Below are 71,936 nucleotides of genomic sequence, written 5' to 3'. Positions count from 1 at the left end.
TTTTATCTTCGCAAAGCGCCTCCTAAAACAGCCTCAGCGGGCTTCCTGAGAGGAGGGTTGCATACAGGTGTTTCTCAATCTCATGATGCCCTTCTCCAAGGCTCCAAACAGTTGCAGGGCAAGGGAAGCCCCGGCCTCCTTTCCACCTTGCTCCTGATTCTTCCAAGAGAAAAGGAGCTATTTTTCTAAGTCCTCAGAGTCCAGGAGATGCCTCTGCTCATGTTTCGGGTGGAAGCCACTGTGTGTCCAAATGTCCTACGTGCAGCCATCCTTTTGTTACCTCCTTGGACCAAGCCCTGGAACTGAGACCTCAAACCCAGCTATCTTTCTTTGCCATCCCACACTGTTGCCCCGTCCCACCCCCAGATTTCTCCCTAGTGCCCTGAAGCACAAACCTCAGCTCAAATTGTGGTGGGGGCAGCATGGAGTCACACACCCCAACTCAACTTCCTCAAAGAGTTCAGCGTGACTATTTCACCCCAGACCCACAACAAACTGGAGGCTCCTTTTTCCATGATCACGGCCCCAGGTTGTGGAACTCCCTCAGGAACCCCCCAGGGATGAGCGAGCCCAGGATGCCAGGAGCATCTGAGCTGCCCGAGCCCCCAACCAAATGCCATCCGACAGCCCTCAGCCGCTTTTACTTCCAACAACACTCGTGGTCCATTCACAGCTGACGGAGCCAACATGGAGATGGCATCTTACAACATCATTGTTTCTGTTCTACAAATGCCTTAAAAGAAGACAGCAAGCAGATATCCCAGCGAACGGCAGCAGAGTTGCAAATTCAATCAGAGTTTAAACCTGAACTACTCCCAGAGGAAGAAGACCTGAGGTTACAACCTCATGAATGATGCTCAGAAAGCTGGGGCTGCTGGATAGTACCTAGCTCCCCGAGTATCCAGGCTGAAAATGGCCCACCCTGCACCAGCAATCAGACACGATCTGCAGATGAAACAACCCCAGGCAGGGTGGAAGGGCCCCGTGGTGCCATATTCCAACCCACAGTTAGCACCTTACCCAATGCGCAGCGGTGCCTCCTGCTTCTTTCTTTGAACACGTGGGACCCATGCTGGAGGCTGGAGGCAGAGGCCAGGGCTGCCCTGTTTGAGCACCCCCTTGAGAGGATGCAGAGTGCCATGATTGGAAGGGTTGGCTGCTCTGAGGAGGACAGGAGAACTAAGGAGCAGAGTTGGGGTGGGGGATCCTCAAGGCTTTCCTGCACCCCTACTGCGGGAGGAGAGGCCTTAGGTTAGAAGCCTGAGCTTCCATTGCAGAGCATAAGAACAGGCAGACACAGGCAGGGCCCCAGGTGCTGGCATCTGGGTTTCCTGATGGGAAGAGCCTGCTCAGCCATGTCCAGAAAGCACTGGGTAAGACCAGTGTTTTACTGGTTAACATCTCACAACGAGCTAGGGTGCAGAAGCGGAAGGCTGACTTCCAGCCTTTGCCAATTCCTGTGGTGTGTATTCACCCCACCACTACAGTCTACCGATATGAAGTCTCTGCAGGGGAAGAGGTGCACGTCGGTGCTTGGGAGCCTGGGCAAGTGGGCTCAGGAATACCACCGGGCACACCCCATCCTTGCTCTCCCTGGTGTAGAACTAGGCAGCCTGCCACCCTCCTCCAGTGGCCACTGCTGACGCAGCATCCATGAGTCCCAAGCCGCTGTGATGTCCCCTGCAGACTGGTGCTTTCAGCACAATCATGTTCCATCTCCCCTGGCAGCCCTCAGTCATCTGTTTCCTCTTGGAATGTTTGCAGATGAGTTGCAAGAAGCAGTTGCAGAGCTCCAACAGGTTCCTCTTCAATAAATCCATCCACGTGCGCTTACAGCACTTCTATTTTCCCGGCCCCAGTGACTTGCGAAGTGAACCCAGACTTGTGTTTCTCCTGCCTGACCTCACTTCCATCCAGTTCCACAAACCTCCGTCCTGCCAGCCCCTCATCACAGGCTTGTCCCCTGGCGGTGGGTCTGAGTGGAGTGTGATGGCACCCAGCTGTCCCCGTGGGCAGGTGCTGCCCTAGACACGGAGCAGTGCAGGAGATACAGGGCTACCAGGGAGTGCCAGGCGCCCAGAGTCTGTATCTGGAAAATTGACTGACTGAATGATTTATATGTCTAGGCTACTGAGGAGGGAGGTCTTTTTACTGAATCACTGCAGGTATCCAGGGAGTGGCCTGGGAGGATGGTGAGGGCAGCCCAAGAATTGAGGGGAAAGTGGACAAAGCAATTCAGGGGAGTCTGTCTTGCCTTTCCACTCATGCAGTTTATAGAAGCTTTAAGAATTGATGAGTTCGTATTGTTCTTAAATAGTGCATGCAAATGGTGAGTGTCCAGACAGATCCGCAGTGTGTTCCTGCCTCCCGTCCTGTGCTCATCAGCCCCCTGGCAATGCCCTTCCCCAGGGCCCTTTCTGCAAGAAAGATATGCACTCACCTCCAGGCTGCTGGTGAACCTAGTGTATTTTTCTACTTACCACCCAGAGCAGCAACGGATATTTCAAGGGGTGTTGTTTAGTGTCCTTGGTTATGGTTTTGTTTTGTCCTAAAAGCTTCAGCTATTTTCTTTTATAAAAGTAAGATTTATTTATTACAGGAAATGTAGAAAATACCAAACCTTGGAAACGTCTATATTTCTACAAATGAATCAGTGTGGGTTCCTGGGAAGAGCATGGATTGGGGGATCCGGTGAAGCTGGTGTGAACGCCATCTTCCCAGCAACCACGCGACCTCTGGGAGCTACCTCACCTCCCCATAGAACAGGTGCAGTATTGTTTCAGAGTTGGTGTGCAGGTCAAATATCCTGCACCATCCCGTGCACCTGCAAGACGCTGAGCACACAGGCACCTTAGCCTCTGCCCCGAGGCATCCATATCTCCCGCCAGGTGGAGAGACCCTGGAACTAGTGGTGGTAGTGTGCCACAGTTAACTTTGGTGTCAACTTGGCCCATGGAGTGGCCAGATATTTTTTCAAAAAATTTTCTGGGTGTGTCTGTGAGGGTGTTTCTGGGTGAGATCAACATGTGAGTCTGCAGACCCAGTCAAGCAGGGGGTCCTCCGTCATGTGGGCGGGCCTCACCGGTCAGCTAATGGCCTAAACAGAGTCAAAGCCTGACTGAGAAAGAATGCCTTCTCTTTGCCTCTTTTTGGACTGGGACCTGGGTCTTCTCCTGCCTTTGAACTCAGACTTGGACTAAAACTTACACCATCACCTCTCTTGGGTCTCCAGCTCACTAACAGCAGATCTTGGGACTCGTTGGCCTCCATAATAACATGAGTCAGCTCCTTATGGTGAGTCTCTCAGTTCCCTCGCCACACACATTCACAAACACACACACATACACACACACAGACACACACACACACATACACATATTTCCTATTGGTTCTGTTTCCCTGGAGAACCTAGACTAATCCATCACGCTTTCTGTGTCCAGCATGACAACACTGGCATGGAGTTTGGAATCACTGGATGAATTAGCAAATGAATAGGAATAAGGAAAAACTCAATGTGGGTTTTAAAGACCATACGGGCAGGCTCACCAAGGTGAAGATGTTTTGGGAAGAGACCTCAGAGAGCATGAGCTTCAAGCCCAGGAGGAAATGGAGCAGGTGTCAGCAGCAGCATCTTGGGCTCAGTGGAGCAGGTGGCAGGTGAGAGGGGCAGATAAGAGGTGGGGGAGGGAGAGCAATGCAACCAACATTTCTGAGCTTCCAAAGATGCTGATATTTTGATGTAAGATTTAGAAGAGTGGTTGGGTTTGGGAACTGGACAGTGGGGATGGTTCCACAGTATCGTGAGTGTACTGAAGGTCACTGAATTATGCATGTTAAAATGGCTAAAAAGCAAATATTATGTTTGTGTATTTTACTATAATTTAAGTAAAGAATGGTTGAAAAATGAGTTAAAGGTTTGTATGGAATAAGAATATTTAGACTATTAAAGAATTTAAGAAAGTCATGTCTGCACTTGGGAAGTGGGGGAGTCGTGACACACTTTCCAATCTTCCGCTGGCCTGTGAATGGCTTCATGTTCTTCTGGCTGTTTTACTGCACTCACAACAGCTGGAGGGCAGTGCATGGGTTGCGCCCAGTGGTTCAGGTGCTGACACGCGGGTCTGCCCAGGATCGGTGCATGGGAAGAAAACATATCCCCTAGGTCTAGTTCCTCTGGAATCAGCAAGGATCCCATGGAATGAGGTTTGTTGTGGATTCCCAGGAGAACTCTGAATAGCACTGGGGACCTCAGGTGCACCCATGGGAGCTGCGGCAGCCATCACAGGCCATGGCCTCTTGCCCTCTCGCCAGCACAGTGACACACAGAGCCTGCACTGCAGACTGTGCAGGAGAACGGGATGGGGGCTCCCAGCTGGACCTGGAACAGGAGACCCCATCCTGTCTCCCCCAGCCGGCTTCCTTGTGTCATTTGACACCATGTATGGCTCAGAGTTGGTGGAAGAATGAGGTGACCTACATCAGCCCAGGAGGCAGGATGCTTGCCGGCCAGGATAATGCAGACAGATGTGAAGTGACAAACGCCACCCTTGATAGATGAGGAGATGCATTGGTGAAATGAGAGGGGTGAACTCTAAATGTAAAGTATCAATCATTAGGTTCAGGCTGCAGAGACGCACGGAAGGTGCTGAGCTTGACGGCATTCTACGACCCAGAGGCACGCTCCCCAGGGATTGCTGCCGGGCACTCTGACTCCAGGTCCCTGGGGACGAGAAAGCTCTAAGTGGGACCTGCTGTTCACACTCCCCTCCCTCTCCTGAAACCTGCTCAGCCCAGACCCTCCCTCCTACAGGAGCCTGGCCGGAGCACCCCTTGTGGACTCCCCATGGGACCCCTCATGGGCCACTCCACACCCTTCACTCAGGCCCTGGAGCCTTCCCTTCGCGGCTCCCACAGAGCAAAGCAGCAAAGCCAAGCTCCCCAGACCACCTGACCTGCAGGTGAGCACAAATCCACTCCGCGAAGTGAGCAGGGCTGCGTACAACCACACCTCTCTTGGGGCCTTTTCTCCAATTCTCCAGGAGACTACAGCATTTGGCCTCAAATCCGCAGGGCAGCATGGTAAGACTCAGCACTTTTAAAGAGCCCTGCTAAGAATAGCAGCGGTGCCAACCAGCAGTCTCCCTGGAAACCTGGACCAAGAGGAGCAAGGGAAGGCGGGTCACTGAACAGAGGATGCAAGACCACAGTGGGACGAGGCATGGGGGGACACTCTGACTTGGGTACAGGGCCCATGTGGAGACACTGGCCAGCCGGATGAGGGGTGCAGGGCAGGCAGGGAGGGAAGGAGGGAGGGAGGCTGCTGCCGAGGGTGACGAGAACTGAGGCCTGGGGCCAGCCCAGGGGAAGGGAGGACTTGAGGTTGTCCTTGGAAACACAGGGGCTCTGGGAGGGGGTGGACCAAGCCTCATTGGAGCCCTAGGTTCCTGGGGTTGTTCCAGCATCCACCTCCTCCAGCCACCTAGGCAGGGACTGAAGCAGCCATGGTCTAAAGACCCCACTGGCCTTCTGGCCCCTGAACTGGGTGATGGGGGCTCAGGGCCCTGGGAGCACAGCGAAGAAGGCAGCCAGGGGAGCAGAGGACAGCGGAGGGCAGGAGGGGCTGACGGGCGTGCGGGATATGCAGGAAAAAGTGCACACGTGTGGGTGCAGCATGCACATACGAGTGTGTGTTTGTAATGTGTGTGCCTTGTGAGTACAGGACATAGGGAGTATTTATGTGTATGTATATATGCATATGCAGGTGTGTACGCATGACATACATGAGGCATATGGAGATGTATATGGGTGTGTGTGTGAGTGTGACTGTGTGGGGATTGTGTGGTGGGGGTGTGTAGTGTGTGTGAGTGTGTGAATGTGTATATTTGTGAGGTGGGTGTGTATCTGTATGTGTGGGGTGTGTGTGGTGGGGGTGTACGTGCTTGTGTGGTGTGGTGGGGGAATGTGTGATAGGTGTGTATGTTTGTGTGTTGTGTGAAGTGGGAGTGTGTGTTCTGTGTTGGGAGGAGTGTGTGGTGCATATGTACATGTGGTGTGTGGTGGGTGTGTATGTTTTTGGTGTGTGTGGGGAGTGTGTGGTGGGTTTGTAGGTTTGTGTGTGTGGTATGTGAGGGGAGTGTGTGGTGAATGTGGGGGAGTGTGTGGTGGGTGTTTGTGTGTGGTTTGTGTGTGTGGTGTATGTGACTGTGTATGTGTGGTATATGTGGTGGGGGTCTATATGTGTGGTGTGGGGGGGGATGTGTGGTGTGAATGGGGTGGAATTTGTGGTGGGTGTGTAGTGTGTGGTGTGTGTGTGGTGTGTGAGTGTGTGTGTATATGTGGGTTTTGTGATGGGGGAGATTCTGTGTGTGAGTGTGTGTGTATGTGTGGATAGTGTGTTGGGAGTGTGTGTGTAAGTGTGGGTAGAGTGTGGTGGGAGTGTCTGAGTGTGGGGTGTGTGTATTGGGTGTGTATGTTTGTGTTGTGTGGGGGTGGTGTGTATGTGGTGTGTGTGTGTGGGTAGAGTGTGTTGGGATTGTCTGTGAGTGTGTGTGGGGAGTGTGTGGTGGTTGTGTATGTGTCGTGCATGTGCTGTGTATGTGGTCTGTGAGTGTGTATGCATGGGTTGTGTGTGGTGGGGGAGTCTTGTGTGTGTGTGGGTAGAGCGTGGTAAGAGTGTCTGTGTGTGTGTATGTGTGGATTGAGTGTGGTGGGAGTGTCTGTGAGTGTGTGGAGTGTGTATGTGTGGGTAGAGTGTGGTGGGACTGTCTGTGTGGGGGGGGAGTGTGTGGTGGGTGTGTGTGTTTCTGTTGTGTGGGTGTGGTGTGTATGCGGTGTGTGTGTGTGTGTGTGGGTTCAGTGTGGTGGGAGTGTTTGTGTGTGGGGGAAGTGTGTATTGGATGTGTATGTTTGTGTTGTGTGTGGGTGGTGTGTATGTGGTGTATGATTGTGTGTGGGTAGAGTGTGGTGGGAGTGTCTGTGTGTGGGGGGGTGAGTGTGGTGGGTGTGTATGTTTGTGGTGTGTGCTGTGTATGTGGTCTATGAGTGTTTATGCATGGGTTGTGTGTGGTGGGAGTGTCTGTGTGTGTATGTGTGGGTAGTGTGAGTGTGTGGAGTGTGTATGTGTGAGTTGAGTGTGGTGGGAGTGTCTGTGTGTGAGTGTGTGAGTTTGTGTGGGTTGAGTGTGGTGGGAGTGTCTGTGAGTGTGCCTGTGTGTGTGTGGGGAGTGTGTGGTCGGCGTGTATGTTTGTGTTGTGATGTGTGTCTGTGTGTGTATGTGGTGTGTGGATTGAGTGTGGTGGGAGTGTCTGTGTGTGAGTGTGTATGTATGGGTTGAGTGTGGTGGGGGTGTCTGTGTGTGGAGTGTGCGTTCTGTAATTGCACACTGGCGTTTACTGAACACAGCCCTGTCACACCAGGCCCTGGGCTGAGTGCCTTGCGCCTGTACCTTCCCGACACTCGCACTTTGCTCAACATGAGAAGGGCCGCCCGCCGCAGCTGGGGGACCTAAGCCGGACAGAGGGGAGCCTTGGATTGAATCGGGCTCCGACTCTAACTAGCTCTGCAAAATTTCAAGCAATGGCAGCTACAACAGGAAGTGACATTTAAATAAATAAATACAGCCCACTAAATGGAAACCCAGTGAGGCCCAGCCCAGCCTCCCCATAGCTGCATCCCAGCCACACCTGCAGCACGCCACAGTCTTCCACCCTGAGGGGAAGTAGGACCCACGGAAGGTCAAAGTGGAAAGAAACAACTCAGCAAATTGCAGCTTAGAGATATTTCGGAAACATCCCAAAACATGTGACTCCACGAACACGCTGCCAGCCCCTCCCAGGCTTTGGGTGGCTAGGGACCTGGGAGGCCTTGAGAGCTTCAGGTTCATGGGTTATTCTGGCTTCCAGCGGGCAATGTGGATATCCGTGCAGTGTGGACAGTTTCCACACTGGGCCCTTGCTGGGATGGGCAGCTTCCTCCTCATCCCTCCTGTCCAGGAGCCTAAGGTTCGGAAAAGTCAGGGTAGGGTCTGGACGTGGCTCATCGGAGGAACTTGGCTGCTCTGAAACCTTCTCCGAGGGTGGAAACAGAGCTTGGTCGTGAGTGCCCTAGGGCTGCTGTGGGAGAGTACTACAAACTGGGGGGCCCAGGACAGCAGAAAGAGATCCGCTCCTATTCAGGAGGCCAGGAGTCTGAAATTGGGGCAACAGTGGGGTGGTGCATCCTCTGAAGGCCCCACCAGAGAATGCTCCCCTGCTCCCCTGCTCGCCTGCTCCCCTGCTCCCCTGCTCCCCTAGCTCCCCTGCTCCCCTGCTCCCCTGCTCGCCTGCTCCCCTGGCTCCCCTGCTTCCCTGCTCCCCTGCTTGCCTGCTCCCCTGCTCGCCTGCTCCCGGCAATCTTCAGCATTCCTCAGCTTGCAGCTGCATCACCCCAGTCTCTGCCTCCTCGTCTCCTGGCTTCTCTCCTGTGTGTCTCTCTCCTCGTAAGGACACCAACCCCTAATCCGTTGTGGCCGCATCTTAACTTCATTCCCTCTGCAAAGACCTCCCATCTAAACCAGGTTGTATTCACAGGTACCAGGGATAGGTCTTTGACACATCTCCCAGTGGAACCCAGCGTGGAGGAATTTGGACTGAGTCAAAGTCCTACCAGTCAGAAGGGACCATCACTGTCAGCTCAGGGGGCCTGAGACTTCTCCCCTACATACAGACTGAGACTCCTCCCCACATACAGACTGAGACTCCTCCCCACATACAGACTGAGACTCCTCCCCACATACAGACTGAGACTCCTCCCCACATACAGACTGAGACTCCTCCCCACATACAAACTGAGACCTCCCCACATACAGACTGAGACTTCTCCCCCACATGTAGACTGAGACTTCTCCCCACCTACAGACTGAGACTTCTCCCCACATACAGACTGAGACTCCTCCCCACATACAAACTGAGACCTCCCCACATACAGACTGAGACTTCTCCCCCACATGTAGACTGAGACTTCTCCCCACCTACAGACTGAGACTCCTCCCCACATACAGACTGAGACTCCTCCCCACATACAAACTGAGACCTCCCCACATACAGACTGAGACTCCTCCCCACATACAAACTGAGACCTCCCCACATACAGACTGAGACTTCTCCCCCACATGTAGACTGAGTCTTCTCCCCACATACAAACTGAGACCTCCCCACATACAGACTGAGACTTCTCCCCCACATGTAGACTGAGTCTTCTCCCCACATACAAACTGAGACCTCCCCACATACAGACTGAGACTTCTCCCCACATACAGACTGAGACTTCTCCCCACACAGATTGAGCGCTGCAAGGCTCGTGATGCTCAAAAGGTCTGAAAACATCATCGCTGTTTTCACTTTTCCTTTTGTCTCAGTAACAGCACAGGTACAGACATTGGCTCAGCCAAGAAGGCACCTGGGCTCAGAGGGAGTACGACCCGGGACTCCCTAAGAGAGAAAGCAGAAACACAGGTGCAAGCAGAGGGACCCTCCAACCTGGAGAATCCCCGGCAGGTGGTGCATCCCTATTGTCTCTGGAGGAGGCTGCAAGTTCCTGGCCCCTAACCCTCGCTGACCCCAGTGCTGTGTTTAGGGGTCTAAAGAGGGGCATCGCCAGCAGAATTACAGCTCCCGCCTGTGTGCCTGGAGGAATGCAGTAAGTGCAGCCTTTTCTGAGTAAGCACAGTCTTGCTTTTGCAGACCTGTGCTCCCTGCCATGTGCAGGAGCTGGGCTTGTCAGAGGAGCAAAGTGAGGGCAAAGAGAATGGCTGAAGCTCTTGACCTCACCAAAGTCAAGAGCAATCCTGTCCCAGAACCCCAGAGCCTGCCTTCAGGAGGGAGGTGGGCAGGGAGGGGAGAGAGAAAGGGAACATGCAGCCGTTCATCAACGTCTGTCCTCTAGACGACCTTGTCAGGGCCACCTCTAGAGCCCTGTGGATGGGACTTCAGCCCATCCACAGCCTTAGAATAAAATCAACTGGATACTTGAGAAATCAGAGGTGAATTTAGACCTCGGCTCAGTGATTTTATATATATATATATATGTCTGCATGTAATCATAATATCCAGAGCGTGGGGGTAGGGGCAGGACAAGACATGCATTTCTTGAGAAATGAAGTGGTCTTTTGAAGCCTTAAGAAGATCATGGCATTATCTTGCAGAGTAAAATCCGTATCCAGGAGAGCAAGAACAAATCAAAAAAGCCCTGCTCGATCTGCTCTGGAAGTGAATTGAGCAACTGCCAGGCACGTGGTGTCCCAACTGATCTAGATAAAAATCAATTTTGTTATTTCTCATTCTGCAAAACTGGAATTAAGCCTGGGCAGAAAGAATATCTCCATTTCCAATTCAGCAGAAAGCTTTTTCCTTTTTAAATAACTACAGGCTTACTCTTTGTCCAGTCCCTTCCTTCAGCCCCCTAATAATAACAGATAATAATTTTTTTCGGAGGCTAACAAAAGATGGCTTTGAAATTTGAAGGGAAGCTTTCATAATATTTAAAAATTGTTTTTTAGAGAATGAAACTGCCATCCATGCATTTCTTGAGGATAGAAGCAAGTCGAGGACCAGCAGCCTTTCGAGGGACCCTTTCCCTGAGGCTCCTTTTCGAGGGACCCCTTTCCCTGAGGCAGCCGCAGTCGGGCTCTAGAGGTGGCCCTGACAAGGTCGTCTAGGGGACAGACGTTGATGACGGCTGCATGTTCCCTTTCTCTTTCCCCTCCCTGCCCACCTCCCTCCTGAAGGCAGGCTCTGGGGTTCTGGGACAGGATCGCATTCCCCAGGCAGAGAGGACTCTTCTTGGGCCCTGCTGAAACCTGCAAGCCTGGGAGGGCACATCCTGTCCCAGACTGGGAGGCCGTACGGATCTTCGGTAGTTCTGTGCCTCGGGGTCCCGACTGGGAACAAACTCGGCCCTCCAAGGGGACACTGGGGACCCTCAAATGCGGAGTCTGTAGGGAGAGCCACAGCAGGGTCCAGGCAGTTCAGATGGGATGGGAAGCCCCCGGCCGGCAATGCCACAGAGCCTTCCCAGCCCTCGGCCTGCAGGGGCCCAGGCAGGTGCAGCTGAGCAGAACCCAGGTGAATCAGGCAGAGAGCTTCCCAGCGGAGAGCGACCACTGCCTCCCCAAGCTGCTGAGGCCACGCACAGGGAGCAGGGGAGGAGCGGGGGGAGGGGCTCCGGGCTCCTTCGGGTTCCCTGCCCAGCCGCTGGCAGCCGGGACACTGGCCAGAGCAGTCCTGCCAGATCCAGGCTCCCACAGCACCCCACAGGGCAGCGCAGGTGGGAAGCAAGTGGACGGTCTCCAACTTCGAAGCCATCCCAGTAAGCCCGCGGGAGAGAACCGTGCCCGTAGAGGTCTCAACAGGTTGTCCTGTGTGTCCACAGCCTCACTAGGAAGAGATTCTAGATGTATTTTGTGCTCACTGACGTGTGTTTGACATTTCTCAACAACCCATTTATTTAGAAACATCAATAAATGAATGTGTAATTGGAAATGTTTTGGCAGGGCCTCCACATTCTTCAGCCGTGACGAGTGATCTTTCATCGCTAGTGACAGCTCTCTGCCTGCATCAGAGTTCAGCAGGTGAGTCTGTCCCCACCATCTCTGGCTTGTGCGGCAGGGAGGGTTGGCCCGTGGCTGTCCTGCCTTAGGCACAGGGGGCCACAGGGGCTGCTGGGGGTCAGGAGAATAATCATTTGGGAGCCATTGAGTAACTGAACAGTCACTGAATCGCCAGTTCAGTAAGAGGTGAGTGGAGAAACCCAAGTCCCTGGAGGAGAGACACTGCGTGGACCTCGCCTAGCTAATGGGCACGGAAGCCCCTGGAGGAGTGACACTGCGTGGACCTCGCCTAGCTAATGGGCACGGAAGTCCCTGGAGGAGAGACACTGCGTGGACCTCGCCTAGCTAACGGGCACGGAAGTCCCTGGAGGAGAGACACTGCGTGGACCTCGCCTAGCTAACGGGCACGGAAGTCCCTGGAGGAGAGACACTGCGTGGACCTTGCCTCGCTAACAGGGCACGGAAGTCCCTGGAGGAGAGACACTGCGTGGACCTCGCCTAGCTAATGGGCACGGAAGTCCCTGGAGGAGAGACACTGCGTGGACCTCGCCTCGCTAACAGGGCACGGAAGTCCCTGGAGGAGAGACACTGCGTGGACCTCGCCTCGCTAACAGGGCACGGAAGTCCCTGGAGGAGAGACACTGCGTGGACCTCGCCTAGCTAATGGGCACAGAAGTCCCTGGAGGAGAGACACTGCGTGGACCTCGCCTAGCTAACGGGCACGGAAGTCCCTGGAGGAGAGACACTGCGTGGACCTCGCCTAGCTAACGGGCACGGAAGTCCCTGGAGGAGAGACACTGCGTGGACCTCGCCTAGCTAATGGGCACGGAAGCCCCTGGAGGAGTGACACTGCGTGGACCTCGCCTAGCTAATGGGCACGGAAGTCCCTGGAGGAGAGACACTGCGTGGACCTCGCCTAGCTAACGGGCACGGAAGTCCCTGGAGGAGAGACACTGCGTGGACCTCGCCTAGCTAACGGGCACGGAAGTCCCTGGAGGAGAGACACTGCGTGGACCTTGCCTCGCTAACAGGGCACGGAAGTCCCTGGAGGAGAGACACTGCGTGGACCTCGCCTAGCTAATGGGCACGGAAGTCCCTGGAGGAGAGACACTGCGTGGACCTCGCCTCGCTAACAGGGCACGGAAGTCCCTGGAGGAGAGACACTGCGTGGACCTCGCCTCGCTAACAGGGCACGGAAGTCCCTGGAGGAGAGACACTGCGTGGACCTCGCCTAGCTAATGGGCACGGAAGTCCCTGGAGGAGAGACACTGCGTGGACCTCGCCTCGCTAACAGGGCACGGAAGTCCCTGGAGGAGAGACACTGCGTGGACCTCGCCTCGCTAACAGGGCACGGAAGTCCCTGGAGGAGAGACACTGCGTGGACCTCACCTAGCTAACGGGCACGGAAGTCCCTGGAGGAGAGACACTGCGTGGACCTCGCCTCGCTAACAGGGCACGGAAGTCCCTGGAGGAGAGACACTGCGTGGACCTCGCCTAGCTAATGGGCACGGAAGTCCCTGGAGGAGAGACACTGCGTGGACCTCGCCTCGCTAACAGGGCACGGAAGTCCCTGGAGGAGAGACACTGCGTGGACCTCGCCTCGCTAACAGGGCACGGAAGTCCCTGGAGGAGAGACACTGCGTGGACCTCGCCTAGCTAATGGGCACGGAAGTCCCTGGAGGAGAGACACTGCGTGGACCTCGCCTCGCTAACAGGGCACGGAAGTCCCTGGAGGAGAGACACTGCGTGGACCTCGCCTCGCTAACAGGGCACGGAAGTCCCTGGAGGAGAGACACTGCGTGGACCTCACCTAGCTAACGGGCACGGAAGTCCCTGGAGGAGAGACACTGCGTGGACCTCGCCTCGCTAACAGGGCACGGAAGTCCCTGGAGGAGAGACACTGCGTGGACCTCGCCTCGCTAACAGGGCACGGAAGTCCCTGGAGGAGAGACACTGCGTGGACCTCGCCTCGCTAACAGGGCACGGAAGTCCCTGGAGGAGAGACACTGCGTGGACCTCGCCTAGCTAACGGGCACGGAAGTCCCTGGAGGAGAGACACTGCGTGGACCTCGCCTCGCTAACAGGGCACGGAAGTCCCTGGAGGAGAGACACTGCGTGGACCTCGCCTAGCTAATGGGCACGGAAGTCCCTGGAGGAGAGACACTGCGTGGACCTCGCCTCGCTAACAGGGCACGGAAGTCCCTGGAGGAGAGACACTGCGTGGACCTCGCCTCGCTAACAGGGCACGGAAGTCCCTGGAGGAGAGACACTGCGTGGACCTCGCCTAGCTAATGGGCACGGAAGTCCCTGGAGGAGAGACACTGCGTGGACCTCGCCTCGCTAACAGGGCACGGAAGTCCCTGGAGGAGAGACACTGCGTGGACCTCGCCTCGCTAACAGGGCACGGAAGTCCCTGGAGGAGAGACACTGCGTGGACCTCACCTAGCTAACGGGCACGGAAGTCCCTGGAGGAGAGACACTGCGTGGACCTCGCCTCGCTAACAGGGCACGGAAGTCCCTGGAGGAGAGACACTGCGTGGACCTCGCCTAGCTAATGGGCACGGAAGTCCCTGGAGGAGAGACACTGCGTGGACCTCGCCTCGCTAACAGGGCACGGAAGTCCCTGGAGGAGAGACACTGCGTGGACCTCGCCTAGCTAATGGGGACGGAAGTCCCTGGAGGAGAGACACTGCGTGGACCTTGCCTAGATAACAGAGGAGAGACACTGCGTGGACCTCACCTAGCTAACAGGCACGGAAGTCCCTGGAGGAGAGACACTGCGTGGACCTCGCCTAGCTAATGGGCACGGAAGTCCCTGGAGGAGAGACACTGCGTGGACCTCACCTCGCTAACAGGCACGGAAGTCCCTGGAGGAGAGACACTGCGTGGACCTTGCCTCGCTAACAGGGCACGGAAGTCCCTGGAGGAGAGACACTGCGTGGACCTCGCCTAGCTAATGGGCACGGAAGTCCCTGGAGGAGAGACACTGCGTGGACCTTGCCTAGATAACAGAGGAGAGACACTGCGTGGACCTCACCTAGCTAACAGGCACGGAAGTCCCTGGAGGAGAGACACTGCGTGGACCTCGCCTAGCTAATGGGCACGGAAGTCCCTGGAGGAGAGACACTGCGTGGACCTCACCTCGCTAACAGGCACGGAAGCCATGTCTGGGACTAGGAGAGTGAACTCAGCTCCAAAGGACAACTGGGAATTGCTTCAGGAGAAAGGAGGGTGGAAGTGTGTTCCAGGCAGTGGAACAGCCTGCAGGAAGGCCAGAGCTGGAAGGGAGCATGGCTCAGAAACAGGACATGGCTGGTGTCAGAGGGGCTGTCTCATGATGAATGGGGAAAGGGCAGGAGAGAAGGGGTCGCTGTAGACACAGAGGGTCTGTGCTGATCCCCGTCCTATATCTTCAGGGTGTTGGGAGTCCATGAAGGGTCACAGCTGGCGGTGGTGAGATCCACAAGTTTCAGGGAGAATTCACCTGCAGTGTAGGTATCAGGTAGATCAAGGCAGTGGGGGCGCCGGGGGCAGGTAGAGGAGGCAGGTGTTCAGGCCAGAGAGGCTGAGCTGATCGGGTGGGCTGCAAAGGCCAAGAGGGAAGAAGGTGAGGCTTAGAAGGAAACAGAGTGTCTTCAGAAGACATCCTGTGGACGGGCACCTGTGTGCCTGCCACTCCTCTCTGTGCGCCTTGCCGGAGCTGGAATCCTTGGGTCATTTGAGTGCCGATTCTTCATCTCACCCCTCCATGTGAAGAACAGCCATGAATGCACCCTCATCTGCAATCACCCACCAGCATGCAAGGTGCGCACAGGCCGAGAGCTGTGGTCTCCTCATCTGCAATCACCCACCAGGATGCAAGGTGTGCACAGGCCCAGAGCTGTGGTCTCTTCCTTACAGGCAGAGTCCGCTCCCCAGGACCCGCCTGGTGCTGGAAGGTCAGTGGGCTCAAGCTTCATGCCTGCTGAGCGGGACAGGGCAGCCTTCCCTGGCTCCTGCTGCTGGGAGCTCCCTCACTGCTGAACATGAACCCAAAGGCTGTGGCCTGTTTCTCATCCTGCCTCCTGCCTTCCTCTTGTGGAGAAATTGCTCAGGAGCAAATGGAAAGCTGCCGCCTTTGGAACTTGAGGCTTCCCAGGAGACACAGCAGCCTGAGTCCTACTCCAGCGGCCTATCCTAATAAGAAGAGATTTGAACACAGAGACACACAGGGACAGTGCCATGTGATGGCTGCAGTGATGTCTACAAGTCACGGAACTTCAGGGATCGCCGGCTACCACCAGAAACTAGGGGAGAGGCATGGAACAGATTCTTCCTGTGAGTTTTGGGAGGAACCAACCCTGCCCACACCTTAATTTTAAAAGTCTGGCCTCCAGAACTGTGAGAGAATATGTTTTTGTTGCTTTTAGCTACTCAGTTTGTGGTACCTGGTTGTGGCAGCTCAAATAAACTGACACCCAGCCTTTATTGCAGATGGGGAAAGGGGCACAGGGTGAAGGGCCGTCCAGACTGCAGCCCTGGTGAAGGGGACGCCCATCTTCCTTCTGTGGAGCACAGAGGAGATAAAAGAGCTTGTTTGGTTGGAAGTACCTTATTTCTATGTGCAGAGACTGATGTGAATTCACAAACGGCATCAATGTGCCTAGATATTAGGGTACAAGAGTTCTTCGAGCTCACAAGGACCTCAGAGGTCCTGAGTCTGCCATGCATTTGGATGTGAAGTTTGGGATGTTTGCCCCCACCAGCACCCCCTCACACAGATGCCCCGGTGGACACCCCAGCAGGCCCTCCCTTGGCCCCTTCTGCAAGGCGGGACTTTTCATGCTAAAGGGGGTGGGTTCCTGACATGTCCCAATTCCAGAGTAAAACGAAGCCCTGCATCTCCCGTGGAGCGTAAACACATCAGGATATTTATGTCTTATATTCCTGCTGGGAAAATCTCTTCAGAATGCTGAAACCTAGAGTCAGTGGCCAAAGAGAGCTGGTTGTTAATTGGTGGGGAGTTGGGAGCTGTGTCACCCACAGCCTGGGGACGGAGCTGGACGTCCCTTCCCCAGCTCCCGGTCTTGCTCTCTCTCTATCTCCAGGCATAGAGAAAGCTGACAGGCAAGTCTCTTTCCACTGATAGCTGGAATTTGGCATTGATGGCGTGAGCTCTCTGCAATCAGCTTAGAATTGCATGGCGCTGCGATGGAAAATGGGGTTGACGCTGAGGCCGAAATACCGCTGTGCTCAAAGTGAGTTGGGTTGTACTTGAAGAGGTCTCATCATAGAAGCTTATTGTGTAACTTATTTTTGGGAAAAAGAAATCCCTGTGGGCCCACCTGTGGGTGTTATGAGGTTCCTGAACGAGAGAGGCTTTGAAAGGAATCCATGCCCCTGGGATGGAGGTGCCCAATTTCAGAGAGAGCAGACGTAAACGGGAGCCAGAGATGCTTTAGAATCTGCTTGAGAAAGATCATCTGCATTCATTTCATGCATGCCCCAAGAATGTGAGTAAAGCTTAGAGTCTTCTAAAAGAGTGGAATCAAACAAGATATGTGGAACTAAACATCTGTGTCTGCCACTCATTTTCCATTTACCCGGCTAGAGCCGCTCTCTGCCGTATCTGCCCTGCCCTGTGCCTGTGGATGGGCCGATGCAGTCAGAGGCCTTCTGACCCCACTGGATGTAACCAAAGGCGCAGGGGTGGGGGGCAGCAGGAAGGGTCCTAGCGGGGAGAAGAGCACGGTCAGGGCATAGGATTCACAGGCTCGTTCCCTGCAGGGTGTCTTAAGCTGGCGTGTCCCTCAGCCAAATGCCCATCTCCTCTCGCTGTAGCCCTCCTCCTGCTGGTCTCTCTGCCAGCTTCAAGCAAGGCCTCATCTCCACCTCCCAGCCCCACCTCCGGCTTCAGGGAACCAACGCCACACTGACACTAGCACCCGGACCCCACCCTGTCCCTTATGGCCTCTCTCATACATCGTCTCCTCACTCGCACTCCCTGAGCTGCCCTTGCAAGTGAGCCACGGCTTCCTGCAGGGCCCTGGCACACCAAGCCCCTCACAGTCACCGCTACTGATCTTTCCACTTGAGAGCCAGTGATACCGTGACTTTGTGTGGGTCTTTGAAGAAACTGTCCTGCTAAGTAAGTATCTGCTAACTCTTAAGCCACATAACATGCTAGTCTTTGTATCAACCCTATTGGGGTTTGTTTTTCTGTTGTGTTCTAGATAGCTACACACCCCACCAAAATCATTTCATTATTATCAGCTGAGTCATGTCTAAAAAAATGTCAAGTTATGGAGACTTCATAGAGAAGGGAGGGGGTTTCAAGTTCCACAGCACTGCATGGCTGGAGAGCAATTGTAGGGGCATTTGAAGAGGTCCTGCAGACTGTGAAAGGGTTGGCCAAGGGGAAGGATTGGAGAGAAGCTGTCTATGACACAACGTCTAGGCAGTAGGTCGCCTTATGTGAAAGTTATGTGAGGCTGCCTGTCATTTCTTAAATATTTGAAAGCACAATAGACTCTAGGCAAAAAGAAAACGTGCAATGCAGGCCCACAGACTCATTCATTCATTCAGCAAATCATCATTGAATCCTATGCGCATACCTGGCAATATTCTGGGTGCTGGATCACAGTGAGTGACACCGGCCTTGCTCTCCGCCCTCTAGATACTCACAGTGCAGGGTGATGTCATCCAGGAAGCAGGCGACAGAGCTGTGTGGCCGGCTCCACAGAGGACAAGGATGAGGTAGGATGCACACTTGTGATGGGGTGTTCCATGGTCAGGAAGATCAGGGAAGGCTTCCAGGAGGAAGTGGCATCTGAGCTGAGGACTGCAAAACTGTAGGAGTGCACCAGGCAGAAAGGGCGGGGGAGCGGGGTCCCAGACAGAAAGAAAGATGGTGTTAAGGAGACAGGGGAAAGGGCCAAAGATGCGGGGCAAATGGATGTGGACGGATGTGGGACAACCTGGGGTGAATTGTCAGGGAGGGTTATACTAAATAATTCTGCTTTATCTCCGGGACAAGGGAAATCACTAACGGACCTTAGTGCCTTAGGGACAGTCAGAGATTTGCATTCTTGTGAGATCACCCTGGCTGAGACCAGAGCAGAAGCAGGCGGCTCTGGAAATAGGGAGGAGGAATGCACGCAGGTAGAAACACACATGCACACACACACATGCACTCGTGCACACAGAAACACACATGCACACACACATACTCATGCACACAGCTACACATGCACACACATATGCACTTGTACACACAGATACATGCACACACACGCACTCGTGCACACAGCTACGCATGCACACACATCAGCACACATGAACACATCACACAGGTATGCACATATCACTTATTTATGCACACACAGAGACAAACATACATACATGCACACACTAGTTCTAATAACACAGGCAATGTCACGGTTCTTGTGTGGTAGCTCCTCGGATCTCCTTGGTTTAGGCAACTCTTACAATATCTGCCAGGAGGAGGTGGTTGCATAAAATCACTTTAAGTGAAGCTGGCCAGAGCCTGGATGAGACGTGCGCCGTGGGTCGCTCTGGGTCACTCCCCAGCCCTTGCGAGTGTCTGCATTTGACTCTCTCGTGATGAGCTGGGAAACGGCCCCATCAGTAGCTGTCTTGCTTCCTCAGTTAATTCTCCACCAGATATTTCTGGAAGGAGTGAACAAAGCTTCCTATCATAGCCTACATTCCAGGATGAAAAATTGCAGTGATCGGCCTTATCTTTCATGCTTTAACCTTCATTATGTCAAATGTTTTCTTATCATAGAAATTGAATAACTTCAATCCAGCACTGGGGTCATATTCCCCATAAGTAAAAACTAAAAGTACTCTCTGCCATCAGCATGCGCCGCAGGACTTTGGGCCGTCTCAACCTAAGGGACACATGTGGATCTCAGGAGCGGGAAGAGCATGCTGTTTTCAAGCCTAAACCCACCCTTACACTCAAATGTAAAAGTTAAAAAAAAATTCCTATTAATCTACTGCCTCATGGGAACAGAACAACCCTCCTTTGTAGAAAACAGAAGACCGAATGCTCAGTACACAAAGTATGTGAGCAGCAGCGAGTCTGTACAGGGCTGCAGTCTCCATTCTCACCTCCTCAAAGGAAAGAATTCGTCCGAGGGGGATAAGGCAGAGTGAGAGACTGAGGCAAGTTTAGGGCAGGAGTGACTAACTTAGCACCTCTTGGTGCCGTTGAGTCATAGACAATGTGTCTGCAATCCTAAAAGAATAAATTAAACATAATTTGGCCAAGTTTATCTTTTTTTTTCCCTAGAGATAAGGGGAAGAAGTTAGCCTTGTGCCTTGAAGATAATAGAATTAGCTGCTCTGTCCTCCCGGGGCCGTGGTCTGGCCCTCTGTCCCCCTAGGGGCCTGGCCATAGCAGTGTGATCCTGGAGAGCCCTAAGGACCTCCCACCAGTGGATGCCTTGGGGAAGGAAGGGGAAGTGGAGTGTCATGGTAGGACAACAGCCCCATCACCTCCGTGTCCCAATGCAGAACCCACCAGTGCCCGTGGAGCAGAGTCACCCATGACGGCGAGCAGCATGACCACAGGGGTGACCACCGGGGTGACCACCGACACCGCAGCCCCAGATGCAAGCCCGATTCTGGCCTCTATGCTTTGGGCCTTGTAGGGAATAATATACACTTTTGGGTGAGCATTGTTCCCATTTTATTGATGAGAAAACTGAGGCTCCCTGGACACTTTGTGCTCTCCTGGCTTTCCAGGCCCATAGCTCACACTGTCTCTGATCTTCACAGCCACTGTTCAAGACAGATACAAATCATTTCCCAGGTGGGCATTTTCACCGGACTTGAAAATGTTCATTGTGGGGATTTAAGTGACTCCAGGTCCCTGAGACTGTGTCTGCTGCAACTGATTGGCCTGAAGAAGCCGGAAGGGGAGCGGAAGGAAGCAGAATACGTCCCAGTGGCTGTGGAGACCCCTGTAAACCCACCCGAAGGTGGGAGCCAGTTGGAAGCCAGGCTGCAGGGTTCTCAGGGCACCCTCAGCCCAAGGACCATGGGGCCCACGGCTGGTGTTTAGACTCTTTCCAACCAGCGGCCTGGGTCACTCGTGTGCATGCATGGAAGTGTGCATGTATCTGCACACGTACATGTGTGTCCATGCATGTAGGAGAGTGCCCATTAGCTCACTGAACCACGCTGCAGGTGCACAGCCCCACGGGCAAGCTGGCTACACTTTCCACACTGGCAATCAGGAGCTCCAGTGCTCAGATATGCCTGCCGCCTGCAGAGGGAAGCTTGGTGACTCCAGAGCCCTGCTTGGCTCACAGGAGTGGTGACAGCAATGATACTGGCCACCAAATCCAGCCCCACTTATAGAGGAATCTCAGCTTGAAGGCCCCTCATGGGGGTGGCGAGGGAGTCTTCAGACCATGTCCAGGAGCCGTGGCTATGTGGCAAGACCACCAGGACCCCCCGACCCCAGGAAAGGAACTAAGACCTTCTTTGGGCATCCCAGCAATGGTGGTAAGAGGATTAGGATAGGGACAAGGGGAGCAGGCCAGGGATTGATGCCCATGCATGCAGATGTTACCATTACCAGCATTAATAGGACCAAGAGACTGGTGACGACAGACACATCTGTGCTGGCTCACATCACATACATGAAGAAACGGAGGGCAGCAGAGATCAGGTGACATGCTAGGCACCTTCAGCTCCTGGATTCAAACCCACCTTCATCCAACCACACAGCTGGGCTTTCAGCTTTTCAGCCAGATATAAAAGAGCTGAGCTCTGCACGCAGTTCCTTCTTGCACGTTTGCCCAGCTGAGCAGTCTCCTGGGTCTTAGCATGCATGAAAAACATGGCCAAGTCTCTAAGTACCAGAAGTTTACAATTTCAAAGATGTGAGGGTAATGATAGAAAACTTCTCAGCAATCTAAGTCCCCACCCCTTTCCAAGCACATTTGAGAGACCATATACAGCTCCTGACCTCCCAGGTCTGAGTGACACACAGCTCCTCGGTTTTGGATGCCATTCCTGCCCCCACCTGGCCTCCCCACAGTCCTCTCTGAGGCCCGACACTCTTGGATGCTCCTGAAGCCTGCAGAATGAGGCCGCGCTGTGGTGCTAGCACTGTCAGCCTGACTCTGGCTCTCAGCGTTGTCCTGCACAGGCTCTCCCCAGGGCTGCTTCATGCTGCACACTCCAGGCCCCTCTGAGAGGTTTCGATCCCGTGGGCTGGCGGGCCCAGGAATCTGCATTTTACCATGGAGTGATTCCGCAGCCATCATCTTTGGAGATCACAGCTCACTGTGGAAAGCTGTAATCACATGATGCTGTGTGCATCAGCACTAGAATTGAAGGCTGTGGAGAGCCCAGCCTTGGCCGTCACATTTGCCCCCTAGCCTCTGCAGACCTCTGCCCCGCAGCCCAAGATGCTGGGGCATCCCTGACCTTCCTCTTAGATGGTCCAACTGAGAGCCGCTCCAGGTAGAGATTCCCCCGACCCCTGCCGCACCCCATGCAGATCCTGTCACCCAACAGGGAGGGGCCGGGGTCATCTCACCCCAGCCCATCTGATAAAGCAAAATTGCAGGTTTCCCGCCTGGATATGGCTGGGAGCCATCCACTGTGTCCCTGCCTTCCGGGAGGGAACCAGAGCTCTAGGAAGTGTGGGTACCCTGCCTTTGCCAGTAAGGTTTTGCTCATTTGGGCAGGTGAAGCCAAATTGTCCTGGGTTCTACGTGAGGCCCGCCTTCTGAAAATATTTCCGGGCCTGTCCAGGAGCATGTTTCCCAGCAGTGAATCTGGGTTTTTGGAATAAGCCCCATAAGAGCTACAGAAAAAGAGCTCCAGGGCTGCACCTGCCCCAGGCCTGCCAGACCCCTTGCTTCCCTCCCAACCAACTAGTTCACCAGCCCTGGGTGACCCCTCCAATCTCCCTTGGGATCAAACGGGATCCTACCATGGCTAGCCCTAAGTCTGGGCCCAGCTTCCCTTTGGTTCTGTGTAGACAGAAAGCTTAGGGTGCACTCAGGAAAGATGGCCTTTGGGCCACACAGGCCTGGCCCTGAGCTGACTGGTGCAGAGCCTGGCACAGGTGGCATTTGGTAAACCCTGGCTGTACACCCTTTTCATTGCTGCACATGGCTTGGGGAAGCCCAGGCCCCTCCAGTCTGCCCTGAGTGCTGATGTCTTGCCTTAGAGAGGCCTTCCTCCAATGCTGTGGCAAAAGCAACCACACAGACTGTACGTAAAGTCAAACATTGCTGCAGGTGACCAATCCCCTCCACATGTTTTCAATCCAGGTATCATTTACCACGTGTTTGTTTACTGACCCAGGGATTGGATGGAATCACTTAGGAAAAATGTTTAGAAGGAGAAGATACAATTTAGTGCAAATCAGTCCCGTGATCAGCGGCCACCTTCCTTATTCTCTCCCTAAATTCTAGGTTCAGATTCCATTTCCTGATCGTCCCCCACTCATGCTGAAATGTAGCTTTAATGTGACGGGAGCAGGAGAGCTGTGCAGGAGACACGTGCTGGAGTGAGCCTGCGGGGCGTCTCTGTAAGGGGGTGGAATTTTTCAGCTGAATGGAAATGTGCTGGAATTCACGATTCCTTCCCAGTGATCACCAGGCAATTTCTAGCAAGCTACGCTGCAGAACACAACTGGACTTGATGGGGTTCCTGTGGAATTAGAAATCTGTGAGAGCTGCATTGACTGTTGAAGCAGAATAGCTCATATCTGCCTTTAGTCATGCACAGTATTAGTTCAGCAGCTGTTGATAACATAATGATGCCCATAAATATGGTAAAGTCGGCATAAAACAGTGTGCAGGTTGTCGTCGAAGTGTAGTGGTCAAAGCCAGTTACCTGTAAACCTTCTGCGGCTTGTTTGCATCCATCACCCATGTCCTGGGAGGAAGAGTGTCCCCCAAAATCCATGTACATCTAGTGCCTCAGAATGTGAACTTTCACTGAGAAGCAGCTCTTTTCTGAAGCTATTAGTTAAGATGAAGTCACACTGAACTAGGAGAGGCTGTAAGTCCAATAACGTGTGTCTTTATAAGAAGACGAGAGGAACACACAGGGAAAAAGCCATGTGACAACAAAGGCAGAAAGTGAAGGGACACGCCTGTAAGCCAAGGACCCCAGCAACAATGAGGGGCTGGAAGAGACGAGGAGTCATCCTCCCCTAGAGCCTTCGGGGGAAGCGCAGCCCTGTAGACATCTTAACTTTGGACTTCTGGACTCCGAAAGAGTGAGAGGAGAAACTTTCATTGTTCTAAGCCACCTGGTGCTTGGTCATTGGTCCTGGCAGCCCAGGAAGCTGACACACCCAGCCAGAGAGGTTTGTCCTACTCTGAGGGCTGGTGGGCGAGGTCGTCCTCCAAGGATCAGTGTGGTCATTGGCCTGCGTAGAGCAGGATCCTGTTTAGGATAACGTCTTTTCCCTTTGCCACATTCTTCTATATTTTAACAGGTGTCATGTGGAAATATACCTGATTGTGTTGATTTTTTAAAGGTTTATAAATAGTTTACTGTCTTCCCAATGTGGGCAAACAGAAAAGGCTAGAATCACTTATGATCACCGATAAACAAATATGGGTTATTTGGGGGCTTGTGACGTTTACAGCTGAAGAAGAAAAAAACTGTGAAGTGCTGGATGACTCCAGGGTGAAGAGGACCTGTCTGAGAGTTGGGGTGCAAGTAGCTTTCCTACTTGCAGAGAAATATTTGGGGAGATGCAGGGGCAACACGATATCCCTGGAAGGAAAATTCCATGATGAGCCGGGACCTTGGTGTTGGATGCTGTGTGTCCACTCAGGGCCACAGGATGAAGGGATCAGGGCATCTAGTGGATGGGGCACCTGGGCTCTCAGTAGAGCCAGACCCCTGCCTGGCCAGGAGACCTCCACCAACTTTGACATTCCAAGGTCAATGCCAGGGAGCAGGTCTCCTGGCCTCATGTCCCTGAACTCAGTGCCAAGCCTCACTCTCTGAGGGACATCTAGAAAGCATGTTCCCATGAAAGTGGCCTCGGGTGGCCACACCAAGGGCCTAGTACATAATGTCAGGGGCTTCTCATAGGAAGCCCAGCAAACCCCAAAATGTGCAAATTCACACTTGTGATATATGCAGGGTCAGATAAGACTTTTAGCCCCCATCCCCAGTGCACTTTTTTTAAAAAGCAAAACAAAGAAATTTTTAAAACTTTAAGATCAAAGCTCTGATTTGGTGCTTGCTTTCCATTGGACACAGGAGCCTCGAGCCCAGTCCTACAGGAAGGTCGTGGTGCAGGTGCAGCTGCAGCTGCCCAGGTCAGGGATGGGTCTGGAGGGCCTGGGGAGCAGGTGGCACCCCTGGAAGGTAAGAATCACAGTGCCCTGCGTTCTCTCTGTGTCCTGGGGTGCCAGTTCTCATGGCCTCTGCACTAAGCCCATGGTGCTGTACCTGGGCAGGGCTGCTGTTCTCTGGCCTGTAGGTGCTGGCTGCAGGTGGGCTGGGCATAGACCTGGTGCTCACCAGGATGGAGGGCCATCAGGAAGCATACAGGCTTGTTGAGCTCATGGGGTGAGAAAAGTGACAGGTGTCAGGCTAAGTCCTGAGCAGGGTGTTGATCTTCAAAGATGTGCGCATGTCCAAGCACAAGGCAGCCCAGACCCACCCACTCACCGAAAAATGGGTGTTTGTGGTACCTGTCTTCCCTTCTCGACAGGCCACTGGATTAATCATCCAAGGACCATGTTGTTTTGGCTGAAAGGGATTTTGCCCTGGCGTTTTGCTCTTAAATTAGGCTAACTTTTTATTCCTACCTAATCATGCTGAGCCTTGTACAGAAAGCAAGTTGCAAAGAGGCTCACATGTACACGTGACCAGGGGCCCGTCTCCCACGTGGGATCACAAAAACTCAATGCCCAATTATTCTCTGATGCTTTTAGAAATGATTTGATGGATTCAGAGCTAGAAAGTGTTTGCTCTCTCCCCTTAGGATGGCAGCCTTTCTGATATTAGCCAAAATAGGATAAAAGAAGGATGGCATGGCTTATGTCCCCTTGCTGCAATTTCTACTACCATCAAGGAATTTGTTACCACTATTGGAAGAATTATGAAGATGCTCAAGAAAATAAGCTGTTAAGAAAAGGCATTTAGGTATAATAAAATGAAAGGCAGTGCTTCTTCTTGCCAGAGGAATTATGCAGAGGGACATAAAATGCAATGTTATAGCTGGAACGTTCTCGCTAACATTTCCTGCTCAGTGATGACATGAGGATGGACAGGATGGAGTAGAAAAACAAGCTGAGGATGGACTTGACTACAGCCTGAAATTTTTCAAGGGACAATGGACCTCCCTTCACCCTTGCCTGAACTCTGAGGAGGACTCTCATTGTCACTCAGGAGCAGCTGGTGAACACTGTGGAGCAGCGGCTGCATTGGCAGAATTGTTAGGAAACTCTGTGTCACCTATGTTTGTTCTTTTCTCTATAAACCTGGAATCAGTAAGCATTCCAGGACCATCTTTCTATTGGTTTTGGGGGAGACGGGTTAAAACAATGAGCCCAAAGAACTTCCTGAACCTGGGAGGAAGAGGTTGCAGTGAGCCGGGATCACACCACTGCACTCTAGCCTGGGCGACAGAGATTCCGTCTCAAAAAAACAAACAAACAAACAAACAAACAGACAAAAAACAACGAGCCCAAATTAGCTCACTAAGTGTGCGCTTTAAATTAAAATAACCCTTGGGAATCCACGTAGGAAGTGCGAATAAGGGAGAGGGCTGGTCAGCCAGGAATGGATTTTAGCAAGCCAGGTCCTAGTTGACTTTGCTTTTTCATCTTTCAGCATTTGCTGATTTTGTCAAAAGCCTCTCTTCTTTGGATAGGATTAGACCCAGTGGCAATGACTGACCAGAGACAGTTGCCCTGGGTCATGGCCCGGGGACCCTGAGCAGGTCTGCCCAGCAGAGGTCAGAGCACCAGCCTCTACGGTAAGGCAGTTTTCACTGCACTCACTCAATTAATCAAATCAGCTCAATCCATACGTGCACTTCTCAAAATATATGAATTGATCCTACGTGTTGTAAGCAAACACAGACACATCCAGCTCCTTATTTACTTAGCCCTGATCTAAATAATGATGTGCTTTTTTGCTGACATCTTCTCACAATTCAGCTTTGTTTTTTTTCTTTTGTCCAAGAAATGTCTCTAGAGGTAAACGGATCTGAATTCATCTCACATTTTCAGCATGGATTCTTTTTATTTCTTGCTTTAAAAAAAAAGACAAAAACAATGAACCGTGCACTGTAAATAAGGAGAAATGAAATCCACTTTTTTCGTGATAATAATGCTTAAACCTATTTCCCTAGACGAAGCTTTTATGCTAATACACAAGCCCCATTATGAATACATTTCTCATATTTTATGCATATGAGTAAGCTCAGTTACACAAGAAATGCAACAAACACAAACAGGAGTGAAGAAAACAAAGACAAGAAAGAGGAGCTGCAGGAGGTGCCACCCTGTGTCATCGTCACCAAATGGAGAGATGTCAGGGCACCAGCTAGGGCAGGGGCTGCCTCCACAGGGGTGGGTGGGAGCAGGCCATACCCTTCTACCTACCCTCTCAAGCCTCACACTGGGACCTTCCCACCTTCCCTCCACTGCTCTGCAGCAGGACTGAAATGACCTCAAGTGGCATTTACCAAGTCACCTGCCTGACCTCTCATTCTGCCACTTCTGATATCCTGCTGTGGTCTCCACTGGGAAGAGCCAGCCTGGGGCAAGAGGGCGAAGGAGCTTGGTCCCTGGCACAGAACCAGAAAGGACAAGGAGCAGGAGATTCAGACGGGCAAAGGGAGCAGCTTGTCCTCCAGGAGCCTGTTCATCTTTTCAGCCTAGGCCATCCTCTGAGAACCCATAAAAGTATCTTAACCAGGCCCCTGTGGCCCTGCAGGTTCTTGGAGCATCCTGGGCTTCACTGTCAGCATCTGCTGTGTGGGCTGAGCACAGGGGCTGGTGCTGCATTCTCTACCAAGGCCCTGGATGGTCCTGCAGGGCTTCTCTGAACTTTCCTTTCTATCCAGAGATCCCAGGAAGAATCCCAGCCTCACAGCTCACTAGAGATTGCTGATGCCTTTGGAAGAATGAAGGGTCCCCTATACCTCTGACAAACCAGGGAGCCTTTGGTGCCAGCACTTTGCTAAAACTGCTTTGCTGTGGCCCCCCAAGGAAGGCTGAATGGCAGTGGGACTCCGCCAGCATCTGGCCACATCTGGAAATGAAGTGAGTATGGAGGAGATGAAGCCAGAGAGATGACAATGTGTGTTTGGAAAGTACATGTTATCCGAGTATCTGTGACACCACCCTACCTGCCTTGATCCTGTCTTCCCAACTCCACAGGTGTTTAGGATAAACTCAGAGGGCTTTTCTCTTCGGTTTCCGACCAAGGACAATGCATCTTTGAAAATGGGTTTGGAGTTCTGAAGTCCTGTTTTGAAATCCAGGGAAATTCCCTCTCTTCAACTCAGCAGCCCCTGTCATGTGACTGGTCATTCTGCCACAACTCGGCATGGCTTCGTGTTGCATATTTAATAATTGCTGAGCATGGGGCTTCTCAATGTCAATCACCTGAGGAAGAAAACAGCTGCTGGGGAATTAGTGTGGCTCAGGGAACAGATCCGTAATTAGACTTAACACTCTCCATCAGCTCGGAAACCTAGTAAATCCCACAGGACTCACCACAAAGGACTGTGGAGTCCACGGTGAGTGAGCCCGCTGTGACTGCAGCTGACGTGCCCTGGGGAAGAGGAGGCAAGGTGTGCAAGGGGCCTAAAGGGCACAGCTTACTCCACAGGCGTCTGGAGCCTGGCTCCACTCGGGATGCTGTGTCGGCCTATGAGGTTGCAGGGCTGAATGCACAGACTGTCCTAGAGGGCTGCCAGCTTATCCGGGGAGGCAAAGAGATAGGCTGGTAGTTGCTATGCAAGGCTGCTAGGATGCAGGTCAGCAGGGCAAGCAGAGGCCACAAGCCATATTCCAAGTGCTTAGAAGGTAAAAGTCAGGCTAAAAAATTGCTAATATAATACGTTCATCTTCTGACCCTGGCAAATACACTTCACAGGACACCATTGAAAACCACGTGTGAATCTATTATTTGGATAGTACTGAAAATTGGCAAAATATCAAAGATGATAAAATTAATCATCATTGCATGTGTCTGAATTCTGTGGTGATTGCCTGGTGAAATCTGAGTAATAAAATGAAGACACAAATTCCATAAAACAAAATCTATCAAACCATTTTGTTTGCTTTCATTTCAGCAAAATGTCTAATTATGATGTAATTAAGGAGCATTTTAGAGTTTGCATTTTTCTTTAGAACTTGTATATTTGACAGTAATGTTACATAGAATTAAAAATAAAATTCACTGGCATTCAAAAAAACTTGAACATTTATCAAAAATTGAAATAAATATAAAATTTCAAAAAGTATAATTATTTTATACATTGCAAAACTTTTTTCTAAAATAGTCAAATATCTATTAACATCAGAACACAAAATAGAAATTATAATTAAGAAATATGAAACTATTACAAATAAATTATTAAAATAAATCTGAATTTTTACATTCATCATTTTGAATTTTTAGGTCAATTATATCAAATAACTTTATATACAATAAAACATATCACAAGTTCATTACTCAGCATCCATCCAGTTGACCAGATAAAGAACTGATATCGTGCTTCATTCAGACCCCTTCTCCAACTATACAGATTTAAATTTAAGAGCTTTAGGGAAGATTTAGTATGGAAGAACATTGCTCAGTCACACCGTCTCAAACAGCGGCAAGTTTTGTGCAAATTCACGGGCATCTGCAGGGGGAGGTCTGTGACACAGCTGGAGAGGGGTATTGATGTTGGCAAGAGGTGCCTGCAGGCCTGTGCTCCCGAGGAACTCTTGGCAAGCTCCCCACATGGTCTAGCCTCTTCCCTGAGTCCTCTTCCATGGCTGCGATCCTCTGTGCCTGGAGGAGCCAGGAGCAGGGGTGTCCTGGGTGTGGGGGCCTTGGACTCCTTTGCTGTGTCCTGCAGACAGTCCCCCTGTGAGAAGAGCCCAGGGCAGGCAACAGGGCTTAGGATACGGGAGAGAGAACCCACCAGTCTGAAGGGATGAAGCAGAGAGGGAGCCAGAAGAGGGCGGGGAGCAGGGGGGCAGGAGAGAGGAGTGCTCTGAGACAGGGCCAGGCGAGGGGCCCTGCCAGCAGGAGCAGCCCCAGAGCTGCAGCCCAGCGTGGGGTGTGGGGCGTTGGGAAACGAGGCCAGCCAGGGTCACAGGGCCACCTGCTCCTAGGAACTCAAATGTCCCCAAGAAGGTTTGGGGCCCTCATCACAGGAGAGAGTGAAGTGTTGAAGGCCTCTGGGGACATCAGCTGCAGGACGGTGCAGGAGCCTGTGGGTGACTCCTTACAGGGTGGATGTCCTGGCACATCCTCTGGTCTCCATTAGGTCCTGTCTGCTTCCTCCCTCCTCTGTCCCCTTCATGTCCGTTGTCCTCACCTCTCCCCTCTCACCCTTCATGTCCTCTTCTTGTCCTTTTAAATTATCAGGAGCAAGAGACAAGGATTCTTCACTGCTCACACTCCCCTCAGCAGCCCCACCCTGGCTCTGCCTCTCCCAGAGTGGGACAGCTGGGACACGTGCCCTGCACCTCCAAGGGCAGCCTCACTCCTGAGCAAGCTTGACCTCTGCTTGGCGGCTCAGCCTAAGTAGGTGTCTCAGCTTTGGGGCCCTCAGTCTCCACAGCAAACCCCAAGTTCTCAAACCCACGGCCCTCCTCCTCTCATAGACCAACCCCCCAACTACACTCACAGGGCAGTTATTGGGAGCTCAGCCCTCAGCCCACTGTCAGCAGAGGGGATAGACACCCTGTCCCCCTTTCAACTCAGGATGCCATCAGGGCCAGCAGCGTCTGCTCACACATGGGGATCCTCAAAGGGCTTCAGTGCTGGAAAATCACAACTGAGAGATGGAGGGAGGCTACACTGACGTGCTGAGGGAAGCAGCCAGGGGTGGCTGGGAAGGGTGCAGGTGGCTGGAAGAGGCATCTGAACTTCCTCCCCAATACTGTGACGCCCAGGGCCCCTACCCTCACCCCATGAGGAGAGCTCCTATGAGGCAGAGTGGGGCGCACTTCACAATTCATGGGGTGTGTCTGCAGACTGGTACATGATGGGCTTAAGTTTTAAAATCATTCCATTTTCATTTTACTTTTGGTTGGATAATCCCAGTTTTTGAAAGCTGCTTTTAGCCATTCCAAGAATTTAGTTGAAGTGGATGGATTCCCCTCCCAGCCTGTCTAGAGAGCCCCCATGCAGGTAGAGTAACCTAGGAACTATCACATTCCTCTAGTCGGCATTCCCTCTGTGCACCCAGGTCCCCTCCACTATGAAGGGGACCCAGCTCTGTCCTGCCAAGGGGGCCTGTGAAGATTGCGTTAACTGCACAAATTGCTTGTAAAGCATGTGTGTTTGAACAACATGAAATCTGGGCACCTTAAGAACAGGATAACAGCGATTTTCAGGGAACAAGGGAGATAACCTTAAAGTCTGGCTGCCTGTGGGCCGGGCAGGACAGAGCCATATTTCTCTTATTACTGAAAATGGGTAAGAGAAATATTGCTGAATTCTTTCCCCAGTAAGGAATATTAATAATTAACAGCCCTGGGAAAAGAATGCATTCCCAGGGGGAGGTCCTCTAAAATGGCCGCTCTGGGACTGTCTGCCTTATGCAGTTACAGATAAGGGATGAAACATGCCCTGGCCTCCTGCAGCGCCCCCAGGCTTGCTAGGATTAGGAAATTCCAGCCTGGCGAATTCTAGTCAGACCCGTTGTCTGCTCTTGAACCCAGTTAAGATGTTTATCAAGGACAATGCATGCACAGCGGGACATGGAAGTTCATTAGTAATTCTAGTTTCGCTCTGACCTTGTGATCTTGCCCTGACCTTCTGCCTTGTGATCTTTTGTCATCCTTGAAGCATGTGATCTCTGTGACCCACACCCTATTCGTACACTCCCTCCCCTTTGAAAATCACTAATAAAAACTTGCTGGTTTTGTGGCTGAGGGGGCATCACGGAACCTGCCAACATGTGATGTCTCCCCCGGACACCCAGCTTTAAAATTTCTCTCTTTTGTACTCTTTCCCTTTATTTCTCAGACCGGCCAACACTTAGGGAAAATAGAAAAGAACCTATGTTGAATTATCAGGGGTGGTTCCCCCGATACCCAAGCCCATGACCTTCCAACGGGGAGGCTGGACTGGAGACTAGACACAGCTGAGTAAGAGGCTGTGAGCAGCCTTTCCTGCCCTGGCACTGTGATCCAGGGGTAGAGCTGGGGCCAGAGAGCAAGTGCCCGGCATGGGTACATCTGGCTTGAGCAGGCTTCTGAGGTGGACATAGGCATGGCTGGGAAAGGCAGAGTTGATGCCCTCACGCCCAGCTCCTCCCAGCCGAGGTGGCCCCAGCACATCCCCCAAAGTGCCCAGGAAAAAGTCCATGTAATCATGGAGTGCAGCTCCCCTGTCCCAGGACTCTGGGACCCCGATGCTTAGTGTGCTCTGACCCTCAACAGTAGCCCATGCACCTTTGTTTTAATGCAGAATCTGGGGCTGGCCCAGCTCCCAGGCAAGGTGTAGACACAGCAGTGTCTGACCATGCTCTCCAGGATGGCTGAGGAGTCCCCCCACCCTCACGGCCTCAGCAGGCAGAACCCGGCGGGGCAGAGCCACATTTGGCTCTGCATGAAAACCTCTGCAGAGCCTGGGGCTGGGGTCACTGGTGCTCAGAGAGGGGCCAACCACCTGGAAAGCAAAGCAGGACCCACAACACGGCATCTGCTTCTCAAACAGCATGGAAGACACCACAGGAACACAGGTGATAAGAACCGTTGAGCAGGCAGGATCCCAGGCTGCAGCCCGAAGGTGCTGCTCTGCTGGTAACAGCGCAGAGGAGGGAGGGCCCGAGATGGCTCACTCAGCGGGAGTTTCAAGGCTGAGGAGAGGGAGGGGGGACAGAGGGGACCCCGAAGGGGAGCATCACTCACTTGTGATCAAGCACAAGGTGCCCTCCAAGTCCTCAGCATGGAGGCCAGCCGGGCTCTTTCTGAGCATGGCAGGAGCCTTTTCCTTGCCTGGAGGAATGGGCAGCCCCTCTCTGTGCCCCTCATGCCTACTTGTCTCCTTGTTTCCAGGGTGGTGTCTGTGTTCAGGCTGTTGGGGCCAGGGCAACTTCTGACCCACGTCTTTGCAGGGCCCAGTGTCTCCACTCTTGGCTAGTTCAAGAGAGGGCTTCTCCCCAGCCTGGGTGATCTGTTTCCCTGGGACCTGAAGAGTTGAGTTGGGAAGTGGGGCCTAGGCAAGTCTTGCCTGGTGGGGAGGCAGTGAGGAATGAGGCCACACTTCTCTCAGAAACCAGGGAGGTTGCCCTGGGAGCTCAGGCTCTGAAACCAAACTCCTTGCTCCAAACTCTGGTGCTGCCATCCTGTGGGATTTGGGTAAATTGCTTAGCATCATCTGTCTCAATCTGTTCTTGCTGCTGTAACAAAATACCTTAGACTGGGAGGATGTATCCATAATAGAGATTTATTTCTCCCAGTGCTGGAGGCTGGCCGTTGCAGTGCCTGGTGAGAGCTGCTGTCTGCTTCCAGGATGTCCCCTCCAGAGGGGACAAATTCTGTGTCCTCAGGAAGGGCAGAGGAGTAAGAGGACCAGCCAGTTCCCTCCAGCCCTTTGGTAAGCACCATTCCCATCCCTGAGGGTGCAGTCCCCATGGCCTAATCACCTTCTAAAGACCCCATCTTAATACTGTTGCACTGGGGATTCAGTTTTAGCAAGAACTTTCAAGAAAAAACAGACATTCAAACCACAGCACCATCCTCCCAGGTAAGGACAGAAGCTGTGACTTCAAACCTCAGGCCCCTCCAAATCAGGGGCAGAGCTCCTGTCACCCCCAGCTCTGCAGCTTCCCAACTCTGCCCTCTGCCTGTCTCATCATCTGTCCCTGCCCAGTGCCTGCCTCATGCCTGGAGGACCCCACTTGCCCCCAAAATCTCCTAGCCTCAGCCTCAGCAGCCCCTCCCCACTGCAGTCCTGAAAATATCAGCAAGGCCAGCACAGCCTCACTGATCACTCTCCACAGGTCCCTTCACACCAACACCCACTCCTCGCCTCCTGTGATGTCCTCAGGCTGTGCCTTGGAACCCCTCGGGGACCCCTTCCTGTAGGTCTGCCCTGCCAGCCCTCAGCCGGCCAGGGCACCTCACTGGAAGCCCAAGCCTGTCCTCACTCTGTTGAGTCAACACCACTGATGACTGCCCAGTCACCTCTGACTCAAGCTTCAGATCCTCTCACCCAGGAAAGGCGACATGGGGACACAGTGAGTGGCACCGTCTGAGTCTGCACTCCAAGGAGAGGGCCCCACCCACCCAGAAACTAGCCCAGCCACACCTTGAGTCCCAGCCCCAGAACTGTGAGAAAAGGGTCTGCTGGGTAAGCCCCCAGTCCGTGGTATTTTTCGGTGGCAGCCTGGGCTGCCTAAGACAAAAGGGAGCTTTATGTTATCTTTCTTTCCCTCATAAATAGGATATATAGAAAGATGATTCAAATTTTCCTCTATTATCTTTTATAATTATTTTTAACTTTGTTATTCAGAAAAGGGTCTTTCTTTTTTTTCAGGTGCAATGCCATGGAAATTCTTAAAGTTGTTGTCAGGTTTGAAAAAAAGCTCTGGGATCTTTGTTTCCTAAGATTTGGGGGAATTTTAAGCTTGCTTTTTCTCATTGTGAATATAAAATCCTTCTTGACTGACTGGATCATGCTAGCCAATCTGTGGCCAGTATCAAGGGCTTTGTGGTAGTGGCCCCACAAGGTTTATCTTAACTTTGTTAGGCTCCATATTTCCTTTCAAATTAGGAAGAAATAATAAGACCAATTGCAGATGTGACTGGCAAGGCCATTCCAGGCTGAGCGTTAAGGAAGAGGAATGGAGGGTCCTTCCAGGAAGGGAATCCAGGCAGGACAGTGTAGCAGGCTAAGCAATGGCCCCCAGAAATATTAGATTCTAATCCTGAGAAACCATGTTAACTTATATGGCAGAAGATATGATTAAAATAAGGATCTTGAGATGGAGAGATTATCCTGGATTATCCAAGAGGGTCCTAAATCATGTGTATGTATCCTTATAAGAGGAAGACAGAGAAACATTTGACACAGACAGAAGAGGGTGGCCCGTGCAACCACAGAGGCAGAGACTGGAGTGATGTAGCCACAAGCCAAGGAATGCCAGCAGCTACCAGGAGCTGGAAGAGGCAGGAGACAGATTCTCACCTGGAGCCTTTAGAATGAGCATGGCCCTGCACACCTTAATTTAAGCCCATTGATACTGATCTTGGACTTTTGTCCTCCAGAACAGTAAGAATGTCAATATGTGTTGATTTAAACCACTCAGTCTGTGGTCATCGGTTACAGCAGCCACTGAAAACTCAGACAGACAGTGAGTGGACTGGTGGGCAGCTCACACACGGGGCCAGGTGGGAGATGGGGATGGACATGAGCTGCCAGCAAGTGGCCGTGGGGGGCCAAGCATGGCTCTAGGTTGAGGGACCAACGCCTGTGAATGGGTCTGTAACACATGGCGGGCAACGCAGTGGTGCTCCAAGCATTGGCATCTGACTCCTGCCAGGGTTGGGCCCTGCTGTCCCAGGAACCTGTGATAGTGGAACTACACACTAAAGCAACTGAGACACATAGTTCAGCCCTTGGAACCCACACAAAGATGTCCCCAGCTTACAGAATCCCCAGCAGGCCCACTGCCTGGTCCCTGACCAGAGGGTGGGCCAGAGAGTAAAAGGACGGCACTTGTTAGTTTTGGTCATAAAATACAATGTCTGATTCTGCAAAATCTGCACAAGTATTTCACCATGTGGATATATTGCCAGGACCTTTGCAGAGTCTTTGGAGTGCTCCAAATTTCAGCCTCGGGTCAGTAAGAACATAGCATCAGGTCAATCAGAACACAGCCGTCTGCACCTGAGGTGGAGCCCAGCACCTGGTACTGTCTGAAACCTAGTACTGAAGGAATGAATAAAAGAAGGAATGGACTGATGTATGAATTTTGCATAGAGGAAAGTGAGTCCACTTTATAACACACTGTATGCTGCCACAGAGGCACCATCGTCTAGCCCGGCCATGGATCCACAAGGCAAGGGCCACGGAAGAGTAGCCCCCATGCTGAGATCCCCCGGACCCAGCCGTCATTCACTGCCAGTCACACCTGGGAGAGTAAGCAGCCCAGCCTGCATAAACCACCAAACTCATCCATGCACTGCACGTGAACCTGCCCTGGGTACGTTTGACCGAGAATTGACAAGACTTCCCAAACACAAGATGATTTTATTTTACCTAAAGTTGCACATCATCTTCAAAAATTGATTAATACAGTTACACTTGGACTTGCTTTGATTGTGCCATTAATTTAGAAGGGTCAAGAACCCCAGGCTCTTCTCCCTGATTTTTTATTCCTCCCTTCAATGTAAGGGTTTTAGAGGAAAAGCATTACGGTTTAATGAGGTAAGTCCATTTCCTCTTATCTTTTTATGCATCTCATTTATTAAGTCTGGAATAAGTATTTAATGAGGGCCCACCAGGGATGGCCACACAGAGATGCTGATGGCCTCTGGCTTCCTCCTCCTGCTGGCAGGAGCATTCTCCTGGGAACTGGACACAGGGCTGGGCCTGGGGTGAGTCGGTCCTCCAGTGGGGGGAGGCTTGGGCACAGAGAGGAACAGGCCTTCCCCAAAAGAAAGACCCAGGAGTGTGCCTAGAACCTTCTATTAGAACCCAACCATCAAGACCAACTTCAGGGATTCCTGGCAAGCTCAGATCTGGGGCCATGAATGACACACAGTGTGTCTGACTTTCGTGAGCAGAATTTATTCCAAGCCTGATGGAAAACCACAGAGGCAGTGACTGGTTCCTTTCATCACCTCCCAAGACGATGGGGCAAAATGCAGCTGACATTGAGAACAGGATGAGGCGGGGGCCAGGGTGCTTCCATTTCCAATATGTAGGAATGTGAGTGCGCAATGCATATACAGGTTCACACATGTGCACACGTGTGTTTATGCATATGTACATATATGTATATATTCATGTGTGCACACATGTTCATACATACACACACGTGCGTAGCACCCTGCATTATTTCATGGAATTTTTGTTTTCTGTTGCCATTTCTCACAAGGTCTACAGCACTGAGTCTTGAGAGTTGCATCCCAGGAAATGGAGAACATGCACCATTTAGGTTTATTTTTTTGATACTGAGTCTTGCTCTGTCACCCAGGCTGGAGGGCAGTGGTGCCATCTCGGCTCACTGCAAGCTCCGCCTCCCAGGTTCACGCCATTCTCCTGCCTCAGCCTCCCCAGTAGCTGGGACTACAGGCGCCCGTCACCACGCCCAGCTAATTTTTTGTATTTTTAATGGAGAGAGGGTTTCACCGTGCTAGCCAGGGTGGTCTCGATCTCCTGACCTTGTGATCCGCCCACCTCGGCCTCCCAAAGTGCTGGGATTACAGGCGTGAGCCACCGCACCCGGCCCCATTTAGGTTTTTAATTAACACTCTTGTAGGATGTACCCAGAGCTGGGTGCTGCAATGAGATGGGATGTGCGTTGAAATGCAAATATTCATGCCCCAAGAGCCCCAGGGAGGCAGGACCCAGCCCAGCCATCCTTACATGAACTCAGGGCGTTTCCTCCTGGCTCATGCTTTTCTTCTGGGGACGGGCCCAATGTCTGAGCTTCCCGGGCTGCAGTAACTCCATGGTGTCTGTGGTCACCCCACTGGACCCCAGTTGCAACCAGCCTTTTATGAAGACTCACTCTCCCATTTGAACCATCTCCAGGGAGCTCAGGGCCCTGGCCTAACATGCATGTGACCTTGAACCGTTCAGCCCATTTTGAGGTCTCTGGGTCCTGCAGGTGCAGGGCAGAGGCAGAAGGAGGGGATAGGAGACCCCCTCCCAGTGGTAGCTGTAGGGGACTCTGATTCATGTCCCCAGGGTTTAATTAAACTGCTGCTTCAGCCTTGTGTGTTATCCAGGTGTACTAAGTAAGGACTCCTCCCTCCACTTGAAAACAGATCATACACCCACCCTGGATCCTGTGTCTCCGGGAGGGTCCCCAGTAGGCGGCATCCACGGTCAGGCCTGAATGGGGGCCAGAGCAAGAGGCAGCAGGGGGTGAAGCTCAGCGGCTGCGAGTCCTTATTCATCTGCACTGCTTGTCAGGAGCAGAGGAGAGTAGCCTCCAGACCCTGATAGATGACACCAAGGTCAAGGTCAAGCCGCCATGAAGAAAGTGTTAATGGCACTGGAGACAGAGCCAACCCTACATCCCTGGGTGATGTGGGTGATGCAGCTATAAATCAGTCTGCTGGGTCTCGGCGTCTTCGAGGAGGGAGCATGCCCCTCCCGGCTGCGTCCCCTGCAGCTGTGTCCTCTGCACGCCTACAGGGAAGCCTTAGCTGGGCTGTGAGCTTCTCTACACAGTCTCTGGGGTCAGTGGGAAGGGACTTGCCCATCTGCCATCAATAAGATGAGACCCATGAACCCCTAGAGGATGCATCAGCTTCAGGCATCCAATTTCTCCTCACAAACCAACTAGGCCAGCAGGGACCCCAGAAAGAGAGGGGACTGAGGTGGGCCAGGCTCCAGCAAGGCCCACGAGGATGAGCTCACCATGGGGACAGAAAAACGTGGGGTCCAGACACAAGTGAACCCTGCTGCATTCTGCAGGATGAGGCTGACCTGAAAGCTCCTCTTGCCCGCAGGGACAAAAATGACTCCTTATTCTCACTTCTGCCACCTCCCAGGATGCTGCCTTTCTCAACACCTACCCTGGAGGAATCTGCAGGCTTCACCCTGCCAGCGTTCTGATGAACACATATTTACATGAGTACTATTTCTCCTAAGCACCCCAGACAGGGGCAGCCCTGCAGCCTTTGGAGGCAGGAACCAGCTCCACCCAGACAGGGCCAGAGGAGAGCAGGCCAGTGAGAGAATGAGAGGGACTCCTGCTCTGTCCCGGGGGCCTCAGGCTCCCACAGGACTCAGGGGCCCTAGCATGAGCCCTGCTGACCTCGGCCTAGCATAGCCCCTCCCAGTCCACTGAAGTGTGTAGGTGAACGGCAGACACAGTGCTAGGGCACAACTGCACTGGGCAAGCAGAGGTCACTCCCCAGGGGTGCTAGACTGCAGGCACAGTTGGCAGGGGCCAAGACCCTGCATCAGGGGCTCCTTGTCACTGCCTAGAGGGGCCTTTGCACTCCCAGCCCAAGGGCCCCAGGTACCTTCCACCTGCACACACCTCTCCTGGCCCTGAACCCATGTCTGAACTCTTTCTCCCCACTCTTGGCCACAACTCCCAGATGGGTCCCTTTCCCATCATTCCCAGAGGCCCCACCCTCCCAGGATCATCCTCAGCCCTGCAGAGGAGGCGCTTCCATTTTCACACCTTTGTTCTCAGCAATGAAAGCCAAAGATTTTCACAGCCGTGCATCCCAAATCCGGAACCCCTATCAACTGTGCATCCTGAATTCCCATCCCCTAACAACTATGCATCCTGAATCTCAAACCCCTAACAACTGTGCATCCAGAATCGCCAATCCCTATCAACTGTGCATCCCAAATTCCCATCCCCTATCAACTGTGTATCCTGAATTCCCATCCCCTAACAACTGTGCATCCTGAATCTCAAACCCCTAACAACTGTGCATCCAGAATCACCAATCCCTATCAACTGTGCATCCCAAATTCCCATCCCCTATCAACTGTGCATCCCGAATTCTCATCCCCTATCAACTGTGCATCCTGAATTCCCATCTCCTATCAACTGTGCATCCCAAATTCCCATCCCCTATCAACTGTGCATCCTGAATCCTGAACCCCTAACATCTGTGCATCCTGAAATCCCATGCCCTATCAACTCTGTATCCCAAATTCCCATCCCCTATCAACTGTGCATGCTGAATCCCAAACCCCTAACATCTGTGCATCCCAAATCCCCAATCCCTAACAACTGTGCATCTGAAATCCCCAATCCCTATCAACTGTGCCTCCCGAATTCCCATCCCCTATCAACTGTGCATCCCAAATTCCCATCCCCTATCAACTGTGCATCCCGAATTCTCATCCCCTATCAACTGTGCATCCCGAGTTCCCATCCCCTATCAACTGTGCATCCTGAATTCTCTCATCCCCTATCAACTGTGCATCCCGAGTTCCCATCCCCTATCAACTGTGCATCCTGAATTCTCTCATCCCCTATCAACTGTGCATCCCGAGTTCCCATCCCCTATCAACTGTGCATCCTGAATTCTCTCATCCCCTATCAACTGTGCATCCCGAGTTCCCGTCCCCTATCAACTGTGCATCCCGAATTCTCATCCCCTATCAACTGTGCATCCTGAATCCCAAATCCCTAACAACTGTGCATCCTGAGTCCCCAACCCCTAACATCTGTGCATCCTGAAATTCCATCCCCTATCAATTGTGCATCCCAAATTCCCATTCCCTAACAACTGTGCACCCTGAATCCCGAAACCTGAAGCAAAACCCTTCCCTGTCACTCACCTGGATGATCTAAGGAAGCCACAGCATCATTCCAGAAGCCATGCTCCTGTCTCCTGGCTAAGGCTTGCTCCCAGCTCCTGGCCTGGCAGGAGTGCTGCACTGCCTGGTACCCTAGACCCTGCATCCCAGCTCACAGCCCCTCAGCTTCACCGGCCACCTCTGACAGAGTCCAGCATGTTCTCCCTCCTGCGCCTCCCAGATCAAGTACACACTGCCTCTCTCCAGTTCTATGGAGGCCTCCCTGCTCCAGTGATCTGTCACCTGCCCTCACCAGATGATCCTGCCGAGGCCAAGCTGGGACCGTAGCTGTACCTGTGTGCACAGCCTTCTGCAGAATGGACAGGGAACGTGGTGACTTCTTGTTGTAAGGCATGCTGTTTGTTCCCTGTTCCCTGTTCTCCTATGTCTCTGTGACATAGGAGATGGGACCCAGGTCTGGGTGACCTGGAGTAGCAAGGGAGGTAAGTTCGCACTTCCTGCTTAGCCATCCTCGGAAGCCCTGCAGGGATAGCCAGGGCATTGGGGTAGTGGGGAATCCTACTCTTGGCTGGGCCTCACTGGCTGGGCTGATCAGGGCGTCTGCTGTTACAGCCATCTGGGCTGAGGCCCTGCTCTGTGCTGCTTATCACCTTGGAAACACACGTTCCACATTTCCATGTGCCGTTTCCAGTCAGTTTATAGAAGAGGCCTGAGGTGAGTCCCACCTGAGCGGTGTGAACAGGTTAAGCATCCTCTCTGAGCCTTACTTTCCTCATCTTTAAAATGGGAATATGCACTGTGTCCCCTAGGAGGTTGCTACTGAGACTTCGTGCTTGAGGACACGTAGGCACACAGCGCGCACGTTACGTGTGTGTCATGCAACATAAAACCTGTCTGCCTGCAGCAGCCTGCCCAGAGGTGCAGCTACCCACAGGGGAGGGAAAGCCCGAGACACCGGGCCCTGAGGACATGCCTCCAGCAGTGTTTCTTGACAGGGCCAGTGCGGTCACAGAGTGACGCCCCTCAAGGATATCCATGTCCTGATCCAAAGAACCTGTAAAGACATTACCTTACCTGGCAAAGGGAATTCAAGTTGCAGGTGGAGTAAGTTTGCTCATTAGCTGACCTTAAGCTGAGAAGATCATCAGGATGACCCAGTGGGGCCCAATGTAATCACAGGGGCCCTGAAACTGGGAAGAAGGAGGCAGAAAAGGAAAACCAGAGATGTGGCATTAGGAGGACTCTGCCTGCCTTTGCCAGCTGTGATGATGGATGGCATGGGCCAAGGACAGGAGGCAGCTCCAGGGGTTGGAAGAGATGAGGAAACGGCTTCTCCAGAGCATCGAGAGGGAACCCTGCTGACACCTCCATGGGAGCCCAGCGAGGCCCATTTTGGACTCTGAGCTCCAGACCTGAGAGCTGACTGATGAATCTGTGTGTTCTGAGGCCACCAAGCCTGTGGCGTGGGAATGAGTGACAGCGGGGCAGGAGCTGGCGTGCCCTTGCTCTCCTCACCTCTCCCATAAGGCAGGGGCTCTGTGTTAACAGCTCATCTTCCTGCATCTGTGGCGTCAGTCTAGATCTTAATCCAGCCTTTTTCAAGCTTGAAAGGGTGTATAACTTTGTTAAGACAGCTAGCCCCTTTCTAAATTACAGCTGCTTTGTATAAATTATAGCTGCTTTTTATGTCCATAAATCTGTCCAAAGGCCTTATTTCTAGGCAGATTAATATCTTTTTTCCAGACTTTAAGACATCTATTGGTGGCATTACTGACTGTTCACTTGCTTTCTTATTCTTTCTTTTTTCTGTTCTCTCTCCCTTCCTTCCTTCCTTCCTTCCTTCCTTCCTTCCTCCTTCCCTCCCTCCCTCTCTCTCTTCCTTCCTCTTTCCTTTCCTGCAGGAAGTCCAGGCCAACACTGTTCCTGGTGACTGCCTTGGCACAACACAAACACAGTTGTCCCCGAATGCTAACAACAGTGACTTGTGGGACAGCTGTGTGCAAGGTCACTGGCCAGAGAAGACCTGTGGCCATGGCTGACTTTGCCCTGAATGGAGAGTCAACAGGGAAGGTGCAGGCGGAGAACCAGGGGCCAGGACGCATGCAGGTGCCTGGTCCTCACTTGCCTTGTTTGAAGTGAACGGGGCTTCTGTAATGTTAAAATGCAACTTTCACCCATCTCCATTTGTTGCAAAAATAGTGCCATGAACCTGTCACCCACGTGAAATGGAGCAGAGTGATGACAACGCCAGGCATTTGAGACATTTTCTTGCTTTTTTGTAGAGTCCTTGTGATTTCTACATAGATAATTGTGCCATCTGCAAATGGGAACAATTTTATTTCTTGCTTTCCAATCTGCAGGCCTTTATTTTCTTTTCCTGACCATTGTGCTGGCTGAAACACCCCACCTTAGATTGAATAGGAGTTGTCAGAGGGGACGGATGCAGTCAGTCTTTTATCATTAAGTACGATTTCAGCTGTGGATAGATGTTCTTTATCAAGTTGAGAAAGTTCTCCACTATTCCTATCTTTCTGAAAATTCTTGTTATTAATGGGAGTGCATTTTGTCAAATGCTTTCTCTACAAGAGTTCATATAATCATGTGATTTTTCTTCTTCAGTCTGTTGATATGGTATATTGTGTTGATTGATTTCTAATATTGAGACAGCCCTGCATACCTGGAATAAACCCCACTTGCTCATAGTGTATAATTATTTTTAATTTATTACTGAACTTTATTTGCTGATATTTTGTTAAGAATATTTCCATTTATATTCATGAGATTGTGATCGACAGTTTCATTGTTTTGTATTAAATAGTCCTATAATTATTCTGGAAATTGAATTCATAATTTTAAAATTTCACACAAAATGTCTTGAGGCCTAGATGGTTTCACTGCAGAATTCTGTGATATCACATGGTTTTAGCATCAGGCCAATACTGGCTTCATAAATCAGTTGAGAAGGTTTCCCTCTCCTAGTTTCTGGAGGATATTGCATAGACTTTGGGTTAACTGTGCTCTAACCATCTACTAGAATTTTGCAGTGAAACGTCTAGGCCTCAGTTATGAATTCAATTTCCAGAATAGCTATAGGGCTATTCAAATTATCCATTACATATTGGGTGAGTTGGGTAGTTTGTACTTTTCAAAGAATTCCTTTATTTGATAGAAGGGGTCAGATTTAAGTCTGTAGAATGGCGGCTTGTGATATTCTATTATTTTCCTTTTGTATCTGCAAGATCACAGTGCATTTCCTATTTCTTTCCTTGTATTGGTGATTTGTGTCTTCTCTCTTTTTATTGCCTTAGTCTTGTTGGAGGTATGTCCGTTGTATTGATCTTTATAGAGAATCAAGTTTTTTGTCCATTGGCGTTCTGTATGGTATGTGTTTGTTTTCAATTTCATTGACTTCTGAACTTCATTATTATTTTTTTTTCCTTCTGCTTGCTTTGGGTTTATTTTGTTCCTTTTTCCTTTTTTGAGAGAGGGGAGCTTAGATGATTGATTTGGGAGATTACCTTCTTTCTAATGTGAGTATTTTGTGCTATGCATTTCCCTCCCAGTGCTGCTTTACCTGCTACCTACACATTTTGATATGCTGTATTTTAATTCTTATTTAGTTTGATATACTTTTAAAATTTTTCCCTAAAACTTTCCCTTTAACCTGTGGGTTATTTAGAAGTTTGTGGCTTAGCTTCTAAGTGTTTGGAGAGATCCTTCCTTTCATTCTGTTATTGGCTGTAGTTGATTCTATCATGGTAGAAAAAGACGATGTGCATGGCTCCAATTCTTTCGAATTTTCTCAAGATGGTTGTGGGCCAGCATATGGCCTATCTTGGTCTTGGTTCCCTGGGCACTTGTAAAGATTGTTTACCTGCTGTCGTTTGGTGGAATGGTCTATAAACATTGATTAGATCCTGTTGGTTGATGATATTGTTGAGCTTTCTATCCTTACTGATTTTCTATCACTTGTGGGGAGCACGGTGTGGCAGTCTCCAACTGTAAGTATGGATGTATCTATTTCTCTTTCAGTTCTATCAGTTTTGCTTCAGATATTTTGAATTTCTATTCTTTGGTATATACACATTTAGCAATGTTTTCTTGCTGGATTGACCCTCTTATTATACAATGTTCTTCTCTGTCTCTAGTAATTTTCTTTAACAAAATGTCTACTTTATCTGATATAAATATAACCATTACTGCTTCCTTTTGTTTAATGCTTTCATGGTATATTTTTTTCCATCCTTTTACTTCCAACTTGTATATACCATTTTATATCAAGTGAGCTTCTTGTGGATAGTTTATATTTGGATCATGTTTTCTTTTTTAAAAAAATTCACTGTGATACTCTTTGTCTTTTAATTAGTATATTTAAACCATTTGGATTTAATATAACTATTGATATTTTATGGCACAAATCTGCTCTTTTTTGTGTGTTTACTGTTCTATTTTTAAAATTTCTCTGTTGTCTTTATTCTGTCAGTTTTAAAACGTGTTTCAAGTTCCAGTTTAGTATTTTTATAATGTTTTTGATTGTATCTCTTTGTATAGGACTTTCAGGGATTGCTCTATATATTAGTAGATAATGTATGTGTATTTATATACACACACATACACACATATATCTTAAGTATATATTTATCTGGTGATACATGTGTATGTGTGTGTCTGTGTATATTTTATATACATATTACATATAATATATACAGATGTTCCTCAGCTTACTATGGGGTTATGTCCCGATAAACCAATTGTAAGTTGAAAATATTTTAAGTTAAAAATGCATTTAATATCCTAATAAACCCATCACAAAGTTGACAAATCATGAGTTGAACCACCATAAGTCCAGATGCTCCTCAATTTACAATGGAATTACATCCCGATAAACCCATTATAAAGCCAACAAATTGTGAGCCCATCCATTGTAAGCCAGGGACCATCTGTATATGTATTTTAAATATATATATATGTAAAATGTAAGCTGTATTACCATAAGATTGTGACAATTATGAGATATAGAAAGATAGATGAAGGGACAATCATAGTCTACTCTTGTCAGTGTTTTACCTAGTCAAGCAGTGAAGTGCACAAATCTTCCTTCCTAGTCTACTCTTGTCAGTGTTTTACCTAGTCAAGCAGTGAAGTGTACAAATCTTCCTTCCCTTTATTTCTTTTTTCTCCTCCATTTATAATGTGATCACCTGAAATAGTTCCTCTACATGCCTTGTGAAACACATCATACAGTGCTATTGTTTTTCTTTAAGAATCAAGCATAATTTAGAAAACTTAAAAGGAAAAGGGTAATCTATTATATTTGTCCATTTGTTTGTTCTATTTGTCTTGCACCCTGACGTTCCAAGATTCTTATTTTTTAATCATTTTGTTTCTGTTTAGAGAACTTCCTGTAGTCTTTCTTTTAGTGTGGAATTATTGGTGACAAACTGTCTTAGCGTTTCTTCAACTGAGAATGTCTAGACTTCTACTTTATTCCTGAAGTATATCTCTTTGGATATAGAATTCTGGATTGACAGTTCTTTCTTTTCAGCACTTGAAAAATATTGTGCCACTTCCTTCAGCCTTCACAGTTTCTGATGAGAAATCCACTGTTCTTGCAATTGTGTTTCTCCCTCCCTTTGGGTACTACATTGTTTCTCTCTGGTTATTTTTAAGATTTGTTTTCTTTATCTTTCATTCCCTAAAGTTACATATATATATATATATATATATATATATATATATATGGAGAGAGAGACAGAGAATGAATGAATGAATTCTGGATATATCTCTCTAAGGAGAGAGAGAGGGAGAGAGAGAGAGAGTTTCTGTGTATTTCTTTATATATGTACAGTTTCTGTGTGTTTCTGTGTATTTGTATATATAAATACACACACACACACACACACACACACACACACAAACATACACACCCTATTGGTTCTGTTTCTCTGGAACCAATCTTGTTCCAGAGAACCAGGGAGAGAATTCTGGATATCTCTCTCTCTCTCCCTCTTTCTCTCTATATATACATCTATATATAGATATATAGATATATGTAAATATCTAGATCTATAAATATATCTGTATAGATATATATCTAGAGAGAGAGAGGGAGAGAGAGAGAGGAGAGAGAGATTATAAGGAATTAGCTCGTGTGGTTACAGAGGCTAGCAAGTTCCAAGACCCACAGGGTGACTGAGCAGGCTGGAGACCCAGGAGAGTGGGTGGTGTAGTTAAAGTTTATCGGTCGGCAGCCTTGAGAGCCAGGAAGAGCTCATGCCTCATTTCCAGTCTGCAGGCAGAAAAGTCCCCATTGTCTTAGCTCAAAGGCGGTCATGATGGCAGATGGAGCTCCCCTTTACTTACGGTAAGGCTTGCCTTTCATTCTCCTCAGGCCATCAGCTGATTGGATGAGGCCACTCACACTGGGGACGGCATTGACTTCACTCCGTTCACCACTTCAGACATTCATCTCACCCAGGACCCTCACAGACACACCTAGAGTCACGTCTGACCAAATGTGGGGGCACTCTGCTGTCCAGCCTAGTTGACCCCTAAAACTAACCACCATGACATCTCCCATGTAGGAATGCATCTATCAAAACTAAGACACTAAAACTCACATAACACGACCAAACTAAAGACATATTGGGATTTCCCAGTTTCCATAATGTCCTTTTGCTGCCCTGGGATCCAGTTCAGGACCCCACGTTTCACGAAGCCATCAAACCTTCTGAAACCCCAGGCTGTGCCAGAGCCTCAGGCACCACTTTGATTTATAACTTTGACAGTGTTGAAGTGTACTCCTGTGGTATTTGTAGAATGTCCTTTCACTTGGCCTGTCTGACTTTCTTCTAATAATTAAACTGGAGATACTTGTTTTGGGGGAGGCTACCAGGGAGGTGAAGTGCTCGCCTCCTCACAACCCGTCAGGGGCGTCGACATCCACATAACCAAGTGCAGATGAGTAAACCTCGAACACGGGGTTAAGGTGGTGTCTGCCAGGTCCCTCCCCGATACAGTTACTGTTTTTCCCTTTTTCCTCTATTCTTTGGGAAGTGAATCACTAAGTCCAGCCCACCCTGAAGAGGGGAGAGGATTCAGCTCCACTTCCTGAAGCCGGGAGCGTCTACATACATGGTTAGGAATTCTTCTGAAAGGAAGGCATGTTCCTTCCCTTTTCTTTATTGATTTATTCAATCATTTGTTCAATCATCCTCATTCCAGAGGGAGCAGGTGGAGACTCCCCTGTAGGCATGGACACATGTATGCTCCTTGTATACTCTGGGTTATAACCCAAAGTCCAGGTTCTCCACTTCCCAGGGGGTCTGCACCGACTTGGTGGTGCAGATCCCGTGCCTGCTGGCAGGAGTACAGATTTCCTCTCCATACCTGTCCTTCTCTGATGCCACTCTTCACTTTCTAAGGCCTCTTTACCTTCCCTTTATTTCCTCTGCCGGCAGAACAGTTCGCTTTCCTTTGGAGGATTTCTGGAAGTTTCTGCCGTGGAGATGACAGAAGGAAACAGCCCGCATGCTGGGCCGGGCCCTGCGAGGCTTCGTGCCAATTCCTGTTGGCAGCCCCAGGACGCATGTGTTTCAGGTCACTGGCTCCGCGCAGCACCCATACTAACCATAGGGTCAGTCCAGCGCCACAAGCCCAGGAGCGCTATGTGATTAACACTGGCCCCGTGCCATGGGGGTTCAGCCTGCCCCAGGCCTGCCCTCTCAGCTTCCACCACGTGGGAACCAACAGAACGTCTGCCTTGTGTGCCAGGCACCGGGATGTGCTGCTTGGCAAATGTAATGCACCTGACCCTTTGCTTTACGTAAGCAAAGGAAAGAGCAAGTCCTCTCCTTCACTCCTTCCCTGATGCTGCAGGCTGCACGTAATGAGGGTGCAGGATGTGATGTGGATGTCCCATCAGTCTTGATCAATGGAGTTCTGCTTGCTCTCACTGTCACCTAAGCATAATGATGCTGGAGACACAGAGGAGGTTCATCTCCAGGGCTCTGAGTGGATCTGTCAGGGACCAATAAACCCAAGAAAAAAATAGCAGAAGAGGAAGAAGGAAAGACCTATAGATTCAGTCTGCAGTAAGAGTCCCCCCATCACATTTGCTACTCCAATGCCTGACTCAGAAAGGGCTTTTATTTGCGGAGAGGAAACGAAGATGGTCCAAGATGTACCAGGGGCAAGTGGCCAGGCTGAAGATGAAGCCCTAACCTGCCAAGGCTGCCCGTTGTGATGGGAAGAAGCAAGGTCCATTGTTACTGGTGACAGCTGGGAAGGGTTGGCTATGGAGAGGGACCAGGGGCAAAGCCACTGGCTCACCAGCAATGAGGGTCATCTAAGCAGGGGCCTCTGGACCTGGAGGGAGGCACTGAGAGGCCAGGACAGCAGCAGAGACCAGGGTGGAACACAGGCAGGAACAAGGAAACAGCCAGGACAATGCTAGTCATCCTCATTCCAGAGGGAGCCTGTGGAAGCACCCCTGTCCGTGCCTCCTGGCAGAAATGGCAGCTGCTGCTGCCCCATTTAATGTCCAGAGGAGCCCAGGACTCTGCCGTGGGGCAGGGCAGGCAGGGAGCCACAGCAGGAAAGCTCCAGGACTTCTGTTGATCCGTATATGAGATACGGAGGTATTGTTAGGGCAGAGATAGAGAGGTGCTCATATTTGTGATGGAGTGGAGGGCAGGTGACAGTCTAAAGGAAGGGGCAGGCAGAGGGATCAGCTGCACAGGACTAGGACATACCTGCAGCACAGGTGCAGACTGCAGCACCAGGGGCGGGGACCACAGCACAGATGGGGATCTCAGAACAGGTGGGGAACTCAGGACAGGTGGGGATCTCAGGACAGGTGGAGAGCTCAGAACAAGTGGGGGCTTCAGGGCAGGTGGGGAGCTCAGGGCAGGTGGAGAGCTCAGAGCAGGTGGGGACCTCAGGACAGGTGGGGATCTCAGAACAGGTGGAGAGCTCAGAACAGGTGGGGGCTTCAGGGCAGGTGGGGAGCTCAGAACAAGTGGGGGCCTCAGAGCAGGTGGGGAGCTCAGAGCAGGTGGGTATCTCAGGACAAGTGGGGAGCTCAGTGCAGGTGGGGAGGTTAGGGTAAGTGGAGAGCTCAGAAAAGGGGGGGCCTCAGGACAGGTGGGGAGCTCAGCTCAGATGGGTAGCTCAGGGCAGGTGGAGAGCTCAGGATAGGTGGAGAAGTCAGGACAGGTTGGGGACCACAGCACAGGTGGGGATCTTAGGACAGGTGAACCACTTATTCAGACCTGCCTCCAACCAACCCTGGCCTCCTCCCTTGCCTTTTCTTCCCACAGGCCCCATTTCCAGCACTGTTCCCAGCAGCCTGGAGGAGCTGCTGTCAAATGAGAAACTGCCCAAGGCAGCCCTTGCCCAATCCTTGCCACAGGGTAGAGGGAGACTTCTGCCTCTCTGATTTCGTTAATAGGGGAGGGTCTGGTCAAAGTTTTCAGGGTTCATATGTGGGACAGTGTGTTTTAAAAGCAATAAATACCTGGACCCCGCAGACAGCATGTCGCCTTTTAATAGTCAAACTAGAAGGATATCAACTATTTCAGAAACCTATGTATCAATGGTCTATGCAGGACTGTTTGGAGAATTTCTTGGTGAGAAGAGATCAGTTTGTCCTTAACCCTGCCTTTGAAGCTGACCAATGAGAAATCCCTCTTGGATAGTTTATCTGGGCTATGGGCTTTATTAGCAAATATTTAAAACAGCTCCAGAGAATCATTATACAAGATCAAAGTAGATAATTAAAAAGCTGATTTGCTCCTGAGTAGAAGAAAATTATGCATGTGTTTGTGTGTATCTATCTATCTATCTATCTATATATATATAAACTGTTTTCAAATATGAGCTTGAGCAAGCCCATATGTTACAAATGTTTTTATTTTGAAACTTCAAATACATCGGATGTTATTTATTTGCATTTAATGTTTAGACGAAGAGGAAAAATTTCTCCCCGCAAGCAAATTAAGGCCAGGACCACAATCTTGCAAAGGCCAGATTCTATCACTCTGGTTAATTGGGTCTGTTGTCAAGGTCACCCTGTCAATACCTCAAGGGCAGCAGAGGGCACAGGTGCTGCTGGGAATGGATGGGCACGAGGCCGGCTCCCGGGGCTGGCTCAGGCCCGTGGGGAGCTCTCAGTCGCGCCCCAGCCATCTTTCTCGAGGCAAGTGATCTGGGGTGGCGGTGCCCTCCACAATGTCCTGGGTAAGTAAATGACTGTGTTGTGCCTGAGAGATTTACAGCCTGCCCCGTTCTCCTGTTTATAGCTTTGGAGTTATTTTTAACCTCACAGAACATCTAAAATGTCCTCCCCAAGCTCTGTGGCGTGTGGACAGCCAGATAAACTCAGAGGGCGCTGCGGGCCGCAGGATCCTTGGGGGAGGCTGCCAGGGTTCGGGCCTGCAGCCCAGAGGCAGGAGCAGGACAGCCCTGACCTGTCAGCTCCCTTCTCTTTCTTGGGTCTGTGCTATGCACTTGGGGCTGGGCTTGCAAAAGCCTCTTCAACTTGAAAATGTAAATTGGGAAATGTGTTCACAAAGCCGCACTCCTTGTGTGCTCAAATAGTCTTCTGTTCAGCTCTGAGAGAATTTTCTCACCTAAAGTGAGAAGCACGAGAGAACTGGAAAGAAATAGAAAATCAAGATACCTCTTCCCTGGGGAAATCGAAAACAAGATGATGTGGGTGAATATCGGTGGAAAATGTGGTGATTCTGGGGCCCTTCTGCTGCATCCAGCGCTGGCGTTCAGAGAAGGCAGACCTCGGTGTGTTTGCCGGGGATGATCAACAGGGCTCCACGCACCTCCCTGCTTCCTGGGTTCGAGATGGTTGAGGCTGTCCTATTAATGAAGATTCATGTAGAAGTTGGGTAGAGTTGAGTCAAAATGCATCTGGTGTCTGCAACGTGATAAGGAGGGAAATGAACATTATGCCAGCCTTGTTGTGCTAGACTCGGGGGTGTCTTGAGCCTTCCCCATTCTTTCCAGTGTAATGTTATTCATCCACTGCAGCCGAGTTGCTCGCTCGGTCGCAACCCAGAGCAGACGAGAGCACCACCCGGCCATGTCTCTTAGGTCCCTGGTGGTCGCCATCAGGCCAGGCTGTGGCACTGTGCATTGCCAAAGAAAAACAATTTCAGACTTAGGTAAAAAGAGACTTTTATTCAGAAGGATGATTGCCGCAAGAGGAGGACCCCTACTGCAACAGGGAAAGGTGTCCTGCAACAGGGAGAAGCTCAGACCACGAGATCTGCAAGAGTCCCAAAAGTCAAGCAGAAAGGGATTCTCTCTTTCTTACAGCGGGGAGTAAACAAGGCTAGGAAGAAACAGGAAGGGGCGGTGTGTGGTGTGACGAAACGATTCATCAGGGAACGTTCTCCAGAGTCGCTGTTTGTGAGAAGTTGTTCCACACTCCCATTCTCCAGAGTTGGCCAAAGCTCAGAGCTGGGGAAAGGCGAGAAGCCTGTGTCAGAGAGGAAATGACGTTTTGTCTACCCTTTTAAGCTTAGCGTCTGGGGCCTGCAAATTAAACTGGCAGAGGACAGGTTCACTGGAGGGAAAGTTTATTTACACATGCAAAGCTCATCGATGCAGGAGTGCTCAGTGATGACTAACTCAAAGCAGTGGCTAGAATCTGGGGTGCAGGTACCCAATTCAGCAGGGAGAAGGGATAAGAGAGAGAAGGCCTTCATGAGAAGAACAAATAGGTTTCTTTAGTTACGACAAATGGGTTTTTGGCAGAACAAATGCATGTAATCGTGCTCGTTTATGCAGCTGTGAGTGATCACTCTGTCTTCCCCATGGGCATGAAACTGTCCTGGAGAGAGGATTTTTGGTAGACTTACTCTTGCTCTCTCTCCTGGGAGCAGAACTGCCCCAAAGAGGAAATGTATGGCTGCTTTATTTCCCAGAAGTTACTGCTTTTAGTCAGATAAAGGGAGCTCCAATGAGGCTCCTTCCTGCATCTGTTGAATCTCAAATATCTTCAGCTTAAAATAATCTTAATTATTTTAATACCAACTCTGGGCTTCCAAGTGCATCCCCACACCTGACTAAAGGTTGGCTAAGTCAAATTAGTGGGCGTTTTGTCCAGAGTGGTCAGTGGAGACAAGTATTATACAGTTTAGCTCGTCATTCATGCAGCAAAGCATGGGGAAGGGGAGGGTCTGGATGTGGCCTGTCCTAGGTAAACAGAGGCAGCTGTGAGCCTCATCTAAGTCACGCGGATTTTGTAGTGAGCCCCTTCCCAGAGCACCGGGGTTGGGGGCGGGTAACTTCCCAGAGCACCAGGGTTGGGGGAATTTAACTTCCCAGAGCACCAGGGTTGGGGGGATTTAACTTCCCAGAGCACCAGGGTTGGGGAGATTTAACTTCCCAGAGCACCTGAGTGGAGGGAGGGAATTTAACTTCCCAGAGCACCAGGGTTGGGGAGATTTAACTTCCCAGAGCACCAGGGTTGGGGGGATTTAACTTCCCAGAGCACCAGGGTTGGAGAGATTTAACTTCCTAGAGCACCGAGGGGTAGTTGGGGGCATTACCTGCTGCTGTTCCCCAGGATCACAGGAGACTGGGCAGTGATCCGGTGGGTTCCAAGGCAAGGCCAGGCTGTGGGAATCTTTTATCACTGGCATTGCTTTTAGATGCTCTCCAGAGAATACCCTCTTTACTGCCTGTGCCTGGGGTGGGCCTGTCTACCACACACCCTGGAGGCCACTGCAAAGCCTGGGTATTCAAGCAGTGGGGAGGGAGCCCACTCAGGAATCGTGCCAGCAGAGTGGATGATGAGAATTGAGAATTTTAAGAAAACAGAAGAAAACAGTCCAGGGCTTACTCCTCCTGAGTATATTTGCAACTCTGATTTCAAACATGTCTTTGGACAGCTCAGCTCAGCGGGCCTTCTGCATGGCTGGGAGTCTCCCTGAGGTCTGCGTTTCCCAGGCTTCAGGTGCTTGACCGGACCGCATTGAGATTAGCCAGACTGGCTCGTGCCCTGTATTGAAGGCACCCACATGCACCAGTGGGTCCACATTCCTGGGCTACTCTGCTGGACACAGGACATCTCAGTGGCCTTGGAGGAAGCAGAGAACTGCTCTGACTCAGTGCTTTTTGTCAGAGACATGTGCCCTGGCTGCAGGCACACACCTGCAGGGCTGTCATTCATATCCGAAAATTGTCCCAGCTCATCAGAGAGCTTCCCAAAGGGCTGTCCTGGAATATCTTAGCATAGACCTTCCATAGGGAATGTAGAAGTGTGTCAAGGAAGAGCTCAGATTTCAGAACTTCCTTGCCTAGGGACGACAGGTGTTGGCTGTGAATACTTACTAGCCCTGCCCACTGCACACAGGAGACACCCAGGAGACATTAGCAGGTGCAGCAGGCAAAGGGGCTGGAAGGCTTAGGACAGCCCTCATGCCCACCCACTCCCTGGCACCCAGATTTGCATATGGGGAGACTCACCTGCTTCTCTTTCACATGTAAGTGCCTCTCAGGCTGGCTTTCCAGGTTACTGCAGCTACCATTTTCTCCCCAAGCCGTATTGCTGGTGATATCTTTGGGATGGACTCCAAGAGGAAGGGGACAATCTCAGGTAGAACGGGGGCTCCAGGGAGGCAATGCATGGAGCATCAGGTGGCCACCTGGGTTGGGCAGGAGTTGGTGGGGGAGAAAGAGGGTCAGGAGGCTAAGAAGTGGTCAGAAAAGAGAGGAAGCTGTCCAGCCCAGCCCAGGTACCTCAGGGCAGAGGAGCTGAAGAAAAGATGAAGAAGGACAGAGACCCCAGGCAGGACTTCCCTCTTTACCAGAAGTGTCTGTCGTAGGCTTTGCAGGCTGCCGGTGTTCTCAGGACGTTTCCAGCATCTTCTGCACTGCTGCCAAAAGTCTGCTGTGCTGCCTCGCGCCGTCAGGGGCTCTGTCCCCAGCAGGCTGCTGACTCCTCTAATGAGGGCCTTTTACGCTTATCGGTAATTGGTAATTGTTGGTTTAAGATCCCAAATAATTACTGATACAACGTCTTAAGAAAAAGAGAAGCAATAAAGTCATCTGGTTCAAGCGCGTCACCTTGGGATCCACAGAGCACAGGGAGCTAGAACTGCATTTTCCATACTAGAAGATTCCGCCGTGAGCTTCTGGTCACTGGGCTTGGACTCCAAATGCATTGCTCCCGAGGGTGGGCACAGCTGTTGTAAGTGCTGGCCTATAATTCCATCAAGTTACCTGCAGATCAGGATTGCAAATCCCAGGCATTCACTCCCCCATCTGGCCCAGCAGGTAGCTTAAATGACCTGTGACTTCACGAAGTCTGGTCCTTGGTTACAAGCTTTAGACTAGCTATCAGGGAAGAAGAAAAAAGACATACCAAGAGATTGGATCAGGGGAACAAAATACAAACAAGTTTTGTCTCCACTGAGCTCTGCAGAGTGGATTTGAAAGGGTTTCTATTGTGCTCTCAGGAGAGTCCCAGCAGGGACAGGGATTTTGCTTCTTGTCTGCAAGCTGTTGATGGGCGGGGCCAGAGGGGCCACACTGGGCAATCTAGGGACCCCTTGAAGCTCTGGGCTTTCGCACCTGCACCGTCTCAGGGCCTCAGCCTGTGGGACTCTGGCTTTGGTTTTTTTTTCCATAGGAAGGGCGAGGAAAGAATGTGCTTTTCCAGAGCTTGAGCGGTCATGAGAAGAAACAAGAAAGCAGCCATTGGAGGAAAGCCAGGGAGACGTGGGAAGGAAAGCCTCCTCATCTGCAGGGAGGGCAGAGGGCAGGAGGTGCTGGGCTGCAACCAGGGACATGTGGGAAGGAAAGCCTCCTTGTCTGCAGGGACGACAGGAGGTGCTGGGCTGAAACCCAGACAGAAGCCCAAAGGTGCAGCCAGCCCCACCGGATGGCCAGGCAGGCCGAGCTCAGGTGAGACATGCAGGTCACAGCAGAGGCAAGGGTGGCCCTGAGGCCCCAGGCAGCCCAGTCTCCACCCAGCTCAATGTCACAGCAGAGGCAAGGGTGGCCCTGCGGCCCCGGCATCCCAGCCTCCACCCCCAGCCTCCACCCAGCCCATAGCAGCATCAGCAACAGGGAGGCACAGGGGCTTTTGCCACAGACTCTGCCAGAGGAGGGCATCTGGGCAGGGAAAGATGATGAGGTCGAGGTGCCAGGTGGGCAGCCAGGTGGGGAAGGACGGCAGCCAACTGAGCAAGAAGCCATCCAGGGAGTCGCGCAGGGGAGGGCAGGGGTTTCTGCAGTGCAGGACCCGGCTGCCTCTGCTCATCTCTGCTCAGGGGAGGGCAGGGGTGTCTGCAGTGCAGGACCCGGCTGCCTCTGCTCATCTCTGCTCAGGGGAGGGCAGGGGTGTCTGCAGTGCAGGACCCAGCCGCCTCTGCTCATCTCTGCTCAGGGTTGGGAAAGCAAAGCCTGGGGAGGCTTTTTGGCTGTTGGTGTCTGGGGAAGCTGGGGTGATTGCTGCCACAGGGGCTGTCCTGAGGTCCTCAGCGTGGTCATTGTGGGGTTCTTCGGGTGTCCTGCTGGGCTTCCTTCTGAGCTTTTCTGGGCACTCAGACTTTCTAGCCCCGCGTCTCCACAGCCTCAGCAGGCCCCCTTATCACCCTCATTCCCTTATAATCATGGAAGGGTATGGGGAGGCCTCCCAAAAGGCATTCCATTTTAGCAGACCTGCTTATGTACTTCTTCTTCTCAGAGCTCTCGCAGAGCATTCCGCCAGCCTCCAGTTTCTCTAAATTGTCCACTTTCCTGTCCCTCCAGCTCTCCCCGCTGCCCTGGCCATTTCCGATTTCAGTCGTTACGAGAGTCTGAGGGGGCCCGGCCATGGTCATGGGCCGGAACACAGCTGCGTTTCTGCAAGTCTGTTTTTAAAATCCCCTGAACTGGACTCATTTTGCTGCAATTTTGGATTTGGGTCCCATTTGCTCTGATGGTTTGGCTTCTGGGATGGTCAGAAGCAATCATTTCCCCCATTTCTTTCACTCTCTCTAATTTTCTTCTGATTCCTGATATCTTCTCTGATTTGTACTCAGGGCTGCTCTGCTCTTGGACTGCAGTGCCTGATGGGGGAAGGAGGCAGGCGGGTGGGGAAGGAGGTGGGCAGGTGGGGAAGGAGGCGGGCAGGTGGGGAAAGAGGTGGGCAGGTGGGGAAGGCCTGCAGGGCTGGAGTTTAGTGCTCTAAGGTCTCAGCTCCTCGGAAACCCATGGGTCTGGGAATTCTTTCTTTTATTGTACCATGAAGTTCTGCAAGGACCCAGGGCTGAAAATAGACACAGTAGTTTTTCCTTGAAAGAGGAGGCTGAGTCTTCAATGGCAATTCTGGGTGGATGCACCCTGTGGGCTCAGTGTCAGGCCCAGAGGAGGCAGAGGCTGGGGATGCAGGATGGGGATGAAGACGAAAGACGTGGCAGGGGAAGTTTAAAGACCACAGGACCTGCAATCTCCCTCGCTCGGCCCATGAGTCCTTCAAGCAAGTTCCTTCAGAGCCAGGACACCTCACCTGGGCAGAGCTCTCACCTTGTTGAAAATGAAAAACAGCCACTGCAATTCTCATCATTCCTGTGATAATTCTTCCGTTTGTTGGAGACGTGCACTGACGTGGACCGCTGTGAACACACATGCAAGGCACAAGCCCTGTGCGGTGGAGCAAGGGGAGACGCAGGCCCAACCCTGTAACAGTGTCCAGGGCTCTCACATCTGCGCTGCTGAGACCGGCCTGGTGGGCTGGGACCCACAAGCCCCCTGCCCCTGCTGAACATGGGGTGGGGCCTAACAGTGAGTTTTGAGTGGCATCTCTTAGACACAGACTGACAGAGCAGGTTGTCCCTCCTGCCCTGTGGCCAGCACAGGGAGAAGAGGTGGCCTAGAGCCAGCGTCATCCAGGCAGCAGTGGCCACAGGACCTGGGAGAATCCCAGAGCCCTGTGACTGTGGTTGGGCAGGCTGCCTCTGGCTGTTGCCTGCTATTGCTCCAAACTCCCTCTCTCAGGTAAACCCACGCCCAGAATCAGGAAGGAGATGATGAAAGGGCCGGATTCAGAACCAGCACCAGAGCAGGGCCTGCCCCAGGTCACCAGTGCCATCTGATGTCACAAAGTGTGTCTACAGCCCCTTGGGTGCCTGGGCTGGGGTCCGGCCATCCTTCCAACTGCTCCAAGTGGAAGGAGACCCCCCAGGAAGTCCCACAAGAGCAGGAGGCCTATCCTAGGTTTCCATGAAACATCTCCACAGCCCTTCCTGAAGCTCTGCTTGCTGCCTCGTGTCTGCTGCACTTTGAGAACCAATGGAAGCTCTCTGCGTGTTATCGTGGGTCTGAAGTTCTCGGCCTGATGGTGAAAACATCAAAGCCCAACACAAAACTCTTTTCCTCTGGGTTCATGTGCATGTTTTCTGGAAGAATATCCACAGTATTAACCGAATTTTAAAGACGTCTGTGGTCCCCACACCACCCCCCAAATTAAAAGTCTTTGTTTGATACTTTTACACACACACCCTCACCCATGTGCTCTCTGTCTTACACACACACACACATTTCCTTTGTCAGCAATGACTCCTTTCAGCTAAAGGCAGCCCATGGTGCTGGCGCCCCGTGCAGTGAAATCTCCCTGCTCTCGTTGGCCCTCTACCAAACTGCATTTGAAATGTCCAAGCACCTTCTTCCAGACTCCATCTGCCCGCCAAGCTTCTCTAGGCATTTTATTTATTTTTCTTGTTTGCTTGCTAAGAAACCATGCTGGAAATACTAATTCAACCTCTAATGAACCCAAAAGCTTCGGCCACATTTGCCTCTTCCTGTGAGTATGTCTAGGGATTTAGGAAAGTTTTCCAAAAATAATTGGAGGAGCTACTTTGTGTTCTGCTGGAAGAATTCGGCAGAGATAGGAACACCCACAGGGCCCTCTTTCTCTCTAGTTACTCAGTCCCAGTGCAGAGGACACCCGGCCGCATCTACATCACAGACGGCTGGGTCCAAGGCCTTGAAACAGCAGAGCATGAGGGGCTGCTGTATGCTTCGTGCCCGGTGTCTGCTGCTGTCTGGAGGACACGTCACCAGCTTCAGTTGTGGAGGGCCTTCTGCCATTTCACCAGGCTTCAGGCCTCTGAAGTGTCCAGCTCCACACTCCCGTCCCTGTCTCCAGTCCAGGAGGCCATGCTTGGTCCCCGCTGTCTATTGGTTTTATTGGTCGTGGAGACAACATTGTTCTGGAGAGGGAGCTGTCTTGGGAGGCAGCCGAGATCGCCAGCTCTCCCCGCCTCCCTGTCTCCCTCATTCCTGGTCCTCGGCTCTGGGCGGCCTTCAGTCACTCAGTGGCTTATGGGTGGACATTTGCCAGTTTGCTTGTATCCAAGCAGTTTTACAAATTCATTAGACAGAAAAAAGAGGCTGCCACGTATTGTAGCAGCTGAATTTAAAAGGCTTTGAAAGGATTGTACTTCAGGAAAGAAGTGTCCCCTCCCACCATCTGTCAGATTTGGAAGAACTTTATTAGGATGCTGACCCTGCCCCATGCGGCTGGCCTGTGGCTGCTCACAGCCTGGAGTGTGGCTCTTTCCCCCCTGTCTCTCTCAGCTTCTCACTCACCTGTCCACCTGGTGCACTCAGGTGAGAATCAGGATGCAGATGGTTACAGAGCTATTCGTAAAATGAGATTGCATGATTTAGCCAGGAGCATCTGCTGTTGGTGCATCTAACTTCTGCGAGGAGCAACAGGACACTGGCTCATAAACTGCCAGCATTGACAACCATCAGGAGCTATGGCCCCAAATGTGATCTGGCGCTTTCCCCACTCAGGGACCGCAGCAAATAATCACGTGGTGTCCCGGGTCTGCACCTGGAGGGGTGGTGGCCGCTCTTTCTGAATGTGGCTCCCATACACATGTGGGAGGGAGCACAAGGGAGGCCATTCCCTGATGGGCTCCACAGGGCCTTCCAGGCATTCTTTCATGCAGATACTTTAGATGTTAATAAAAGATGACCCCAACTGTTCTCGTCGGGTTCATGTACACCTTTCCACATTGTGAAACCCGTGCTCGGTCTCCAGGCTTCATTATCCATTCTCTGCCACACTCATCTCCAGCCCCGCGCCACTCCTTCCTTCCCTTATCCCTCTCTGCTCTCGGCCTCCAGGGTACCCCTCTCTCCTGGGCCTTCTCCTGAAGCTCTGCTTCTCTTTCTCACAATCCAGACTGTCCCTGGCTGGTGGCCACTCAGCCCCTGTCGTGGAACCTCGTCTGTTCTCCACCTCGGTTCATGCCTTAGGTGATTTCACAGGGTGCTATAGCTCAGGATACCATTGTGTGCTAACAACTCCCTGTCCAGAATGCCAGCTCTGCCCCCTCAGTCTCCAGACCATGTGTGTCCAAGGCCCCTCAGCATCATATACCCAGGAGCAGCTGGAAGTGAAGATGCCCAAACAGGCGCTTGGCTGGTCCTGTCCTCACAGCCCTCTTGGTGTGTTCTCTATCCAATCACTGAGGTCAAAAGACTTGGGCTCTTGTCCTCGTGTCACATTTCCAATCCATTAGCAAATCATCATGGCTCTGTTTTCAAAGTCTATCAGAATCCGACCACCTCCTGCTGTCTGCCATGAAGATCCGAGTTGAAGCTACCTTGATGTCTTGCCTGGCCTATTGCACGAGGGTCCACCAAGAGACGGGTTTGGTTTTCTTTGACTGAGTTCACTGCTATGATCTCAGGCCCTAGACCAGCATGGCAGGGAGTAGGTGCTCAATAGATATTTATTGAATACATTTTTAAACTGGCCTCTTTTCTCCAGTCTACTCCCCCATAGAAGCATTAGAGTCGTCATTTAAAAATTATATTATGTTTGTCTTCTGCCTAAAATTTTCCAGTACCTTACCCCCACTCAGGCTGAGGCACAGCATCCTGCACACTGTGAGTGCCTTCACACTGCCCACCTGCCTGGCCCTGGCCCAGCCCTGCTGACCCCCTGCCCTCTTCTTCTCCTACTTTCCCACCGATGCTGCCCAGCCACAATGGCCTCCTTGCTCTTATGCACACCAAGCAGAGCCTGCCTCAGGGCCTTTGCACACATGCTTTCCCCTGCCCAGACATCCACAGGGCTCAGCCTGTTTTATTGAGCTTTCTGTTCCAATGTGACTTTATCAGAGTAGCCTTCTGTCTTAGGTCATTCTTGCATTGCTATAAAGAAATACCTGAGACTGGGTAAGTTATAAGGACAAGAGGTTTAATTGGCTCATGGCTCTGCAGGCTGTACAGGAAGCACAGTGCCAACATCTGCTTCTGGGGAGGTCTCAAGAAGCTTCCAAGCATGGCAGAAGGTAAAGAGGAGGCAGGTGTCTCACCTGACAGAGCAGAAGCAATGGGCAGGGGAGGTGCCACACACTTTTAAATGACGAGATCTCCTGACAACTCATTCACTGTGATGAAGACAGCACCAAGCCACAAGGGATCCTCCCCCATGACCCAAACACCTCTCACGAGGCCCCACCTCCAAAGTTGGGGATTACATTTCAACAGCACGTTTAGAGGAGACCCACATTCAGACCACAGCACCATCCTTGACCCTCCGTGATGTTTATTTTCCATTTGCCCCTCCATATACCCTTCTCGGAAGGCACAGACCCCATAACCAAAGCTCTCGTGCCTCTGGCTTCTGGTTGGGCTCAGTCAATGGAAGGCAGCAGCATGAGACAAGGAGGGAGGAGGGAGAAGAGGGGGTCAGGGCCTTACCCCTTGGCCCCTTGCTACCTCTCTTTGACTCTGGCAATAAATGCATTTCTCTACCTATGACTGCAGCCCAAGTAGGCAGCCCCTTTTTCCATACTCACAGCTCTCACCAGTTCTGGGAACACTGCTCTTTTCTTTTGCCTCCTCAGGTTTAAAGACGTTCATGGCTCAATGCTGTTTCCACTCCTGACGGCTCCACCATTGCTTCTGGGCTCCTTTAACTCCTCATGCAGCTCTATAAATGACCCTCCTGCTAGCTGTCTGTAGTTAAACTCTGTGAGGTTGCCCTCTCTGTCCTGCTGGGGTCTTGATTGATACAGCATCCTACTTAAAACAGCTCTTCCTTCCATGTCTGCCTGCCTTTGCATTATTTTTCATTGAAACTTCTGTTAGCCGGGCATAGTGGCATGTGCCTGTGGTCTCAGCTACTCAGGAAGCTGAGGCGGGAGGATCGCTTGAGCCCAGGAAGTCAAGCCTGTAGTGAGCCAAGATCCTGCCACTGAGATCCAGCCTGGGCAACAGAGCGAGATCCTGTCTATAAAATAAGTTAATTAATTAGTAAACTTTGGTGGTACCTATTACACTTCGACTGCTTTAACAATGTATTTTCCCTGTCGTTTGGGAAGAAGAGGCAACATGCTTGGTCGCTGTCTGTGGTCCTGAAATGTCTTTCCCTATGAGGTTGGGGATGTGTCTTTTGGAGGCTGATCTCTGTCCCCCCATGTGATGCTGTGCTTGCACAAAGCATCATGATTCTGCTTCCATGTCCTATCCATTAGGTTTTAAACCTAGGCTAGGTCTGCACAGCTTGAAAACTGGGGCCTTCTCCTTGGCAGTGGCACCTCCCGAGGGTATATCATACCCTCAAGTTTCTTGAGACCATTGTCCTGGAAGGGAATGCACATCCACAGCCCCCCATGTCCTCTTCCTCTCATAACTGCTCACTGCAACTGAGAACCATGAATCGAAGGCCTAAGTTGCATAACAGATTTGACTCCTCCAAGGAGGCCCTCCCTCTCCACTAGAAACCCTCATTGCACAAGCAGAGCTGAAACACAGAGGCAGCTCCAAGCACTGGGGAAGAGCTCTCATCTCCCCCAGCCTCGTCAGCATGAGAGTGGTGCTGCTAATTAAATCAATTGTCCAGATGGCTTGGCAAATTGCTCAAGCCTCCCTTAGAAAGAAATCTCATGCCATTTAGTTGGAGCAATAATTTTTTATGAATAAAATAATTAGAAAAATATATGTAAATGGAATATAATAATCCATTAGCAAAAATTATACCCTTGTCTTTTTTCCCTTTAACTGTGAAATACTGAGAGGCAGGATGACACTCAGAGACCTCCTGAGTCATCGTAAGAAAGCCATGGAGAAACGCTTTGGGGACATCAGGATTTACACTGATTATTTAAGTCATGGAATGTTCCATTTCCCACCAGCCAAGGAGGATACAAGGTTCAGGGTTCAAATCTGAAAAAATATCAGGCATCAAGTCACCATGTGGTCCTGGTTAAGCCAGCAGAGATCCCTCTAAGCTTCAGACTCCTCACCTCTGAAATTTGTTAGGGAATTAAAAGGGCTGCGGAATTTTGGACAGTGGCCTGTGTTTCCAGGATAATAGATATTTGCTGCACACCGTTATTTGAGAATGCATTGGCATGTGCTGTGATTAGGAAATAAGCTAAACCCTAATGTGCTGGGTTGTGCCATGAGAGATTAAAGGCCATGGGAGGGCTGATTGGCCAAGAAGAACAAGGGGCTGTGGGTGGACAGAAGCTGTTGCAAGGCAATGACCAGGGGGTGTCTCCTCAGACACCCCAGGGGACCTGTGTGTCCTAAACTTCCCAGGAACACGTGGCATGGCAGCAACTCCACGCACAGGAGGAAGACTGGGAGGGCTGCCTTCACACATGGGCTCAGGAGAAAGGTCTAGAAGGATGTGCAAGCATGTGGCAGGGCTAGGACAAACTCCCCAGGACTGCTCAATGGATGGGGTGGGGCTGGGTGGGGAAAAATGCACTATTTTAGTAGCAAATCCCAGAACCATGCTAGGCTTCCTTCTTCAATGCAGGGGTGTTTCCCCATGGCAGGGGCTGCATGTTCTGTAATAGCCCTCCCAGCCTGGACTGACATTGCGTCTTCCCAGGGCCCCAGCTGGATTCCGACCTCTGTCTTTCTTTCCTGCATGAGCCTCCTCTCCTCCAGCGATCCTGTCTTCCTTCCTGCCAGCCTTTGCCCTCCTTTGGTCGCTCCTAAAGCCCATCATCCTTTGGTCGCTCCTAAAGCCCATCATCCTTTGGTCGCTCCTAAAGCCCATCATCCTTTGGTCACTCCTAAGGCCCATCATTACTGATCGCCACAGCCCCTCCATACACTCAGGTTCCAGCATCTCCTCTCTGGCCAAAGCCTCTAGCTCCCACCTTCCATCACCCCAATCCCAACACGCCTCCACCCCACCAGCCTTCAGGCTACTGATTTTATCACGACGTCCTCAGCTGTCACCCCCCATGTCCATGCTTTCTCCCTCCCTCAAACTAAACTTAACTCCCTGGTTAATTTTCACAATCACTCCTGTGCATGCTCCCAGATCCTCTGTCCCTCCCTGTCTTTGTTGTACTATATTTGGCTAAATTTCAACCCAGGTTAGATCCAGCTCTCTGCCAGGTTCATTGTTGACTGCCTATGTGACTGAATGTGACTGATGGAACACAGCCTTCCCAACTGGCTCTGCAAATCCAAGTTTGCTGCCATCAAGGCCATTCTGACACTGCCCAGAAATCTTCAGTATTTTCTGTTTGGTATACTATTCTCCCACCCTCTAATGCCTCCTTCAAAACTCCTCCTGCCTCCTGAAACTTGCAACAGCCCCTTTGCCATGGTACACCTGCTCTCCTTGCCATGGTACACCTGCTGACCTTGCTTCCTGTTTCACCAAGAAAATAGAAACAATCAGAACACAATTTTCTGTGCCTCCCACCTCTGCCTGCCCATCTGGATCTGTGTCCATGTACTTTACTTCTCTCCAGCGTCACATCCCAACCCCTCCCCTGGTACCTGTGGGCCCAGCCTCTCTCCTGCTCAAGGACATTGCTATAGCAATTCTCCCCTCTCTCCCCAGCATCATCAAACCTCTCACCGCTGGATCCCTCCAATCTGCACATAAACATGCTGTGGCTTCTCCCCATGAAAACTAAGAGTAAAACATCTCTCCACCCCTCTTTTTTCTGCAGCTACTGCTCCACCTTCTCCCTCCTTCCTTTAACAGCACAACTCCAAAATTAAAAAAAAAAAAGAAAAAAGAAAAAAGCTGCGTTGCCTGTAGTTTATTTTGAATCTAATCCAAGAAGGTTTTGGTTCTTGGCATTGGCTGATGTTATGTTCATCCTGATGGGGCAGAAGAAAATGAAAATCATAACAAGAGGTGAACTCCGGTCTCAGGAAGTGGTACCCACCCACCCAGATGCTTCAACCCCAATCCAAGTGGCTGCCTTTGATCCCCTCCTTACCACCAGCTCCACATCTGAGCCCTCAGCTGCTCACATGGGCTCTACTTGCCCCACAGTAATTCCTGAGTCTTTCTTCACTGGACCTCACCATCCAAGACCAAACTGCCCTGCTGTCTGGTCTCTTGACCTGCCCTCTCATGGCCCCTCTCTACATGACAACTTGAGTGATTTGATGGAGAGTACAATCTGAGCATAAATGTCTGGTTTAAACACCTCGTGCCTTCCCGCCATGCTGGAATGAGCCACATTCCCCTTCATGTCTATGGGGTCTCATAACATGACCTCCGTCCGCCTGCTTCTGCAACTTCATCCCAAACATGCCACCAGCAGACAGGATGCTCTAGCCACTGTCAGCCTTCCCTCCTTCCCTGAAACAAGTCTAACCTGTTCCCACCCCAGCTGCTTGGCATCTGTGAGTTTCCCCATTTAGAATGCTCTCCACCCACGCGCCCCATGCATTTTCCCTCCTTGCCATCCAGGCTTGCCTCAACTCTCCCCAATTCATGAGGCCTCACTGTCACCACCATGGGTACCACTGCCCATCACTGTCCATCACGTTCTTCTCTTCCTTTTCCATATAGAGCTTTGTTTTGGGGGTTGTTGTTGTTGTTGTTGTTTGAGACAGGGTCTCACTCTGTCACCCAGGCTGGAGTGCACTCGTGCAATCTCCGCCTCCTGGGTTCAAGTGATTCTGCTGCCTCAGCCTCCCGAGTAGCTGGAATTACAGGCGTGCGTCACCACACCCAGCTAACTTTTGTATTTTCAGTAGAGACGGGTTTTCACCATGTTGGCCAGGCTGGTCTAGAACTCCCAACCTCAGGTGATCCACTCACCTCGGCCTCCCAAATTGTTGGGATTACAGGCATGAGCCACCGTGCCCAGCCCCTTTTCCTTAGAGCTTTGATTGTCATCAGAAATGTCTTATGTGTTTTTCCCATCTTCATGAGAACACCACTTCCACGAAAGCAGCTTCCTTGCTATTGTGTTGGACACGGCAACCCCAGCACCTAGAACAGTGCCCAAGACAGTGGGTACTCAATGGGGACATGGGGGAATAAGTGGAAAGTGATAGCGCCTATCTTGGGCACTTCTTTGAAGCGTCATTTTGTTGTTGTTGTTCTTTATAAATTTTATTGATATAAAAGGTATGTAGCATAGAATCTACAAATATTAATAAAATGCGAAACACATGTATTGTAAATTCTGTATAGCTAAATATATCTCAGGGAATTTTTTTTCTAACATCTTGTATCTGTAGGTAACCTATGATTGCAAGTATCAATGAGTGTAGTTCTGACATGACTATGGGTTGATAATTTTATTTATGTTAACAAGTAACATGAAAAGGAAACAGCAAATATTTCTGTCAGAATTTCCAATGTTCATAAGTGACAAGTGAATTCTTCGCTCACTTAAATTACAGCTTTGAATACTGGAAGAAGATATCCCCATGTATTTGTGTGTACATATGTGTATGTGCTGTTCACGTGCTGGTGTCAGGTTTTAAGAGCATCAGGAGAGACAAACCCTGACCCATGGAGCTTTTCAAACTTCTCCTTGAATATTTGCTTATATCCCATTAGTCAAAGCAAATCACATGGCCAATCTCAAAGTCAGAGTGAGTGGGCACTAAAAATTACAGGGTGAGGGAACCAATATGGATACAGGAAAGAAAGAATTCTCGGCCATGTATATATTCAATCCATCATGATGCCTTCAGCCATATGTCATAGAAAGCTCACATAACAATGGTAAACTATAAAGATATGTAATGTATTTCACATGGAGTTTGTAGGTAGGAGGTTCTAGAGCATCTTCTTCAGCTCCACAATCTTCTGTTGCAAGGTTGGTGTCTCTAATTCCCTTGACTTTATCCTCTTGATCATTTTTGGAAGGCTCACCTCTTAACTCTCACAACAACACTACAAGGTCACACCTTACTATTCCAACTTTAAAAGTGAGAAAACTGAACCCCAGAAAGATGTGTGGTTTGTCCATAGCCACAGAGCGAGGCAGCACCAAAGCCAGTGTGGGAGCCCTAGTTTTCCTGACACCAAAACCGAGCTGGGTTTTGTAGATTTTACTTGAGAACAAGAAACATGGCATCAAGTAGTCAAGCATAACTTTGATTTTCTCTTTCTCCCTGAAGCACAGAAAATAGAGGACAGTTAAATGGTCCAGCCACCAAAAAATGGAATGAAACAAAACATACCATGGGAAAATCGTTTCAATTTTTCTCCACATGGTTTCAAGCAGAGCACTCGTTCTTATACTCTCATGCTGATCAAAACAAAGCAACTATATTTTCATATAGAAAGTGGCACTTTCTCTTTTTAAAATTTGTGTGTGAAAGTGCCTTTTAAACTTCCTTTTTAATGCTGTTTGACATTATGAGAGGGGAAAGTGGTAAATCGATGTCACACTCTTCATCATGACCTAGAAAAATAGTTGTGTTAAGCACTAAGCCACATCCTCGGGTACTGTGTAATTATTTCCCCAGGAATATGCATGTTGGCAGTTGTAAAAGTTGTACTGTACTTTATCATGCTAATCAAATAATGCCTTGCAGAGAGCAATGGCAGCTCAATATTTTAATCCAGCTTGTAGAGCACTGTATACTTTATTTCATCGAAAGCCATTGTCAAATAGCATGATAATATTCAGGGGGCCCCGGAACATGCAGGAGATCGATGCACTCCTGTCCATCCTTCTTAGTATTTCACATATCTGCAGCATCCTTGACATGGAAGCAAATCTGCCCATCACCCCATTAGGCCTGGCAGGTTAAGGCTCGATGGGAGCTCCCTCACACATTTCCCTGTGCCTCTCAATTGTATTTTCAGTGGTGCTTTAAGAACTTTGACTATGAGCCGGACGCAGTCCTGTAATCCCAGCACTTTGGGAGGCTGAGGTGGGTGGATCATTTGAGGTCAAGAGTTCGAAACCAGCCTGGCCAACATGGTAAAACCTCGTCTCTACTGAAAATACAAAAATTAGCCAGGCATGGTGGCATGCACCTGTAATCCCAGCTGCCTGGGAGACTGAGGCAGGAGAATCGCTTGAATCCGGGAGGCGGAGGTTGCAGTGAGCTGAGATTGCTCCACTGCACTCAAGCCTGGGTGACAAAGCAAGACTCCATCTAAAAAAAAAACTTTCACCATCACTTGAAAATAAGTTCCCACCTCCTAACCTCCCCAGATTTGATGTTCCAAGGCCAGGATGACCCGAGAATGGCTTACTCAACTGATTTCACCCAGGAGCCCATCAGACACATGAGTTCAGTCTCACGCTCTGAGAGTGTGTCTGCCAGGCCTGCTCACAACAAGTGTATAAATCCAGGTACACGGTGTGGTGACACGGGCGACCTCCTGGGAAGTGTTGACAGGCTCTTCCATCTTAAATGGATGGCCACTCTCTTTCCGGTCATCACCCTCACCTGTCCTTCCCTTTATGAGTTTCTTTCCTTCCCCACAGGGATGCATTAGGTTAAGTGCAGCAAGGATGACAGTCAGTAGTTTCAAAAAGACAAATCAACACAAATTCCTTTGTAACCAATTTTTCTTTTTCCTATCAGAGAAAGCCAAGATAAACCAGTCATACAGAAAGAGCATTGCACTCTGGGTGTATATATGATTGCAAGAGTTTAAGGATATTTTCTAGTTAGAACTATAAAGGAAATTGCCCTCATAGCTTTCCATTTTTTCTTGACATGTTTCTATAAGAAGACAAAATTTTCTCTTAAGGCACAGACGACCTTGATTGCTTGGAGCTTGCAATTTCTGTTCCTAATTACTAAATTAATTACCTCTGGATGTAGCAATGTGTTTTCTAAATAGATAAATGCTGTTGTTTTAAATATGGTTATAGTGTGAGTACATTTTAGCATGTACAGTATTTGCCCTTCCTTCATTCTTTTAGAATTAACTGGGTTTTGAATTAGGCATGCTGTTTACTAAAAGTACCACTTTCTTTCATTTATTCAACAGTGTTTATTTTCCTTTTTTTTTTGAGACAGAGTCTCACTCAGTCACTGAGGCTGAATGCAGTGGCGCAATCTCCACTCACTGCAATCTCCGCTCACTGCAATCTCCGCTCACTGCAATCTCCGCTCACTGCAATCTCCGCTCACTGCAATCTCCTCCGCTCACTGCAATCTCCTCCGCTCACTGCAATATCTGCTCACTGCAATCTCCACTCATTGCAATCTCCTCTGCTCACTGCAATCTCCTCTGCTCACTGCAAGCTCTGCTCACTGCAATCTCTGCTCACTGCAATCTCCTCTGCTCACTGCAATCTCCGCTCACTGCAATCTCCTCTGCTCACTGCAATCTCCGCTCACTGCAATCTCCTCTGCTCACTGCAATCTCTGCTCACTGCAATCTCTGCTCACTGCAATCTCCTCTGCTCACTGCAATCTCCACTCATTGCAATCTCCTCTGCTCACTGCAACCTCCGCTCACTGCAAGCTCTGCTCACTGCAATCTCTGCTCACTGCAATCTCCTCTGCTCACTGCAATCTCTGCTCGCTGCAATCTCTGCTCACTGCAATCTCTGCCTCCTGGGTTCAAGCGCTTCTCGTGTCTCAGCCTCCTGAGTAGCTGAAATTACAGGCATGCACCACCACACACAACTCATTTTGGTACTTTTAGTATTTTGCCATGTTGGCCAGGCTGGTCTCAAACTCCTGACCTCAAGGGATCCACCCACCTTGGCCTCCCAAAGTGCTGGGATTACAGCCATAAGCCACTCTTCCTGGCCTATTTTTGTTTTCTGTAGCCAAAATTTGATATTGTTTGGATTCATTTTTTTCTAACATAACATGAATGCACCCCATCTCATTGCAGCTGTTATAGAGTTGGGTAAGGCATTGCCCTTTGTTCTCAGCTCCAGTCTTGCACTGCAGAAAAGCCACCAGCTCTGTCCACTGCAGTTTCTTCTAACAGATGGCACCCTGCAGCTGGCTCCCCACTTTGGTCCCTGAGCACAGCCTTCAGGACTGTGCCTATGGTGGGGGATTAGTCCCAGGAGCCAGGTCTCATGGTGCATCTTGGAGGCATGGGACCAGGGGAAGGTTTGGTGAGCTGCTCCTCCTTGAATCCTTGTAGAGAGTCAGAGCCACCTGCTGGGCTAATGTCTGCAGCTCCCCAGAGATGCTCAGAGGCAGGTTGGTGGTGAAGGTAACTTAGGCCAATGTCCCCCACTTTGCACCACTCCTGTGCATGGACATTTCAACAGTGTGCTGTCCTCAAGAGAAATATGCTGGGCACCTAGCAAGGTGGTAAGATAAAGAGGCAGTCTGGGCGTGGTGGCTCATGCCTGTAATCTCAACACTTTGGGAGGCCGAGGAGGGAGGATCACCTGAGGTGAGGGGTTCAAAACCAGCCTAGCCAACACGGTGAAACCCCGTCTGTTCTAAAAACACAAAAATTAGCTGGGTGTGATGGTGCACACCTGTAGTCCCAGCTGCTTGGGAGGCTGAAGGAGGAGAATCACTTGAACCCAGGAGATGGAGGTTGAAGTGAGCCGAGATCACACCACTGCACTCCAGCCTGGGCAACAGAGTGAGACTCTGTAAAAAAAAAAAAAAAAAAAAAAAGCAACATCAGCTGTGTCTCTAGCCCTGAGTGAAGTTTCCGTGGGACTCTCGCAGGTCATCTGCTCTCTCTGGGATGACCCAGGAGGGCTCTGCATGTCCGTCAGTCCACACGTGGGAGGACCCTGGGAGGCCGAAGCTGCAAGCCAGGGACATGGGAAGATCTCTAGGGGAAGGAGTGGGCAGCACAGGCTCTCCTGAATAGATGGCCAACGACGGGTGCTGGCGAGGGAGGAAGGCACCCACACCAGGCCTCCTTTCTTGGGGAGCTGGGAGGTCTCTTCTCCTGCAGTGCGTGGACAGACCAATGGTCCTGAGGGCAGTGTGATGCATCCCCACCTGAAGCCAGGCCAGCTCCTCCACCATGAACACTCACGGGAGGGCATCGGCCTCCCTGCACCTCTTCCCTGTCTGCCCGGAGGCCCCAGCGGCCACTCCACCCTGTGCCAATCCACACAAACCTCTCCAGAGCCCCTGGCGGGCTGCACCCAGCAGGACTTTGGTGCAGGGAGGCTGTGCTGAGAGCGGCAATCAGCCTGGTTCCGGGGTAGGGGGCAGGATTGGGGGCTGTGTCCTCCCTCTGCTGCTTTTCTAATTTTATGAACTTTCCGAGAGGAGCTCTAGTCAAGCAGTTGACCTTCTCTGCCTGAATGCAGCTGAACTGGATGGAAGGGTGTCTGTGAGACGCGCTTGCACTGCAGCTGAGGAGCCCGTGAACGTGGGCGCCCTGCCCAGGCCACCCGCCGGAGGCCACAACCCCCGCGCGCTGACCCGACACTGCGTGCCCACTGGCCTCCAACAGAAGCCCAGAAGCAGCTCTTAGTGTGCAAGTTATCACATAAAATCTCTTTCATTTGTAGAAATGGGCCCTGTTGCCCCCGCCTGTCTTTCTGGTTCTGTGAACGACTCGGGCGCCCCAGTTAGCACAGATGCCTTTTTTCCTCTTTTCCCTGCGGTGTGACCTCAGATAACCCCTAGGGTTCGTAGAATTACCGTAGCCCTTATCATCAGTGTCACACGTGAGCGTCCTCCTCTGCACAGTGGGAGTGACATATATTTCCCAGAACCCGTGTGGGAGCCGACACTGCCATCCTTGTGAAGTGCCTGCCAAACGCTGCTTGGTGTGAGGCAGACACTTAACCCAAGACAGGATGCTGAGCAGCCACAGGGAGCCCATCTCCTCTCTCCTGCCTGATTAAAAGCCCTGGGCGGGAATTATTTCTGTGACTGTCCCACCCGCCAGAGCTTCGCAGAGCTCAGCGAGGCAGTGCTTGAGCCCTCTGAGTTGGACCAGTCAACCCAGAGCTGGCCCACCCTCCTGGGGGGGCCTGTTCTTCCCCCAGAGCTTCCCTCCAGGAGCACTCCCGGGAACTGAAATACTAACCTCCACCCTCAGAAAAGCACAGCTGCCAGTAGCTGAACAGCGCCTTCAAAGAGGCTGCCCAAGCCACAAGCCCGCCGTCATCCACTCTGCTTTGTTCACTTGGGGCCACGGCCTCTTCTCTATCCCTGGGCCTGGGCCTGGTCACTGAGGCATCAGCTCACTCTGTGGGGAGGGCCATGCCCCACTGGGGGGCTCTGAGAGTTTTGCCACCAACTGCACTTACACACTCGGAGGATCTTGATTAAGTATCTACTGGATGCCAGACCTGAGCTACTGCCATGAGGTGGGCCCTGCATGGGATATTCAGGATCTCCCCCTCTAGAGGCTCGAAGCCTCATAACTGCTGAACTGTAGGGGAAGGATGGCTGGAGGGGAAGGACAGAAGCGTCGCATTCCTTGGCCTAACTCTAGGCCACGTGTGCCGGGGCTACACTGGCATTCATGCCAGGCCCTGCTCCCCAGGCCGTGTGAACTCTGCTGGCA

This window comes from Pan paniscus, chromosome 8 (genome assembly GCF_029289425.2).
Source record: "Pan paniscus chromosome 8, NHGRI_mPanPan1-v2.0_pri, whole genome shotgun sequence".
Lineage (NCBI taxonomy): Eukaryota > Metazoa > Chordata > Mammalia > Primates > Hominidae > Pan > Pan paniscus.
The sequence above is the reverse complement of the archived record's forward strand: the minus strand, read 5'-3'. Positions refer to the sequence as shown.